Source organism: Somniosus microcephalus, chromosome 12 (genome assembly GCF_052327205.1).
Source record: "Somniosus microcephalus isolate GS21.2 chromosome 12, FLI_Smic_1.0, whole genome shotgun sequence".
Taxonomy (NCBI): domain Eukaryota; kingdom Metazoa; phylum Chordata; class Chondrichthyes; order Squaliformes; family Somniosidae; genus Somniosus; species Somniosus microcephalus.
This window is the reverse complement of record NC_140998.1, coordinates 67,250,362-67,322,450: the sequence shown is the minus strand read 5'-3', so window position 1 is coordinate 67,322,450 and position 72,089 is coordinate 67,250,362.

The window sequence follows — 72,089 nt, the reverse complement described above, 5'->3', positions numbered from 1 at the left end:
GTCAGTACAAAGAAGGTTCACTCGGTTAATCCCGGGGATGAGGGGATGGACATATGAGGAGAGGTTGAGTAGATTGGGACTCTACTCATTGGAGTTCAGAAGAATGAGAGGCGATCTTATTGAAACATATAAGATTGTGAAGGGGTTGGATCGGGTGGATGCGGGGAGGATGTTCCCGATGATGGGTGAAACTAGAACTAGGGGGCATAGTCTTAGAATAAGGGGCTGCTCTTTCAAAACTGAGATGAGGAGGAACTACTTCACTCAGAGGGTGGTAGGTCCATGGAATATGCTGCCCCAAAAAGCTGTAGAAGCTACATCATTACATACATTTAAAACAGAAATAGACAGTTTCCTAGAAGTAAAGGGAATAAAGGGTTATGGGGAGCGGGCAGGAATTTGGACATGAGTCTAGGTTCGGATCGGTCATGGGCCTGTGGGTAGCGGAGCGGGCCCAGGGGCCGTGTAGCCTGATCCTGTTCCTATTTCGTGTGTCTAATTCTGTTAGATTCAGGAGATGGTTCTTTGATAGTAGATTGGCGGTTAGGATCAGATCAGCCATGATCTTATTGAATGGCGGAGCAGGCTCGAGGGGCCGATTGGCCTACTCCTGCTCCTATTTCTTATGTTCTTATGTTCTTATGAATCAATCTAGTGAACATTCGTTACACCGCCTCCAAGGTAAGTATATCCTTCCTTAGATAAGGAGACCAGAACTGTGCACAGTATTCCAGGTGTGGTCTCACCAAGGCCCTGTACAACTGTAGCAAGACTTCCTTACTCTTATACTCCAACCCCCTTGCAATAAAGACCAACATGCCATTTGCCTTCCTTATTGCTTGCTGTACCTACATGCTAGCTTTCTGTGTTTCTTGCACGATAACACCCAAATCTCTCTGAACATCAACATTTGAAAGTTTCTCACCATTTAAAAAATATTCTGTTTTTCTATTCTTCCTACCAAAGTGAATAACCTCACATTATACTCCACCTGCCACTTTATTGCCCACTCACTTAGTCTATCTATATCCCTTTGCAAACCCTTTGGCTGCGATTTTCTCCTCGGTGTCGGGATGGGTGCGGGTCAGCTGGTTTCCGGGGTCCAGTCCTGCCCCCCAGCTGCCTCCGCTCTACAGACGTGATTTTCCCTTGATTGGCCTTGTTAAGCCTGCCTTGCAGGTTTACCGGCCAATTAACAGGAAGCGGGTTTGATGACGTCATTTGATGACGCGTCATCTGCCGGTTTCCTTAAAGGGACCATGCACTATTTTATTTGACAGTTGATTTTTCAGTGTTTGACAGCATTGAGGTGCTGAAAAGACTGACAATCACTGCACAAAGGTGAACTCTTGCACCCAGGCTCTCCAATGACTCCCTCCATATGCTTATGGAGGGAGTCACAGTATGCAGGGAGGTTCTCTTCCCTTCCAAGGGCAGAAGAGACCTCCCCAGGACACCAACTTACCTTGCACCTCCACCCAACCATCTCTATCTACTTTATCACTTCCCCATCTCACTAGCCACCCCTCACACTCACCCCCATTCTACTGCAAGCATACTAACTAACAACACACAAGGGTGGGCATTTGAGAGCTTTAGCCAATGTCCATGTGAAGTTTCTGGTAATGTGTTGTCATATGGTGAAATCTCTTTTTCAAAAAGTGCCCCTTATTGGACAGATCTGAGCGCACATTGAGAAGTGTCTTACTGAGTTCCGGTGATTGTTCAGTCATAACTCCCCTCCCCCTAACCCCCCGCCCCACCCCGCTATAGTGATGTGTGTGCATGGAATGGTTTGGACATTAAAGGGATGCTTGATGGTGCTGGTGTGGGATGGTGTTAACCTGGCACATCATGTGGCAGCCAGGGTTTACAGCATCAAGTGAAGAAAGTCTGGCCATGGTGGTGCCATTGCTGGCCTCCTGGCCAGCAATTTTGTGAGGTGCTGATGCCCTGTGTCCAGTGCAGCATCAGGTGATGGCGGCGAAGGTTGGTGATGAGGTTGGTGATGTTGGTGTTGGGGATGATAGTGGAAGGATTCGGAGGACCAAGGTCTGATTGTTTCATTGGCTCCAATGTTGCTGGAATAGATGGCAGCTGCAGGTGAGATGACAGATGCGATCTGTCAATGTGAGAGAGGTTCTCCCAATGAGGTGGCACTGACATACAGTTGGATTTAAAAACTTGTAAGCTAAAGAAATCTGTATATGTATTAAAAATGCAGTAACCAACATTGTCTTTGCTCTGAAACTCACCATGTGCAACATTGCATCCTTGACACCACTTCTGCAGCTCTCATCTTTTCACAGAAATTAGACCAGACTCACAACATGCCACACTTACCTGGCGTGTTGTCCGGATGTTGTGAAACCCGACCCAGAAGCTGGAAAATTGAAAAACAGCCTGAAAACGACTCACAAGTGCCTGTTAATAGGTAGTTAATTGCCTTTAACCTATTTCCCACTGCTAGATGTCAGGTCCATGCGCAAATCGGGGACCCGACACTTGGGAAGGTTGTATGGAGGCAGGCTGAGGCCGGGTGTGGAACCCACCGTCAATCAAAATTACTTTAACCTCTGACCCGCCTCCAAACCCGCCCTCTGAGCGCCAGAAAAATCGCGGCCTGTGTTCTCCTCACAGCTTAGTGTCCTACCTAGATTTGTATCATCAGCAAACTTGGATACATTACACTTGGTCCCTTCATCTAGGTCATTAATATAGATTGTAAATAGCTGAGGCCCCAACACTGATCCTTCCGGCACCCCACTAGTTACAGCCTGCCATCCTGAAAAAGATCCATTTATCCTTACTCTCTGTTTTCTGTCCATTAACCAATCCTCTATCCATGTTACTATATTACCCCCAAACCCATGAGTCCTAATCTTGTGTAATAACCTTTTATGTGGCACCTTATCGAATGCCTTTTGGAAATCCAAATATACTACATCCACTGGTTCCCCTTTATCTACCCTGCTAGTTACCTCCTCAAAAAACTCTAATAAATTTGTCAAACATGATTTCCCTTTCATAAAACCATGTTGACTCTGCCTAATAATGTCATGATTTTCTAAGTGACTTGATACCACTTCCTTAACAATGGATTCCAGCATTTTCCCGGCGACTGATGTCAGGCTAACTGGCCTGTAGTTCCCTGTTTTTTCTCTCCCTCCTTTCTTGAATAGCGGTGTTACATTTGTGACCTTCCAATCCACTGGGACCATTCCAGAATCTAGGGAATTTTGGAAGATCAAAACCAATACATCCATTATCTCTTCAGCCACCTCTTTTAGAACCCTAGGATGTAGGCCATCAGGTCCAGGGGATTTGTCGGCTTTTAGTCCCAGTAATTTCTCTAGTACTTTTTCTCTACTTAGATTAATTACGTTAAGTTCCTCACCCTCATTAGACCCTTGGTTCCCCACCACTTTTGGTATGCTTTTTGTGTCTTCTACTGTGAAGACAGATACAAAATATTTGTTTAACGTTTCTGCCATTTCCTTATTCCTAATAATAATATCTCCTGTCTCAGCCTCTATGGGACCAACATTTACTTTTGCTACTCTTTTCCTTTTTACATACTTGTAGAAACTCTTACAATCTGCTTTTATATTTCTTGCTAGTTTTCTCTCATTCTATTTTTTCCCTTTTTATCAATTTTTTGGTCAACCTTTGCTGGTTTCTGAAACTCTCCCAATCCTCAGGCTCACTATTATTCTTTGCAACATTATAAGCTTCTTCTTTCAATCTAATGCTATCCTTAACTTCTTTAGTTAGCCACGGTTGGATCACTTTTCCTGTGGAGTTTTGTTTCTGAATGGAATGTATTTTTGTTGAGAATTATGAAATATTTCTACTGAGAGAAAGAGCAAAAGGAACATAATAAGAGAGAAGTACATACATGAAGTCAGAAAAATGGTGCAGTGGGTGTACACCAAGGCAAAAGTGACAGTATAACACAGGACACTACCAAAAACAATAAAGCCACAAGGCAGCAGATCCCCTCCAGTAGGTCATCTCACACCATTTTCAGTTCACATTCAGGGCGGAATAACTCCATCCAAGGGCATATGAGAAAAAGCGATTGCATACACACAAAACTGAAAAATATTATGAAAAATGACACACAAGTTGAGAAAGAGATACACATGAACACACAGTGAGTGGCACATACACAAACATATATATAGTGAGGATGAATTGTGACAGAAACATATGCAGTGGGGGAATTCTTGTAAAAAAAGAGAAAAATGGCTCCTGGAAAAAGATTATATGCTAAAATAGACATACATATGAACATTTATGAGAGACACGGTGACCACAACACAATACATTCACCGTAAGATTAGAAAAGGAAAAAGAAAAAATCAAGGACAAGGGTATTTAAATGGAAAAAAGCAAATTATAACAAGATAAAAAAGGAACCTTGCTCACGTTAAGCAGAAGGAAAATTTAGCAATGGAACTACAAACCAGCAATGTGAAATGTTTAAACAGGAGCTGGAAAGTATGAAAATCAAGTAAGGAAAAAAAGGAGTGTATCAAAGGCTGTTGTTCAATGGATAAATAAAGAGATTAGATTAAGTTTTAATTCAATGGAGTATGGAAATACAACAGTGCTACAGCACATAGAACAGGTGGAAACTTATTCAGTAGTTTAGCAATAAGGATACTTAGTAGAACAGGAAGTGTGAGTTCATATCTGATAAAAGTGAACTAACTACCCAGGCTGTTTGATCTACATTACAAAATAAGCAAGCACGTCTATGACTGATGTTCTCAAAAAAGGGGCCAGTGATGATGGGGAGAATTGTGCAATGCTCATAAAATAATCTTTGTTTCTTTGAATTTCTGAACAGGTGCTCCCTATGGTCACATCTTTGCACTTTTAAAGTGAGGCAATTAATCATATACAGTGAGAGCCCAGAACATATTAAGTGCCTAGTCATTTCTTCATATCCTGTGTATTCCAAATATAGAGTTCATACCTGCTCTACTTTTTTATCCTTGGCTATTACCATTTATTTTAGGCATTTATTACTGCATTATTACTATTGAAGGTCCTGAGATTCACCAAAAAGAAGGAAATGAGGGCTACTCATGTACTGGGGGAAAATATATGAGAACATTTGTGTGTACAGAAAAAAGCTGACATGATTGAAATATACACCATGATTCTGAAATAGCAGATGAAGCTGATTTACAGCAGAATCAGCACTGCAGTTTTTCTGCACACTCTTTCACCTGGCTTGAAGACCCAACTCCTCTGAACTGACTCCAAGTTCTTAATTATTTCCACCCACCCACACTCACACTGTCTGGCCTCCTGATCTGTCACATAGATCTCAGCTCTCCAGATTCATGGTTTGCCACAGCTTCACCAGTGTCCTCCAGTCCATAATGTGATATCAGAAAGGTGGCTGTGTTACAAAAATGCAATTGTTGCATTATTATAGTTTTAGCAGATTCAATATAAATGATCGTATGATCAGTAAGCATTGCATTCATCATGATTATATAAAATGTATGTATTTGTTGGTGTTATAATACAGTAAGTAAAGGTTATATTTTCTCTTGGTGCAAAGTGAAAAAGTAGAGATGAGCAAGACCAGCTGAAAGTCGAAACAGACCAAATATTCCACTTTGTGCTAGTCTGTGTCTAGCTTACGCTGTGAGAACCGAAAAAGCAAATAGCTGAAACAAAGTGCTTGTTGAGGACTATTAAAAGTCAGTTGTCAACATGAGTACTGCATATAATTGAAAAATAATCAGTGATGGACTTATCGGTCGCTTTCACCTTATTATAACCCAACTCCCAGCAGTAACATAGAAACATAGAAACATAGAAGATAGGAGCAGGAGTAGGCCATTCGGCCTCTCGAGCCTGCTCCGCCATTCAATGCGATCATGGCTGATCATCCAAATTCAGTACCCGGTCCCTGCTTTCTCCCCATACCCCTTGATCCCTTTAGCCTTAAGAAATATATCCAACTCCTTGTTGAATATATTTAATGAATTGGCCTCTACTTCCTTCTGTGGTAGAGAATTCCACAGGTTCACCACTCTCTGGGTGAAGAAATACCTCCTAATTTCTGTCCTAAATGGCCTACCCCTTATCCTTAGTCTGTGACCCCTGGTTCTGGACTCCCCGACCATCGGGAACATCCTTCCTGCATCTAGTCTGTCCAGCCCTGTCAGAATTTTATAAGTTTCAATGAGATCCCCTCTCATTCTTCTAAACTCCAGCCCAAGCCCAATCGACCCAATCTCTCCTCATACGTCAAGTAGCACTCCTCTCCTCAGTAGCACTGAGCTGATACTCAGTCAAAGCCCCAGTTAACGCAACTCTTGCTGGCAGCTCACACACACAAATTAATGATGTTACAGTTGACTAGTCCACCGCAATTTCATTCATTTTGATTGCATGAACTGCCAGTAGAAATCGGGTCAGGTTGGATCTGCTGGTAGTGGTTGGGTCAGGGACCATGCAATTCGATCAAGCTACATAATAGGACCTCTGTAACCCAGTGTGTAATATGGTTTTAGTAAATTCATTGTTGGGCCATTTTGATTAAGCTTTGCACACTTCAGCTTTAAGAATGAATTATTTCCCATTTTGCTGTTTACTTGCCAATTTAGTTGCTTGACAAGTGTGAAAGGAACATTGGCTGTTTTTTGTTGTTCACATTTTCAAATTGGATGAAACCATCTGAAGTAAACTCAGGAGTGTCTGCCATTTTGATTAGTGATTGTTAAATATGGCTTCGTTGCAAGTCCTTTTTGAGCAAAAGAGGAAAATATACTCCTAATGATTCTACACCTGAAATGCTAAGCTACCTTTTCTCTTTTAAGATACTGACAGGCTTGCTGTGTGTTTCCTATATATTCTTTTTTACTTCAGATTTCTAACATTTTCAGTTTTCCCTTTTTATCTGAAATATATCCTTTATTGGTTAGGAGACAGGTGCAGGCAAAGTCTTCATTCCCTCCAGAAGTGTGACAATAATAACAAACATGCACACATACCTTCTTTCCAGCCAAGACAGCAAGAAATGGCTGTGAAAATAATGAGCTTGTATTGGATCTGGGTGAGAAAGAGTTAAGCACATAAGAACAAAAAAGGTGTGTAAGAAAAAGGCTTCAACAAATTTCTAAAAATAAAATTGATATAAATGAGTCAGTATATTGGAAAATTCATAATTTTTGTTAAAAGTACATTTTAATTGGACACCACAATACAACAGCAGCCAAAGTTGAACAAAAGTAGGCTTATGCAAAGAAGTTAAAATTTTAACTTTAATCCAGTGGGACCAGAAACATTTTATACAATACAAAGTCAGTGAGCATTTACTCCAAGCTTGTGTGTTATGTTTATGTCCACTACCTATATGTTCACTGTCATATTGTGTAACTTTTTCAGTAATACTACGTAACAGTAGGGATCAATTTTAGCCTGGAAACAGACACAGATGGGGCATGCTTTATTTCTCCTTATTCTACTCTACCTCTCCGCAGTGTTCAACACGGTTGAGCACATCATCCTGTTGGGACCTTCCCAAATTTTATTCCTACCTTTCTGAATGTAACCAGAAGCCAGTCTTCAGCCAATTCGATTCACTCCACGTGATATCAAGAAACGGCTGAGCTACCTGGATACAGCAAAGGCTATGGGCCCCGACAGCATCCCAGCTGCAGTGCTGAAGACTTGTGCTCCAGAACTAGCCGCGACTCTAGCCACTCTGTCCCAGTACCGATACAACACTGGCATCTACCCAACAAAGTGGAAAATTGCCCAGGTATGTCCTGTCCACAAAAAGCAGGTCAAATCCTATCCGGCCAATTACTGTCCCATCAACCTACTCTCAATCATCAGCGAAGAGGTGAAAGATGTCGTTGACAGTGCTATCATGCGACACTTACCAATAATCTGCTAACCAATGCCCAGTTTGGGTTCTGCCAGTAACACTCGGCTCCAGACCTCATTAACGCCTTGGTCCAAACATAGACAAAAGAGGTGAATTCTAGAGGTGAGGTGACAGTGACTGTCCAGCATTTGACTGAGTGTGGCACCAAGGAGTCCTAGTAAAATTGAAGTCAATGGGGATCAGGGGAAAAACTCTCCACTGGCTGGAGTCATACCTAGCACAAAGGAAGATGGTTGTGGTTGTTGAAGGCCAATTATCTCAGCCCCAGGACATTGCTGCTGGATTTCCTTATTGCAGTGTCCTAGGCCCAACTATCCTCAGCTGCTTCATCAATGACCTTCCCTCCATCATAAGGTCAGAAATGGGTATGTTTGCTGATGATTGCAAAGTGTTCAGTTCCATTCGTAATTCCTCAGATAATGAAGCAGTCCATGCCCACATGCAGCAAAACCCAGACAACATCAAGGCTTGGGCTGATAAATGGCAAGTGACATTCGCACCATACAGGTGCCAGGCAATGACCATCTCCAACAAGAGAGAGTCCAATCACCTCCCCTTGACATACAATGGCATTACCATTGTCGAATCCCCCACCATCAACATCCAGAATGTCACCATTGACCAGAAATTTAACTGGACCAGCCACATTGATAGATATAAGATTATAATATTCTGAGGGGGATTGACAGGGTAGATGCTGAGAGGATGGTTCCCCTGGCTAGAGAGTCTAGAACGAGAGGCATAGTCTCAGGATAAGGGGTCGGCCATTTAAGACTGAGATCAGGAGAAATTTCTTCACTCAGAGGGTTGTGAATCTTTGGAATTCTCTATCCCAAAGGGCTGTGGATGCTGAGTCATTGAGTATATTCAAAGCTGAGATAGATATATTTTTGGACTCTAAGGGACATGGGGATCGGGAAGGAAAGTGGAGTTGAGGTCAAAGATCAGCCACGATCTTACTGAATGGCGGAGCAAGCTCCAGGGGCCATATGGCCTACTCCTGCTCCTAATTTTTATGTTATTATAAATACTGTGGCTACAAGAGCAGGTCAGAGGCTGGGTATTCCGTGGCGAGTGACTCACCTCCTGACTCCTTAAAGCCTTTCCGCCACCTTCAAGGCACAAGTCAGGAGTGTGATGGAATACGCTCCACTTGCCTAGATAGGTGCAGCTGCAACAACACTCAAGAAGCTTGGCACCATCTGGGACAAATCAGTCCACTTGATTATCACACCATCCACCAGCTTAAATACACACTCCCTCCACCACCAGCATACCGTGGCTGCAGTGAGTACTATCTACAGGATGAACTGTAGCAATTTGCCAAGGGTTCTTTGACAGTCCCTCCCAAACCTGTGACCTCCATCACTTCGAAGGACAAGGGCAGCAGGCACATGGAAATACCATCACCTCCAAGTTCCCCCCACGTCACACTCCATCCTGACTTGGAAATATATCGTCGTTCCTTCATCGTCGCTGGGTCAAAATCCTGAAATTCTGTAGCTAATAGCACTGTGGGAGTACCTTCACCACACAGACTGCAGCAGTTCAAGGAAGAGGCTCACCACCACCTTCTTAAGGGCAATTAGGGATGGGAAATAAATGCTGACCTTGCCAGTGAGGCCCACATCCCGTGAATGATTAAAAAAAAATTAAAAATGAAGTCATCTGTCACAGCAGAACATCTTGGTCATGGAAAAGAAAGGTTGACCTAAAGACATGGAGAGAAATAAACAATTAGAAAAAGGAACGGCAGGACATGTACAAAAAGAAAAGTGTGGCAAAGCAAATCAAGAATAATCCCAAGAAAACACTTAGGGGCCAATTTTCATGTTTGTTAAAGTCTGCGTATGCCAGTTTGTGGGCATTATGGACCAGGAAAAGGTGCAAAGATCCATAAAGTTGGGTCACTGTTCTGTTTGTAGGGGTGGGTGTAGGAAGTTGCTGTCTGAAGTTATGTCATCATGCCTCCTGTGTCATTTTCTGACCACTGCACTGGTACAGCACCAGATTGTAAATGACGCCTATATATAATGGGCATAAAGGGTTGTTAAGCACTGACCTGTATACAGAAGCAAGTTTAATGGGCCTAGTAAGAAGATTCATATACTGCTTTAAGGCCATTACTGCACTGTTTTTCTGCTTTTTGTAAGCCTTTGTAGCAATTGTTCTGAGGCTTTCTTTTTCCTACCAACTAATGTCATCAATTGTTTTCCTAATGTGAGTCCCCCTTTCTGATCTTTTGCAGGAAGAAGACCAGCAAAATGATCCCAATCAGATCAGACCGCACTCGAGGTGTTCTATGTCCACTTGCTGGTCCCCTCACACACACACACATGTAGACGGAGGTGCACACACCTCATTTTTGCAGTGAATTAAGAGGAAGTATTTTTGTGCCCCCGCCCCCCCACTTCCAATCTGCCACTTTTCTTTAATTGTCCACATCCCTTTCACCCACATGCAATTTTCCAATTCCACCACTAGATTAGCTTCATGCACCCATACAAATCTGCATTTGGAGCAGTAAATAATTATGCAAATAAGATGACCCTGGAAAATTGAGCCCCACTCCAGAGATTTAAGCACATAATCTAAGATGACACTCCAGTGCAGTACTGAGTGAGTGCTGTATTGTCGTAGTTGCTGTCTTTCAGATGAGATGTTAAACCGAGGCCCCGTCTGCCCACTTAGGACATAAAGGCCTAGAAATTCAGTGGGCCTTGCGCCCACTTAGCGCCTAAAGAGGTCTTCTGCGCCGGCGGGGTTGGTAGCGCGGAAATTGAGTGCAGCGTTAATGGCGGCGGTAGCCGGTAGCGCTGCGCCGGCACTGATGACGTCATCGGTGTGCGCAGCGCCCCGGTTCCGCCCCGATGCCGGCCCGACGCCCATATTCAGTTGCGGCCGCCTCTTCCGCAGCGGCCGCAAACAACGTTTGTGAAACACGGCCTTCATGCAGCGTTAGTGGGGCGCATAAAGGTGGAGGTGCGGCCGGCCGCTTTTTTGGCGGCCGCCTGCCCGCACCTCCCTCCCCGGCCTCCTACACCACCCCACCCCGCGGCATTGGTGGCTGATTCCCGCGAGCCCGGCACTTCTCCGTGGTGCCGGGCTCATTTGCCGGCAGAATCCAGCGGCGATCTCACGGCTGCAGGCAGCTCCTCCTTAAGAGAAGGAGGAGGCCTGCAGTACCCCAGCCTGCCGCACCACATCGGGTGGCGCAGCGGCAGCTGGGGCGCTGAAATTCACTTTCAGCGCCCCAAGCGGAGGCGGGCACACCCTGGAACAGCGCCCGATTCCGACTTGGGGCGCTAAAAGTGAATTTCTGGCGGGCGCAACGGGCTCCGGGCGCTGCGCAAACTTTTGGGCGCAACTGAGCTGGCGGGGCCATACCTAATTTCTAGGCCAAAAGGTTCAATGGCATTATTCGAAGATTAAGGGGAGTTCCCCTGGAGTCTTGGCCAATATTTATTCCTCAACCAATATCACAAAAACAGATTACCAGGTCATTAATTTCATTGCTGTTTGTGGGACCTTGCTGTGCACAAATTGGCTGCCATGTTTCTTTACATTACAACAGTGACTACACTTCAAAAGTACTTAATTGGCTTTGAAGCACTTTGGGATCTCATTGAAACTTATAAAATTCTAACAGGACTAGACAGAATAGATGCAGGAAGGATGTTCCCGATGGCCGGGGAGTCCAGAACCAGGGGTCACAGTCTAAAGATAAGGGGTAAGCCATTTAGGACTGAGATGAGGAGGAATTTCTTCACCCAGTAAGTGGTGAACCTGTGGAATTCTCTACCACACAAGGCAGTTGAGGCCAATTCATTAAATATTTTCAAGAAGGAGTTAGATATATTTCTTAAGGCTAAAGGGATCAAGGGATATGGGGAGAAAGCAGGGACAGGGTACTGAATTTGGATGATCAGCCATGATCTCATTAAATGGCGGAACAGGCTCGAGGGGCCGAATGGCCTACTCCTGCTCCTATCTTCTATGTTTACCTTCCTTCCCTAGGTAACCAGGCCAAACTTCCTCTAAGGTTCCCCTTGCTCTAGCCCTGAACTCACATCTTTCTCCAGTTTCTGTCTGATCTCCCCATATGACCTCTCCGTTCTCATCTTGTTCATGAGGCCCACTTCCTGCTCCCTCGACCCTATTGCCACCAAACTGCTGACCAACCAATTTCCTTTTCTGGCTCCCATGTTAGCTGAAATTGTTAATGGTTCTCTCTCTCCTCAGATACTCTTCCCCTCCCTCAAAACTTCCGTCATCACCCCTCGCCTCAAAAAACCAACCCTTGACCCCTCCGTCCTTGCAAACTACTGCCCCATCTCCTACCTCCCTTTCCTCTCCAAAGTCCTCGAGCGTGTTGTCGCCTCCCAAATCTGTGCCCATCTTTCCCGCAACTCCATGTTTGAATCCCTCCAGTCAGCTTTCCACCCTTGCCACAGTACCGAAATGGCTTTCATCAAAGTCACAAATGACATCCTTTGTGCCTGTGACAAAGATGGACTATCCTTCCTCATCCTTCTTGACTTGCCTGCAGCCTTTGACACAGTTGACCACTCCATCCTTCTCCAACACCTCTCCACCGTCGCCAGCTGGGTGAAACATAGAAACATAGAGATAGGAACAGGAGTAGGCCATTCGGCCCTTCGAGCCTGCTCCGCCATTCAATGAGATCATGGCTGATCTTCGTCTGAGATCTTAGCTGATCTTACCAGTTCAGTACCCCGTCCCCACCTTTTCTCCGTAACCCTTAATCCCCTTAGCCTTCAGAAATATATCCAATTCTCTCTTGAAAATATTTATTGAATTAGCCTTCACAGCCCTCTGTGGCAGGGAATTCCACAGGCTCACCACTCTTTGAGTGAAGAAATTCTTCCTCATCTCTGTTTTAAATGATTTGCCCGCTATTTTTAGACTGTGGCCCCTGGTTCTGTGCTCCCCTGCCATTGGAAACATTCTCTCTGAATTCAGCCTGTCCAGGCCTGCCATAATTTTATATGTTTCGATGAGATCCCCTCTCAATCTTCTAAACTCCAGTGAGTACAAGCCCAAACTATTCAATCTCTCCTCGTAGGTCATTCCCGCCATTCCAGGTATCAGCCTGGTGAATCGCCGCTGCACTCTTTCCATGGCAAGAACATCCTTCCGCAGATGGGGCGACCAAAACTGTACACAATACTCCAGATGCGGTCTCACCAGCACCTTGTACAGCTGTAGTAAGGTATCCCTATTCCTATACTCGAACCCCCTTGATATGAAGGCCAACATACCATTTGCCTTCTTAATCGCCTGTTGCACCTGCATGCTCTCCTTCAGTGACTGGTGCACAAGAACACCCAGGTCCCTCTGCACTTCCCCATCTCCCAATCTATTGCCATTTAGATAATAATCTACCCTCCTGTTTTTACCCCCAAAGTGGATAACCTCGCATTTATCCACATTATAGTGCATCTGCCACGTATCCGCCCATTCCCCCAACCTGTCCAAATCGCACTGTAGCCTCCTGACATCCTCATCAGAGCCCACCCCTCCTCCTAGTTTAGTGTCGTCAGCGAATTTGGAAATATTGCATCCAATTCCCTGATCCAGATCATTTATATATATTGTGAACAGCTGGGGTCCCAGGACAGATCCTTGCGGCACCCCGCTGGTCACTGCCTGCCACTCCGAAAACGAGCCGTTTATTCCAACTCTCTGTTTTCTATCCGCCAGCCAGTTCTCTATCCACGTTAATACTTTGCCCCCAATCCCATGAGCCTTAATTTTGCATGATAATCTTTTGTGTGGAACCTTATCGAAGGCTTTCTGGAAGTCAAGGTACACCACATCCACTGGCTCTCCCCCATCTATTTTACCAGTTACTTCCTCAAAAAATTCCAGCAGATTAGTCAAACACGATTTACCCTTTGTAAATCCATGTTGACTCTGTCCGGTCCTTTCCCCATTTGTCAAGTGCTCCGCTATTTTATCCTTAATAATGGACTCTAGCATTTTGCCCACAACCGATGTAAGGCTTACTGGTCTATAATTCCCTGCTTTCTCTCTACCCCCCTTTTTAAATATTGGGGTAACATTAGCTACCCTCCAATCCACGGGTACTGTTCCCGAGTCAATGGAGTTCCGGAAGATGATCCTTAGAGCATCTGCTATCTCCAGGGCCACCTCCTTAAGTACCCTAGGATGTAGTTTATCAGGCCCCGGGGATTTGTCGGCCTTCAGTCCCCTCAACTTACCCAACACCATATCCCTAGAGATACTAATTTCTGTCAGCTCCTCCCTCTCATTAGTCCCTATGTTTGCCGATATTCCTGGGAGGTTATTTGTGTCCTCCTTTGTGAATACAGAACCAAAGTATGAGTTTAATTGGTCTGCCATTTCCTTATTCTCCATTATATATTCTCCCGAATCGGACTGCAAGGGACCGACTTGGGATTTTACCAGTCTTTTCCTCCTGATATACCGATAAAAGCTTTTGCAGTCTGTCTTTATGTTTGCTGCAAGTTTACTTTCGTATTCTATTTTCCCCTTCCTGATTAATCCCTTTGTCCTCTTTTGCTGTATCCTGTACTGCCCCCAATCTTCCGGTCTGGTGCTTTTTTTTGCCAGTTGATATGCCCTTTTTTTTGATTTTATGCTGTCCCTAATTTCCCTCGTTATCCACGGTTGAGCCACCTTTTTAGGTTTATTTTTGTGCCAAACCGGTATAAACATGTTCTGGAATTCTTCCATTCTATCTTTGAATGCTTGCCATTGTCTATCCACTGTCAATCCCCCCAGAAACACCACCCAATCAATCTTACCCAATTCCCGTCTCATACCCTCGTAATTCCCTTTATTTAAGTTCTGGACCTTAGTCTCTGATTCAATTTCCTCACTCTCCATCTCGACTGAGAGCTCGATCATATTATGATCGCTCTGACCCAAGGGGCCTCGTACAAGAAGATTGCTGATAAGTCCCTTCTCATTGCACAATACCCAGTCTAAAATGGCCTGATCTCGAGTCGGCTCCTCGACATATTGGTCCAGATAACTGTCCCGAAAACATTCCAGGAATTCCTCCTCCTCAGAATTTTTACTAATTTGGGTAGTCCAATCAATATGTAAATTAAAGTCACCCATGATGACAGCTGTGCTCTTATCGCACGCTTCTCTAATTTCCCTTTTTATGCCTTCCCTCACCTCCATATTACTATTTGGAGGCCTATATATCACACCCACTAACGTTTTCCTCCCCTTGCTATTTCTCATTTCTACCCATACAGATTCCGTTTCATCCGAGTTAATATCCTTCCTTTCCATTGCATTAATCCCCTCCTTTACCAGCAATGCTACCCCACCTCCCCTACCTTTTTGCCGATCCTTCCTAAATATTGTATATCCCTGGATGTTAAGTTCCCAGCCTTGCCCACCCTGCAGCCACGTTTCTGCAATCCCAATCAAATCATACTTGTTTACCTCTATTTCCACAACTAATTCATCCACCTTGTTCCTAATGCTTCTAGCATTAAGATACAAAGCCTTCAGGCTTGCTTTTTTCACACTCTCATTATGAATTAGTTTGGCCCTTTGTGTTTCTCTCCTTTGCTTATTGCTTCTCACCTTTCTACCATCTATTTCTAACTTCATATGACTTCCCTCTTTTCCACTACCTAGGTTCCCATCCCCCTGCCAAATTAGTTTAAATCCTCCCGAACCGCCCTAGAAAATATTACCCCGAGGACATCGGCTCCCTCACAGTTCAGGTGTAGACCGTCCCCTTGGTACAGGTCACTCCTCCCCAAGAACTGGTTCCAATGCCTCAAGAATTTAAATCCCTCTCCCTTGCACCACTGCTCAAGCCACGTATTTAGCTTATCTATCTTACTCTCTCTAAACTTATTAGCTCGTGGCACTGGTAGCAATCCAGAGATTACTACCTTTGAGGTCCTACTTTTCAATTTAGCTCCTAACTCCCTAAATTCAGCTTGTAGGACCTCCTCCCTCTTTTTACCTACATCGTTGGTACCTACATGTACCACGACAACTGGCTGATCCCCCTCCCCCTTCAGAATGCTCTGCACCCGCTCCGAGACATCCTTGACCCTTGCACCAGGGAGGCAACATACCATCTTGGAGTCTCGGTCTCGGCCACAGAAACTCCTATCTATCCCCCTTACAATTGAATCCCCTATCACTATAGCCCTATCCCTCTTTTTCCCGCCCTTCTGTGCAGCAGAGCCAGTCATGGTGCCCTGAACCTGGCTGCTGGTGCCTTCCCCTGATAAGTCATCTCCCCCAACAGTACCCAAAACGGTAAACCTGTTTTGGAGGGAGATGACCGCAGGTGACTCCTGCACTACCTTCCTGCCTTTACCCTGCCTTTTGGTCACCCATTTACTGTCTGAGCTAGCCTTTACCTGCGGTGTGACCAACTCACTGAATGTGCTATCCACAACATCCTCAGCATCGCGTATGCTCCAGAGTGAGTCCATTCGCAGCTCCAGCGCCGCCATGCGGTCTGCTAGGAGCTGCAGCTGGACACACTTCCTGCACACATAGTTGTCAGGGACAGTGTCCCTGATTTCCCACATGGCACAGGAGAAGCATGACACGGGTCCGAGCTGCCCTTCCATGACTTAACCCCTTACAATACCCTTTTATTTACTACGATTTAGCTTAATTATTGAATTCTACTTAGAATAAGTTTGTGAAAGTACTCACCAACCAGTCACCTACCTGTTTTCTGGTGTTGTATTTTCACTGCCGCCTCCTGTCCTGGAACCTTCTCCACCTAGGTTAGGCTCCTGAAATAAAATAAATTGAACCTACCTTTTCAACTTCCCCTAACCCCTAAAAGGTTAGAGGAGGTGGAAGGGTGGGAGACACTACACTGTAGTGTTTCGGGTTTAGCAACAGCTCCACCTATATAAGAGTTACTGGCCTCCTGCTCTCCCGACTGCACCAGCTGTGAAAGAAAAAGCCCGCGAAAGGTGAGCTTTTAAACTCACCAGTTACTGGCCTCCTGCTCTCCCGACTGCCCCAGCAGTTACTGGCCTCCTGCTCTCCCGACTGCCCCAGCTGTGGTCTCGGGCCTCGCCTCTCTCCGGTTTTTATACCGGCTCTGAATCACTGCTCCCGACTGGTCTCGGGCCTCGCTGGTCGCCGGGTTTTCTCCCGAGCTCCTCCTCGCTGCTCCCGCTGGTCCCGACTGGTCTCGGGCCTCGCCTCTCTCCGGTTTTTATACCGGCTCTGAATCACTGCTCCCGACTGGTCTCGGGCCTCGCCTCTCTCCGGTTTTTATACCGGCTCTGAATCACTGCTCCCGACTGGTCTCGGGCCTCGCTGGTCGCCGGGTTTTCTCCCGAGCTCCTCCTCGCTGCTCCCGCTGGTCCCGGGTGGGACTGCACTTGCCTGGTTCCATTCTTATCTCTCTAATCGTAGCCAGAGAATCACCTGCAATGGCTTCTCTTCCCGCTCCCGCATCATTACCTCTGGTGTCTCCCAAGGATCTATCCTTGGCCCCCTCCTATTTCTCATCTACATGCTGCTCCTTAGTGACATCATCCAAAAACACAGCGTCAATTCCCACATGTACGCTGACAACACCCAGCTTTACCTTACCAACCCTTCTCTCAACCCCTCCATGGTCTCTAAATTGTCGAGTTCTGGATGGGCAGAAATTTTCTCCAATTAAATAATGGGAAGATCGAAACCATTGTTTTCGGTCCCCGTCACAAACTCTGTTCCCTAGCCACTGACTCCATACATCTCCCTAACATCTGTCTGGGGCTGAACCACACTGTTCGCAACCTTGGTGTCATATTTGACCCTGAAATGAACTTCCAACCACATATCTGCGGCATAACTAAGACCGCCGATTTCCACCTCCATAACACCGCCCGTCTCTGCCCTTGCCTCAGCTCATCTGCTGCTGAAACCCTCGTCCATGCTTTTGTTACTTCTAAACTTGACTATTCCAATGCACTCCTGGCTGGCCTCCCACATTCTACCCTACGTAAACTTGAGGTTGTGGCGGAACCACTAAGGGACTCTGATCAGTTGTATATAATTCCCTTTAATAATATGTTAGCTACAGCCTGAGTCTGTATCTTTGTTTTCACTGTTTACATGTACAAAGCGCAATCACTTTAATAGCGCGGGTAAACGCGATGACGTCACGCCGTTCATCACGTGATCCCCCACTGGCGGGAAAAACGTCATGACGTCATGACGTCAGCCACGGGACCGCCCAAGCAGTCCTCGTGGAGCCTCCAAACTGACTAGACCTATATTCGATGTTCTCCTGTAGTTAGCTGTTAAACTCTGTTAGTATTCATTAAACCTCGTTTATTTGATCGCCTGAGTGGACCTCAGTCTTTTGGATAGGAACTAGACATTCCTACATTGGTGACCCCGACTTTTGCGAACGGTTTTCGCAGAAGTTACTGAACATGGAATCGAGCACCGTTGCTTTGAAGCTACCACAGTTCTGGGAGCAACAGCCAGCCGCGTGGTTCATCCAGGCTCAAGCCCAGTTCGCAATCAGGAACATCGCTGCGGATCAGACCCGTTACTATTACGTGGTCTCTGCCCTCAACAATGCCACAGCCTCGCGGATCGTCAGCCTGCTTGGTAATCCACCAGAAGATCGCAAGTATGAAACGATACAGGTCTTCGGGCTCATGAAGTCGGAGCGCGCCCACCGGCTGCTCGCTATGCCCAGCCTCGGGGACTCCAAGCCGTCCGAGCTCATGAGCCAAATGCTCACGCTCCTGGGCTCCGAACCGGAATGCTTCCTCTTCAGGGAACTATTCCTCAGCCAGCTGCCGGAGCAAGTTCAGGCTGCCCTAGCCAAGTCGGAAGTCACAGACTGCGCAGAGCTGGCTGCTGAAGCGGACAAGATCTTCGCGGTGACACAGCAGTACTACGCTGCCACGAGGCGCCCATCCCCCACAGACGCTGCTCCAGCCCCTCAACCTGCGGGGTTGTGCTTCTACCACGCCAGTTTTGGCGCGAAAGCAAAATGCTGCCGCCCTCCCTGCAGCTTTTCGCTTAGAAAACCCAGCAGCCACCCTGTTGAAAGAGGACCAGTTATAACGAGCGCCCCGCGGCTGCGATTTCAACCGGTGATTCGGGAAAACTCCTCTTCATCACCGACTCCCTATCTGGTCGACGTTTCCTCTGCGACACCGGGGTGCAGTGCAGCATCCTACCCACGTCAAATCTTGATCTACAAGCCGGGGGGCACAGCCCCTCCCTCGAGGTGGCTAATGGCGGAGCCATTCGTACCTTTGGAAGACGGCAGGTCCAGGTGTGCTTCGGCGGCCAGCGGTTTTACTGAGATTTCATCACGGCCAAAGTCTCTCAAGCCATCCTCGGGGCGGATTTTTTGTGCGCCAACGGCCTCCTGGTGGATGTACGGCACCGCCGGTTGATCAATGCGGCCACTTTTCACTCCATCCCGTGCCACCGCGGTAACACCGCGTCACGTACTGTCTCCTGTGCGTTCCCACCTCTGGATGACTTCACTCGCCTCCTCGGAGATTTCCCAGACCTGACCAGACCCACTCTCTCTTTCACGGCCACGAAACATGGTGTCGAACATCACATCACCACTACTGGCTCCCCGGTCTATGCACGGGCCCAGCACCTCGAACCTGGCAAGCTCGCGGCTGCGAAAGCGGAGTTCGACATGATGGAGCAGCTAGGGATTATTCGCCGGTCGAATAGTCCCTGGTCTTCGCCTCTCCACATTGTTCTGAAACCTGGCGGCGGATGGCGGCCTTGCGGTGACTACCGACGCCTGAACGATGCCACTACTCCTGATCGGTACCCGATCCCTCATATTCAGGATTTCTCGGCCCATTTGGCGGGAAATACCATTTTTTCAAAAGTCGACCTTGTCCGTGGCTACCACCAGGTCCCCGTACACCTGCAAGATGTCCCGAAAACTGCAGTCATCACCCCATTCGGCCTGTTTGAATTTCTGCGGATGCTGTTTGGATTGAAGAATGCTGCACAGGCTTTCCAGCGCTTTATGGACTCCATGCTTCGGGACCTCAAGTTTCTATTCGTCTACCTCGACGACATTCTCATCGCCAACCCTAATAAAGAGGAGCACATCTGCCATTTGCGCACCCTCTTTAGACGCCTCAGTCAACACAGTTTGATCATCAACCCGGCCAAGTGCCAGTTGGCCTGCAGCAGATTGATTTCTTAGGCCATCGCATCACATCGGACGGCGCAATTCCCCTGCAAACGAAGGTGGAGGCAGTTACTTCGTTCCCGCGCCCGCAGACCATCAGGGCCCTGCAGGAGTTCCTAGGGATGGTAAATTTTTATCACCGGTTCATCCCTAATGCAGCTCTGCTCATGCAGCCCCTGTACGAGGCCCTCAAGGGCAAGTCCAGCAAGGATCCGATTAGCTGGACGGTCGGCATGTACCGGGCGTTCGTCGACACAAAAGGCGCCTTAGCCAACGCAACCATGCTGGTGCACCCGCTGCCAGGTGCTACCATCGCCCTTACCACCGACGCATCGGACTACGCCATCGGCGCAGTGCAGGAACAGTGGGTGCATGGGACGTGGCAACCGCTGGCATTTTTCAGCCGTCAACTACAGCGAAACGAACGGAAGTACAGCACGTTTGACCTGGAGTTGCTGGCCCTTTTTCTGGCCATCTGCCATTTCCGGTTCTTGCTAGAGGGACGTCCGTTCACGGCTTTTGTGGACCATAAGCCACTAACGTTCGCTATGGCCAAGACCGCCGAACCGTGGTCAGCTCAGCAGCAACGTCAGTTGACGTTTATCTCAGAATTCACCACTGACATTCAGCACGTGTCCGGTAAAGACAACCTGGTGGCGGATTGCCTCTCCCGCGCGACCGTTCATGCAGTCCAGCTCGGCATCGACTATGCCCTCATGGCTGCGGATCAAGCCTCGGATCCGGAAGTCCAATCTTACAGAACCAACCCCTCTAGCCTCCAAGTGGCCGACGTCAAATTCCACGCCGCGGGCACTACGCTACTCTGTGATGTCTCCGTAGGAGGTCCTCGCCCTATCGTGCCGGTCGCCTGGCGCCGAAAAGTTTTTGACGCCATACACCGGTTGTCGCACCCTGGCATGAAGGCCTCGCAACGGCTGATGTCGCCCAAATTCGTGTGGCGGGGCATGCACATGGATGTTCGCGACTGGGCCAACACCTGCGTGGTCTGCCAAAAGGCCAAGCTGCAGCGTCACGTCAAGGCTCCATTGGCCACTTTCGCTGTTCCGGAACGTAGGTTTGATCATGTGCATGTGGACCTGGTGGGGCCACTTCCGCCTTCGCACGGGTTTACTCATCTTCTTACAATGGTAGACCGCACCACTCGATGGCCGGAGGCGGTGCCTTTGTCATCCACCACTTCCGCAGACGTCGCCAGGGCATTCATCTCCTCTTGGGTCGCCCGTTTCGGGGTACCGGCGGACATCTTGTCTGATTGTAGGCTGCAGTTTTCTTCTGAGCTCTGGAACGCTGTGGCTCAGGGGCTTGGCGTCAAGCGACATCGCACCACTGCCTACCATCCACAGGCGAATGGCCTGTGTGAATGATTCCACAGGTCGCTCAAAGCCGCACTGCGAGCCAGCCTTCAAGGCGCAGGCTGGGTGGACAGGCTTCCATGGCTCCTTTTGGGTTTTCGTACGGCGCCTAAAGAAGATCTTCAATCGTCCTCGGCGGAGCTCGTATATGGCCAGCCGCTCCGTGTACCAGGAGATTTCCTTCCGACTCCAACAGAGCCATGGTCCGCATCCCAGCAGCTCATCAGCCATCAGGAGGTGGCCAGAAGTTTCGCTCCAGTGCCTACGTCACATCACGGCTTGCAGAGCTCCTACGTCCCAGCTGAGCTGAAGAACGCTGACTATGTGTTTATCCGCCACAACGCGCATCGGGATCCACTCAATCCCCCTTACACTGGTCCTTTCTGCGTCATAGAGCCGGGAGACAAAACTTTTTCGGTCGATATCGGTGGTAAACCGGACCACATTTCGGTTGACTGGTTGAAGCCGGCTCACTTGGACCTTGACCAAAGACTGGTGTGGGAGAAATGGGTTTTGCTTCCTGGGACACTGGCACCAGTACTGGGGCAGGAGGGAGCTGTTCCGTTGGGACGGGCTTCACTTGGCCAGTACTGGGACTAGAGTCCTGGCGGATCATATAACTAGGGCTGTAGAGAGGGCTTTAAACTAACTAGTGGGGGGGGGAGGTTCCTAGAGAGCAAATAATAAAAATGACAACAGAGAAGGTAGCAGTGGGGAAATTAAAAACCAGAGCGTGTCAGGAAGGGGCAGAAGGTATGGAGTAAAAGGTAAAATAATAAAAAGGGCAAAAGCAGGAACTAAGTGTCACAAAACATATTTGAAAGTTCTCTACCTGAATGCACGTAGCATTCGTAACAAAATAGATGAGTTAATGGCACAAATAACTACATATGGGTATGATCTTGTGGCCATTACAGAAACATGGCTGCAGGGTGACAATGCCTGGGAATTAAACATACCAGGTTATTTAACGATCAGGAAGGACAGGCAGGAAGGAAGGGGAGGTGGGGTGGCTATGTTAATAAAGGAAGGAAATACTGTAATACAGAGAAATGATATTGGGTCAAAAGATCAGGATAATGAAACAGTTTGGGTGGAGGTAAGGAATAATAAGGGGAAAAAAACACTAGTGGGCGTAGTCTATAGGCCTCCGAACAGTGGCAATTCTGTTGGACGGGGTATCAATCAGGAAATAGTTGAGGCTTGTAATAAGGGAACATCTATAATTATGGGGGATTTTAACTATCATATTAATTGGACAAATCAAATTGGGCAGGGCTGCCTTGAGGATGAGTTCATTGAGTGTATTAGGGATGGGTTTCTTGAGCAGTATGTAACTGAACCGACCAGGGGGCAAGCAACCTTAGATCTGGTCCTGTGTAACGAGACGGGATTAATTAAAAATGTCCTAGTAAAGGATCCCCTTGGAATGAGTGACCATAACATGGTTGAATTCCATATTCAATTAGAGGGTGAGAAGGTTGGATCTCAAACAAGCGTGCTAAGCTTGAATAAAGGAGACTATGAAGGTATGAGAGCGGAATTGAGTAGAGTGGATTGGGAAAATAGATTAAAGGGTAAGACAATACATGATCAGTGGTGTACATTTAAGGAGTTATTTTACAACTTCCAAAAAAAATATATTCCACTGAGAAGAAAAGGGTGTAAAAGAAAAGACAGCCATCCGTGGCTAAGTAAAGAAATTAAGGATAGTATTCAACTAAAAACAAGGGCATATAAGGTAGCCAAATCTAGTGGGAGGATAGAGGATTGGGAAAACTTTAAAAGACAGCAAAAAATAACAAAAAGATTGATTAAGAAAGGGAAGATAGATTATGAAGTAAATGAGCAAAAAATATAAAAACAGATAGTAAGAGTTTTTATAGTTATATAAAAAGAAAAAGGGTGGCTAAAGTAAATGTTTGGTCCCTTAGAGGATGAGACCAGGAAATTAATGGTGGGAAATATGGAGATGGCAAAAACACTGAATGAATATTTTACAGCAGTCTTTACAGTAGAAGACACTAAGAATATCCCAACACTGGACAAACAGGGGGCTAAAGGGGGGGAGGAGCTAAACAGGATCAAAATCACTAAGGAAGTGGTACTCGGTAAAATAATGGGACTCAAGGCGGATAAATCACCTGGCTTACATCCTAGGGTCTTGAGGGAAGTGGCGGTAGGGATTGTGGATGCATTGGTAATAATTTTCCAAAACTCCCTGGACTCGGCAAAGGTCCCGGCAGACTGGAAAACTGCTAATGTAACACCCTTATTTAAAAAGGGCAGTAGACAGAAGGCTGGGAACTATAGACCGGTTAGCCTAACATCTGTGGTAGGTAAAATTTTGGAGTCGATTATTAAGGAGACAGTAACAGGACATTTGGATAATCATAATTTAATAGGACAAAGTCAGCATGGTTTTATGAAGGGGAAGTCATGTTTGACAAATTTGCTGGAGTTCTTTGAGGAGGTAACGTATAGGGTGGATAAAGGGGAACCAGTGGACGTAGTGTATTTAGACTTCCAAAAGGCATTTGACAAGGTGCCACACAAAAGATTATTGCTTAAGATAAAAAATCACGGGATTGGGGGTAATATTCTGGCATGGATAGAGGATTGGCTATCTAACAGAAGGCAGAGAGTTGGGATAAATGGTTCATTCTCAGACTGGCAATCAGTAACTAGTGGTGTTCCGCAGGGGTCAGTGCTGGGTCCCCAACTCTTTACAATCTATATTAACGATTTGGAGGAGGGGACCGAGTGTAACATATCAAAGTTTGCAGATGATACTAAGATAGGAGGGAAAGTAGTGAGTGAGGAGGACATAAAAAACCTGCAAGGGGACATAGACAGGCTAAGTAAGTGGGCAGAGATTTGGCAGATGGAATACAATACTGGAAAGTGTGAGGTTATGCACTTTGGCAGGAAAAATCGTAGAGCAAGTTATTATCTTAATGGCAAGAAACTGGAAAGTACTGAAGTACAAAGGGATCTGGGGGTCCTGGTGCACGAAACTCAAAAGGTTAGTATGCAGGTGCAGCAAGTGATTAAGAAGGCCAATGGAATGTTGGCTTTCATTGCTAGAGGGATAGAATATAAAAATAGGGAGGTATTGCTTCAGTTGTACAAGGTATTGGTGAGACCGCACCTGGAATACTGCGTACAGTTTTGGTGTCCATACTTAAGAAAGGACATACTTGCTCTCGAGTCAGTACAAAGAAGGTTCACTCGGTTAATCCCGGGGATGAGGGGATGGACATATGAGGAGAGGTTGAGTAGATTGGGACTCTACTCATTGGAGTTCGGAAGAATGAGAGGCGATCTTATTGAAACATATAAGATTGTGAAGGGGTTGGATCGGGTGGATGCGGGGAAGATGTTCCCGATGATGGGTGAAACTAGAACTAGGGGGCATAGTCTTAGAATAAGGGGCTGCTCTTTCAAAACTGAGATGAGGAGGAACTACTTCACTCAGAGGGTGGTAGGTCCATGGAATATGCTGCCCCAAAAAGCTGTAGAAGCTACATCATTACATAAATTTAAAACAGAAATAGACAGTTTCCTAGAAGTAAAGGGAATTAAGGGTTACGGGGAGCGGGCAGGAATTTGGACATGAGTCTAGGTTCGGATCGGTCATGGCCCTGTGGGTAGCGGAGCGAGCCCAGGGGCCGTGTAGCCTGATCCTGCTCCTATTTCATGTGTCTAATTCTGTTAGATTCAGGAGATGGTTCTGTGATAGTGGATTGGCGGTTAGGATCAGATCAGCCATGATCTTATTGAATGGCGGAGCAGGCTCGAGGGGCCGATTGGCCTACCCCTGCTCCTATTTCTTATGTTCTTATGTTCTTATGACCGCCCAGTCGAGATCGCACAACTGCCGAAACATGGCCGACCACCCACAGTCGCCGTGCCAGATCAAACGCAACCGTCCGCCAGCTCACCCGCCGTCCATCAGCTTCCACTTCAAGGCTACAGAAGTCGATCTGACAGGCTTGTCAGGCCTCCTCCCATTTTACTTTTGCTATTAAAGACAATTCTGGGGGGGCGCATGTGGCGGAGCCACTAAGGGACTCTGATCAGTTGTATATAATTCCCTTTAATAATATGTTAGCTACAGCCTGAGTCTGTATCTTTGTTTTCACTGTTTACATGTACAGAGCGCGATCACTTTAATAGCGCGGGTAAACGCGATGATGTCACGCCGTTCATCACGTGATCCCCACCGGCGGGGAAAACGTGATGACATCATGACGTCAGCCACGGGCCCGCCCAAGCAGTTCTCGTGGAGCCTCCGAACTGACTAGACCTATATTCAATGTTCTCCTGTAGTTATCTGTTAAACTCTGTTAGTTTTCATTAAACCTTGTTTATTTGATTGCCTGAGTGGGCCTAGACATTCCTACAAGGTCATCCAAAACTCAGCTGTCCATGTCCTAACTCGCACCAAGTCCCATTCACCCATCACCCCTGTGCTCGCTGATCTACATTGGCTCCTGGTTAAGCAAAGCCTCAATTTTAAAGTTCTCATTCTTGTTTTCAAATCCCTCCATGGCCTCGCCCCTCCCTATCTCTGTAATTTCCTCCAGCCCCACAACCCCCCAAGATATCTGCGCTCCTCTAATTCTGCCCTCTTGAGCATCGCTGAATTTATCGCTCAACCATTGGTGGCCGTGCCCTTTGTTGCCTAGGCCCTAAGCTCTGGAATTCCCTGCCTAATGTCACCAACTCTCTACCTCTCTTTTAGATGCTCCTTAAAACCTAACTCTTTGACCAAGCTTTTGGTCACCTGCCCTAATTTCTCCTTATGTGGCTCGCTGTCAAATTTTTGTCTTTTAATACTCCTGTGAAATGCCTTGGGACGTTTTACTACGTTAAAGGCGCTATATAAATACAAGTTGTTGTTGTTGTAAGGGTGTCAAGGGATATGGAACATAGGCAGGTAAATGGAGTTGAGGTACAGATCAGCCATGTTCTAATGGAATGGTGGAACAGTCTCGAGGGGCTGAATGGCCTACACCTATTTCAATGTAAAAAAGAAAGACTTGCGTTTATATAGTGCCTTTCATGACCACCAGACTTCCTAAAGCGCTTGACAACCAATGAAGTAATGTTGAAGTGTAGTCACTGTTGTCATGTTGGAAACGCGGCAGCCAATTTGCACACAGCAAGCCCCCACAAACAGCAATGTGATAATTGTTATGTTCATTAATAACTAGTCGTTTTCATTATGAACAGCTAGCTTCTAGCTAGTCACTTTATTCGTGCCATGTGGACTTCTACAGCCTCCATCTCGACTACTGCCTTGTGGGTAGTCCACTCTTATATACATACAGCTCTACAGCTCCACCTAGTGTACCATTCTAGAATGACATGTTACTGATCATTACATCCCCCTTTCTTTGAGGTTAAACAATATCAATATCAATCAACTTTCAAGAAACACGATAAAGATGATATCAGTAACACTTTTGTTAGTGCTCTATAAACATAAACATTTTCAAAGCTTTACTTTATACTCAAAGATTAAGTCTATCAGGCGTCTTTACTTCACATGTGGATCTTCTCAGCACAGGTAAGCCCGATGTGTTTTCATGAGCGCCTGTATGTGTGTTTGTGTTAGATTGTTCTAGTGGTGATTGACAAGATTCAGTTTCGGCATTGTCATCGATTTGCTGTTGGATAGTTTCTTGTGTTTTTAGGAGGGAACGGCGGTTCCTCCTGAGAATCTGTCCTTCCTCAGTTCTAACAGTGTATGACCTTGGTCCTACTTCCTCAAGAACTGTAGCTTTCTGGTTCCATGCATCTGGATCCTCAATTCTGACAACATCATCCCTTGTCAATGGTTTTAGAGTTTTGGATGACTTGTCATAGTATGATTTCTGTTTCAGCTTTAACAGTTGAAGTCTCTGTCTTAGGTCCTTACTCTGCTTTTCTTTTGCACAGCAGGGTAGCGTGGTACGCAACTTGCGACCCATTAGAAGTTCAGCAGGTGAAGAACCACAGTCTAAAGGTGAGGCTCGGTAGCTCAGCAGGGCGAGATAAGGATCAGACTTGCTTTCTGTTGCTTTCTTCAGTAGCTGTTTGAGAACTTGAACACCTTTCTCTGCCTTACCATTCGACTGAGCATACAAAGGATTGGATGTGATGTGCTGAAAGTCATATTGTGCTGCAAACTGTTGCCACTCCTTACAGTTGAAGCACGGACCATTGTCGCTAACGGCAATCCTGGGAATTCCATGTCTGGCGAAGATGGATTTAACATGCATTATGACACTGCTTGCAGATGTGCTTGAGAGCAGCACCATCTCAGGATAGTTAGAATAGTAGTCAATCACTAATAGATAGTCTTTACCATTCAAATGAAAAAGGTCCATACCAACCTTTTGCCATGGTGCTGTTGGTAAGTCAGGTACTATCATTGGTTCCTTTGTTTGTTTGTTTTGGTGTTTCTGACATGTCTCACATTTGCCTATCATGTTCTCAATGTCCTTATTTATGCCAGGCCAATAAACAGTGTCTCTTGCTCTCCTTTTGCATTTTTCAATTCCGAGGTGCCCTCATGAATCCTTTTGAGCATGTCTCGACGTAGAGCCTGTGGAATGATTATTCTGTTCTGTTTTAGTAATAGTCCACTTGCGACACTCAACTCTGACCTGATGTGAAAGTATTTTGGACAGGAACCTTTTGGCCAACCATGATGAATGTTCTCTATTACTGTTTGTAACACTGTATCTTTTACTGTTTCTTCTGCTATTTGCTTTGATTTTGTGTCTGACATGGGCAGCGCAGCAGTGACCATACTCACATGAACATCCACGTCTTCCTCAGTAGAGCTCACATGACTCATTGTGGGTGCTCGGGATAGTGCATCTGCTAACACTATGTATTTGCCTGGTGTGTAGATCAGTCCAAAGTCATATCTTTGCAGCTTCATCATGAGTCATTGAATCCTTGGAGACATCTCATTCAGATTTTTTTTAATGATGGCAACCAGTGGGCCGTGGTCTGTCTCAACTGTGAAGGTGGGAAGTCCATATATGTAGCCATGGAACTTTTCTAGTGCAACTAATAAGCCTAGACATTCCTTTTCAATCTGGGCGTATCGACACTCAGAATCAGTCATAGACCTGGAGGCATAGGCAACAGGCTTCCAATCTTCACCCTCTGCTTGTAGCAAGACCGCGCCTAGGCCATCTTTTGATGCATCCGTTGACACTTTGATTCTCTTTGTTGGGTCAAAGAAGGTGAGTACAGGTGTGGTTGTCAGCATTGTTTTGAGGTTCATCCACTCTTGCTCATGCCTTTCTGTCCATGCGAACTCATTTGTTTTATGTAGCAGTTCTCGCAGACAGGCTGTCTTGTCTGACAAGTTAGGAATGAACTTTCCAATGAAGTTTATCATCCCCATGATGCGTAGCACTCCTTTTTTGTCAGTGGGTCGGGGCATGTTGAGTATGGCGTTTACTTTTTCCATATCTGGCTCTATTCCTTTACCAGATAGAATATCTCCTAGGAAAGTGACTTCCTGGACGCCAAACTGACACTTGGCTTTGTTGAGCTTCAGTCCATTCCGGCGTATGCTCTGTAACACTTTAGTTAGTCTCTCATTGTGTTCTTTCAGTGTGGAGCCCCAGATGATGATGTCATCAACATAGACCCGAACTCCTTCCAGACCTTCAATTATATGTTCCATCGCTCTATGAAAGATTTCAGATGCAGATATTATCCCGAAAGGCATTCTGAGGAAATAATACCTGTCAAATGGTGTGTTGAAGGTACAGTATTTGATGCTCTCTTCATCCAGTTTTAGTTGCCAAAATCCTTGTGAGGCATCGAGCTTTGTGAAGTATCTGGCACCTGACATTTCACTGGTGATTTCTTCTCGCTTGGGAATCTGGTAGTGTTCACGTTTTATGTTTGCATTTAAGTCCTTTGGATCCATGCATATTCTTAGATCATTGTTCTTTTTCTTTACACATACCATGGAGTTAACCCAGTCTGTTGGCTCTTCGACTTTCTTGATGACTCCTGGGCCTAGAAATTCAGTTGGGCGCGCCAGCCGTTAGTGCCTTAGGCGGAGTAGATCTCGAGCGCTAGGCGCTTAGCGCCCGGGCGCAGCGTGATCTGCGCCTCGCCCCAACTTCAGTACACATTTAGCGCCGGCGCAAAGTCTTAGCGCGCGCCCTGCTGCGCGCGCAGATCATGATGTCATTTCGTCATGCAACGCCCTTTGTGCGCCCCGAACCGGAACTTCACTCGCGCCGGCCCATTGTGTGCCGGGCGGCCCTAACGACTGTGAAGTGGAGCGCCGCGGGGAGCGCAAATTAAAGGGCCCTCCTGTACTAGAAATGGTACGGCTGGGGGGAGGAGGAGGAGGAGGAGGACGACAACGTTGACGACGCTGACGACGACGACTGGTGTGCCGGGAACACATAACAAACTGATGGAGAGAAACCCTCCCCAAAACCACAAATACACCAGTATCGGCCTTTCAAAAAAACAAATCCACCCTCCCCCTTTAAGAGCTCACCGGAGCCAGAGTGTCTGCCGTCAATCAGCAGCTCGCCGCACCTGCCCTGCGCCCAACTTCCGGTTTAGCGCCCCGGCCCGCCGGCTTAGCACCTAAAGAGAGGCGTGCAGTGCCAGTTTTAGCGCTCGAGCAAACTCTTAGGGCGAAGCTAATGAATATCGGAGAAGTGGCCTCGATTTGGCGGCGGGCGCAAACTTTAGCGGCCGCCCGACTTTACCGCCCCAAAAGCGGCTACAATGAATTTCTAGGCCCTAGTGTGGTCATTCTGTCCAGTTCTTTCTTAAGCCGGTCACGCAGGGGTGCTGGAACTCTCCGTGGAGCATGTACCACTGGCTGAGCATCCTCCTTGTAAGTGAATGGTAGAACTCCAAATCCTTTGAATACATCCTGGAAAGTACTCACTACTGAATCCACTGAGTCATCTGGCCTGCTTATGGCACAGTTTATACGGTAGACTCTCTTGACCAGTTCTAAGTCTTCACAAGCTTTGTCACCTAGTAGTGAATCAAGTCCTTCAGCCACAACAGAAAACATGAGATGATGCACTTTGTCTTTGACTGTCACTTTAAGTCTGCATACACCTAAGCTATCTATTTTCTGTCCATTATAGTCCTTCAGTAGTATTGACTTTTTCTGTATTTTGGGCTTTTCTTTCATAGTTTTTATGTCACTCATACTGATTAAGTTTGCTTTTGCCCCAGTGTCTAGTTTCAATGTAACTAATGCTCCATTTACCTGCAGTGGCATCATCCATTTGTCCTCTTTTACTGCATTAACTTTATGTTGAGCATTGTCCATTCCTGAGGGCTGCACATTTTCTGTATCCTTTTTGATATTGTCACATGACACCATTCCTACAGAAAATGTCTCACTTAAATCAGTGTCCTGAATCACATTAACTCGTTGCCCTTTCTTAGTTTTTACTTTTGAAGAGCATTGTTTGGCAAAGCGATTCTTTCTATGACATTTTGTGCACATTTTTCCAAACGCTGGGCATTGTCGTGACTGGTGTTTGTAACCACAGCGTTTACAATTAAAAATTCCATCCTCCGATTGCTTTGCATTTCTGTTCTGCCCACGTTTCTTCCCCTTGTAGGACACAGCATCGACAGCAACACAGTTACTTATTACAGTCGCATCATTATTAATTTCACTGAAAGTCTTTGCGTGCTGCCGAGCTAGCTTACTGGCTTGGCATATTTTCACAGCATTCTCCAATGTTAGTTCAGTTTCTCTCAACAAACGTTCCCTGACCTTTTTATCATGAATACCAAACACAATCTGGTCACGAATCATGGATAATTTCAGATCAGAGAAATTACATGTCTGTGGTTTCAGTTTTAGATTGGTCACAAAGCTATCAAAAATCTCATTTTGCTGCTGTGTCCTGGAATGCAACACGTACCTCTTATAGGTTTCATTCTTTTTGGGAGAACAATGTGTATCAAATTTCTTTAGCACATCGTCTAATTTTTCTCTGTTCTCCTCTTGACCAAATATAAATGTATTAAATACCCACTCGGAGCAGGGAGCAGAGAGGAGGAGCCCGGTATAAAAACCGGTGACCAGCGAGGCCCGAGACCACTCGGAGCAGGGAGCAGAGAGGAGGAGCCCGGTATAAAAACCGGCGACCAGCGAGGCCCGAGACCACTCGGAGCAGGGAGCAGAGAGGAGGAGCCCGGTATAAAAACCGGCGACCAGTGAGGCCCGAGACCACTCGGAGCAGGGAGCAGAGAGGAGGAGCCCGGTATAAAAACCGGCGACCAGCGAGGCCCGAGACCACTCGGAGCAGGGAGCAGAGAGGAGGAGCCCGGTATAAAAACCGGCGACCAGCGAGGCCCGAGACCACTCGGAGCAGGGAGCAGCAAGGCACACCAACTCAGCAGCGGGGAGAGAGGTAAAAAGTAATCAGAGTGTGACGTCACCAGGGAGCAGGTAAGTGATTGGTTGGTGAGTATTTCTCTTTTTTAAACTTTAACTCTGTAGTTTATAGTTACTAGGGTCTTTTCTGGTATAGCAGGGACTGTTGGTAGACTATACAAGCACCTTGGAGATATCTTTAATTGGTGATAGTAAATTAATTTAAATTAATTGAAGGGAAGGTCATGCCAGGAGAGCCCAGCCCCGTGATATGCTCCTCTTGCTCTATGTAGGAATTCAGGGACACTGCCGGTGCCCCTGATGACCACGTGTGCCAGAGATGCATCCATCTGCAGCTACTAGCAGACCGCATTGAGGCGCTGGAGCTGCGGGTGGATGGGTTGTTGAGCATTCACGATGCTGAGAGGGTCGTGGATAACACGTTTAGTGAGTTGGTCACACCGCAGGGTAGGGCTGCACAGGAAGAAAGGAAATGGGTGACCACCAGGCGGAGCAATAGAAGCAGGCAGGTAGTGCAGGAGACCCCTGTGACCATTCCCCTCTCAAACAAGTATACCGCTTTGGATACTGTTGAGGGGGATGACTCACCAGGGGAAGGCAGCAGCAGCCAACTTCCTGGCACTGGGGGTGCTCCTGCTGCCCAGGAAGGGAGGAAAAAGAGTGGGAGAGCAATAGTGGTAGGGGATTCTATAGTAAGGGGAACAGATAGGCGTTTCTGTGGCCATAGACGTGAATCCAGGATGGTTTGTTGCCTCCCTGCTGCCAGGGTCAAGGATGTCACTGAGCGGCTGCAGGGCATTCTGGAGGGGGAGGATGAACAGCCAGAGGTCGTGGTCCACATTGGTACCAACGACATAGGTAAAAAGAGGGATGAGGTCCTGCAACAAGAATTTAAGGAGCTAGGTGGAAGATTAAAGAGCAGGACCTCAAAGATTGTAATCTCTGGATTACTCCCGGTGCCACGTGCTAGTGAGTATAGGAATAGGAAGATAGAACAGATGAATGCGTGGCTAAAGGGATGGTGCAGGAGGGAGGGCTTTAGTTTCCTGGATCACTGGGTCTGCTTCTGGGAAAGGTGGGACTTGTATAAGTCGGATGGTTTACACCTGAACCAGAGGGGGACCAATATCCTTGCGGGAAGGTTTGCTAGCACTGTTGGGGGGGGTTTAAACTAACTTGGCAGGGGGATGGGATACAGAGTGGAACTATAGTAGGGGGTGATTTACAGCCAAATACGGAGGAAAAAACAAGTCAGCTGGGAAGGCAGAGCAAATATATGAAGGCAAAAGGGAATATGGCAAGGCTGGAAGGCATTTTTTTTAATGCAAGGAGTCTTGCAAATAAGGTGGATGAACTGAAGTTGTTGCTGAACACATGGGAGTACGATATTGTTGCTATCACGGAGACATGGTTGAGGGAGGGTCAGGACTGGCAGCTCAATATTCCGGGGTATAGAATCTTCAGGCGAGACAGAGGGGGGTGTAAAAGGGGAGGGGGTGTTGCAATATTAATTAAGGAATCAATTACTGCTGTAAGGAGGGATGATATATTAGCGGGTTCCTCTAATGAGGCCATATGGGTAGAACTTAAAAACAAAAAGGGGGCAAGCACTTTGCTGGGAGTGTACTATAGGCCCCCGAACAGTCAGGGGGAGATAGAGGAACAGATATGTAGGCAAATCTCAGAGAAGTGCAAAAATAATAGGGTAATAATAGTGGGGGATTTCAACTTCCCCAATATTAATTGGGATAGTCAGAGTGTGAAAGGCTTAGAGGGTGCAGAATTCTTAAAGTGCATCCAGGAGAGCTTCTTGAGCCAACATGTAGAAAGTCCTACAAGAGAGGGGGCAGTACTGGACCTAATTCTAGGGAATGTAGCCGGGCAAGTGGTGGAAGTGTCAGTAGGAGAGCATTTTGGCGACAGTGACCATAATTCGGTGAGATTTAAGGTGGTCATGGAAAAAGACAAAGACGGCCCGGAAATAAGGGTTCTAAATTGGGGAAAGGCCGATTTTAATATGATAAGGCAGGATCTGGCCAAAGTGGACTGGGAGCAGCTACTTATAGGAAAATCCACATCAAAGCAGTGGGAGACTTTCAGAAGGGAAATAGAGAGAGTACAACGCCAACATGTTCCTGTAAAGGTCAAGGGTGGGACCAACAAGCAAAGGGAACCTTGGATGACAAGGGATATACAAAAATGCATTAGGAAAAAAAGGGGGGCTTTTGGCAGTTACAAAAGACTAAAGACGGAGGAAGCCCTAGAGGAGTATAAAAAGTGCAGGGGCATACTTAAAAAAGAAATTAGGAGGGCGAGGAGGGGCCATGAAATAACACTGGCGAGCAAAATAAAGGAACATCCTAAGATGTTTTATAAGTATATTAAGGGCAAGAGGATAACCAGGGAAAGGGTAGGGCCCATTAGGGACCAAAGTGGCAATCTGTGTGTAGAGCCAGATGATGTAGGCGGGGTTTTAAATGAATTTTTTGCATCTGTGTTCACTATGGAGAAAGACGATGTAGACATAGAAATCGGGCAAGGGGACTGTGACATACTTGAACACATTAGCATCGAGAGGGAGGAGGTACTAGCGGTTTTAGCAGGCCAAAAAGTGGATAAATCCCCAGGCCCGGACGAGATGTATCCCAGGCTGTTGTGTGAGGCAAAGGAGGAGATTGCAGGGGCTCTGACACAAATTTTCAGAACCTCTCTGGCCATAGGGGATGTACCAGAGGACTGGAGAACAGCTAACGTAGTACCATTATTCAAGAAGGGTAGCAGGGATAAACCAGGGAATTACAGGCCAGTGAGCCTAACATCTGTGGTAGGGAAATTATTGGAAAAAATTCTGAGGGACAAAATTAGTCTCCACTTGGAGAGGCAAGGATTAATCGGGGATAGTCAGCATGGCTTTGTCAAGGGTAAATCATGTCTGACCAATCTGATTGAATTTTTCGAGGGGGTGACTAGGTGTGTGGATGAGGGAAATGCTGTGGATGTGGTTTACATGGATTTCAGTAAAGCTTTTGACAAAGTCCCGCATAGGAGACTGGTCAAGAAGGTAAGAGCCCATGGGATCCAGGGTGCCTTGGCGCGTTGGATCCTAAACTGGCTGAGTGGCAGGAGGCAGAGGGTGATGGTCGAAGGTTGCTTTTGTGACTGGAAGCCTGTGTCCAGTGGGGTACCTCAGGGATCGGTGCTGGGACCCTTGCTGTTTGTGATCTACATAAATGATTTGGATGAGAATGTAAAAGGTATGATCAGTAAGTTTGCAGATGACACGAAAATTGGTGGGGTGGTAAATTGTGAGGAGGAAAGCCTCAGGCTACCGGACGATATAAACGGGTTGGTCAGATGGGCGGAAAAGTGGCAAATGGAATTTAACCCTGAAAAGTGCGAGGTGATGCATTTTGGACGGACAAATAAGGCAAGGGAATACACAATGAGTGGTAGGACCCTAGGAAGTACAGAGGGTCAGAGGGACCTTGGTGTACATGTACATAGATCCCTGAAGGCAGCGGAACAGGTAGATAAGGTGGTTAAAAAGGCATATGGGATACTTGCCTTCATTAGCCGAGGCATAGAATATAAGAGCAGGGAGGTTATGATGGAGCTGTACAAAACGCTGGTGAGGCCACAGCTGGAGTATTGTGTGCAGTTCTGGTCGCCTCACTATAGGAAGGATATGATTGCTTTGGAGAGGGTGCAGAGAAGATTCACCAGGATGTTACCTGGGATGGAGCACCTCAGCTATGAAGAAAGACTAAACAGACTGGGGTTGTTTTCCTTGGAGCAAAGAAGGCTGAGGGGGGACCTGATTGAGGTGTACAAAATGATGAGGGGCATAGATAGGGTAGATAAAGCGGAACTTTTCCCCTTAGTAGGGGGGTCAATAACAAGGGGGCATAGATTCAAGGTAAGGGGCAGGAGGTTTGGAGGGGATTTGAGGAGGAACTTTTTCACCCAGAGGGTGGTTGGAATCTGGAACTCATTGCCTGAAAGGGTGGTAGAGGCAGGAACCCTCATAACATTCAAGAAGCATTTGGATGAGCACTTGAAATGCCATTGCATACAAGGCTATGGACCAAATGCTGGAAAATGGGATTAGACTGGACAGGGATTGATGGTCGGCGCAGACACGATGGGCTGAAGGGCCTCTTTCTGTGCTGTATAACTCTATGACTCTATGACCTCTATCGCCTGTGGGCCTGCAACCGTAAGCAGCAACGTTATTTTCCTTGCGTTTGGCTTCGCACCGAATCCGATGGCAGCAATGTAGAGTTCGAATTGTTGTTTGAAAGTCCGCCAATTGCAGTCGACATTCCCCGTGAGTTTCAAACCCGCCAGTGGCTTCAAAGTCTCCATGTCGCGTTTCACAATATTCAGCAGATTTTACCAATCCTGGTACCATGTTATGTTCATTAATAACTAGTCGTTTTCATTATGAACAGCTAGCTTCCAGCTAGTCACTTTATTCATGTCATGTGGACTTCTACAGCCTCCATCTTGACTACTGCCTTGTGGGTAGTCCACTCTTATATACATACAGCTCTACAGCTCCACCTAGTGTACCATTTTAGAATGACGTTACTGATCATTACAATAATGACCAGATAATCTTTTTTTGTTATGTTGATTGGGGGATAAATATTGGCCAGGACACCGGGGATAACTCCCCTGCTCTTCATCGAAATAGTGCCATGGAATCTTTTACGTCCACCTGAGAGAGCAGACGGGGCCTTGTTTTAACGTCTCATCCGAAAGACGGCAGCATAGTTCTTCCAAATTCAAGCTGAAGTGATAGCGTCTTTTTATTTCCAATTTTTGATTTTCCTGTTCCACATTATTTCCATTACAAGACTGCTTTAAATTTGGTGGATCTATCAATACACCCTGCATTTGAATTAAAAGCTGTAGTCTAAATGGGGTTTAGCAGTCTGTGTACACTGCAGTTGTTAATTTGGCTTTGTACCAGGCATATGGCAGTTATTACGCAGTGGAGAAATATGAAGAAGAATTTGGAGGAGGAGCAATAATCCTTTCCAGAAGATTTACAGGACAAAAATTGAACAACTGGGCCTTTACAAAGCAGCTGTATCTGCATCAGTTTCTCCTTGGCAGAGTCATTCTTACTGATATCTTCATACTGACCTGGAACTTTCCACACTAATAGCAATTGCATTACCTGTAGCTATGAAAATAAATTCAGTTAATAAATTGTATGCTGCGAATGCCTACCAAGCACCAGGGAATGATTACTGGAATTCCATATTCAACAATGCCTGATTGAATCCAGGAGGACGTCACCAGTGAGTTCACAGCAATTGCTTAATGAGTAAAATGTACTATGTGGTCTGGCTCCAGAATCAATCCATGATCTGTGTGGAGTTAGTTGATCCCAACTGGGGCAGTGGAGAGGAAAAGCTGGCCAGCAGTTCCCACTTCTGATTATCTATTGACCCTCTGATGGAACTGCACATGCTTGGATGCTGAGTTAAAAGAGGAATTGGCTTGGTTGTGATGCTCCCCCTCCACAGTTAAATAGCTAGCTAACGCACAAGGTTAGACTTTCTGATCTGGAAGTATGGTGGTGCAAGAAGAGCACCCTGTCAATGAGCAGCGCACTAACTCTACATGTATAGCGAAGGATAAGCATTATTTGTATAATGGGGGCAAGCTCTTGGCGTGAAAAATGCATGACATTGGAAGGCCACATATTGGAGGGTGGGAAATGAGGCGCTGCTTTGGGATTTAAAAGGACCTGGTTTCTGACTTTTCAGTGCTGCAAGCTTCCTTGCTCTGGAAGGAGATCTGCAGCCTGTTTATCAGATCAGGCCTCAGAAATTCTGCTGCTGCATGTGAAGCACAGGCAGGGGGTTCTGTTCTGGATGTTGGCATGATTTTCTATTGTGCTGCTGGGTTCACTTCACACCATCAGCCTTCCCTGGAACTCTTGGTACATTCACCTTGCATGCTTTCAGCCCAAGGAATCCATTTCATGCCATGTAGCTGCATGATGCTACAATATACCATCAAACCCATTGTGGGCTACACGTTGACACCTGGGCAGCATAGTATATATGTCCAACACCGCCTTCAGTGTGCCAGTGCAGCATTCGCTCACCTGAGGAAGAGAGTGTTTGAAGACCAGGACCTCAAACCCAGCACAAAGCTCACGGTCTACAGAGCAGCAGTGATACCTGCCCTGCTGTATGCCTCAGAGCCATGGACCATGTGCAGCAGGCACCTCAAAGCACTGGAGAGGTACCACCAACGCTGCCTCAGCAAGATCCTGCAAATCCATTGGCAGGATAGGCGCACCAATGTCAGTGTTCTTGCTCAGGCCAACATCCCCAGCATCGAAGCTTTGACCATGCTCAATCAGATACGAGACTCCCAAAACAAGCGCACTACTCAGAGCTCCGGCACGGCAAGAGAGCCCCAGGTGGGCAGAGGAAACGCTTCAAGGACACCCTCAAAGCCTCCTTGAAAAAGTGTAACATCCCCATCGACACCTGGGAATCCCTGGCCCAAGACCGCACAAAGTGGAGAAGAAGCATCTGGGAAGGCACCAAACACCTCGAGTCTCTTCGCCAGGAGCAAGTGGAAGCCAAGCGCAGGCAGAGCAAGGAGCGCACGTCAACACAAGCACCCCACCCATCCGCCCCTTCAACCACCATCCTCCCCACCTATGACAGAGACTGTAGGTCCCGCATTGGATTCATCAGTCACCTGCAAACTCATTTTTAATGTGGAAGCAAGTCATCCTCGGTTCTGAGGGACTGCCTAAGAGAGAAGAGAGATAGTATATAATTGTAATAATTGCAACCTCTCACTTGTTCCACGCATGTTGCAGGAGAAGAAAGCCCATAAAAAGCAAGAGGACACTCAGAGGAAGTGGATCTTCTAACACCTGTGGAGGTTATGAAAACCTTTCTTGTGATTTGCCGAAATTTTGTTCCCCTCCATTGTGAAACTCCCCTATAAATATCCTAATCATTTTTAATTTCATAAAAATTTTCCTTTCCCACTAGCGTCTTCCCTCGAGCTGTCTAGCTTGCATTTGGAATTGTGAATAATTATTCAAATGACCTAGGAACAGAGAATTGAATGCTATTTTCTTTGATTGGGATAATTTCCAATTTCACCACCAGTGCAGTGATCCAGCGGATTGGATCACTCATCCATTGTAGAACCTATCCTTTTTCATCCCCTATCAATAGAATGAAAATCATGTGGGTTCTACATTCAGCAGGGGGTGGGGGGTGGGTGGGGGGAAAGCTGGTCCTCCAGCTTACCAACCAGGCGGAGGAAAAAATTATCCTCGACCTTTCAGAAGGGATTAGCACCAGGTCTGAACCATTTAGAAATTACGTTATCCTGATGCTGAAAATTGACCCCCTCGGTGTCATATCTCCCTCCATAACTTTGGGGAAAATGAGAGAAATTCATTTCTCCAGCTTTAAAGTGCATCTATCTCTGCTCAATACTATGTCTATACTCTGGTGCTGGAGGGCAGGAAATTAAGCATTTTCAGAACAGCCCTTAACTCTAGTCTTTGGCCTGTCTCGGGCTCCTGGCAGTTTGCTCGGTTAGCAGGAGTTTTGGGGAAGGTCACAGTGTCATGTTTTTAGGCACTCCTATGGGCACCCTGTCAATGTTGATTCTGGAAAATGAGGTGGAATGCTGGGAATATCTCTTCCCACCTTATTTATATGCTTGCGCCTGGCCTACACCTATGTGGGCACAGACCAAACACTGCCACCCCACTCCCCAGGGAAAGTCTCAGAAATCCCAAGGCAATGTAAAAGGGGCAGAAACCTGGTGAACTGAGTCTCTGCTCCTTTTTCCTGACTTTGCATTTCAGAGAACTGGGGACAAAGGTCAGGAAATTTGGGTCTCTGAAATGTTTTATATTTCTGTTATACTTTACAACATCTCTCATCAGGAATATGCCAAAAATATTTTGTTTCAGTAATACTATGAAAGAAATGACTGGCATAGTTTGATAGCTGCCTAGATTTTTATTTTTAGCTTCTGAAATGGTTAACGCTCATCTCATTGCATACAGTGCATAAAAATTGGTGACCAAACAATTTCTTCCACAGTACAGCAAATCCCAAGAAAAGTCAATTCACAAATTTTTACGGGGAAATCCACTTGTGTGCAATTCCAGATAAATGAGAAAATCAATTTCCGTGCAACCTTTTAAAACAGGCAGATTTTTGTCCTGATGTATTTTGGGCTGAAGGAGCTGACATCATCTAGTGAGGACATTCAATTAACAACTTCTGCAATGCAGATAGTTGGCAGTTATCAGGTAAGTGGAAACAGGAAAGTACTGACTTTTAAACTGGCTTTTACTGACCATATGAAAATGATAACAGCAGAGCTGTGAGGAATAAAGCTCAGAGCAGAAGGCACAAGGAACATTTCACTCTCCACTAAAGTGACAAAAGCCTTGCCTAATTTTGCTCTCCAGATCAATATGATGGAACTTTTTAATATTATAAATGTTTAAGATGAGCAGACTTGAATAGCGAAGGAAGGGGGTGGGAGAGCGAATGCCCAGCTACTGTGCTACATGATCCATTGAAAAGGGCCACATTAATATTTAACTGGTTTGTTAAGCAAAGATCACATCAGGTGTGAGTTGTGATTTATCATGGCTAACATTGGCTGCTATACTTAAACATGAATGCATCATTGCTATATAGGTTTAGGCTAAAACTCTGCAAAGCTGAACAGCATTGAGGACAGACTGCTGGTCAGGATACAAATAACTATTAAGTGTAATTGTCATTCTACATTACACTTAGATTACATAGCACAAATTGGAATTAACCTGATCAGAAAACAATAGCCAATACTAATGGGTATAGTTTTATTTGTTTAAACTAGAAATTAAATCAATGCAGCATGTCCCCCAAACATGTGGGGTTAATTTTACCCCATTGTTAAAAATTGTATTCTTATGTTTGCCACAGGTAAATGGAGCTGACAGTGGTTAACACAGCAGATACAAATCACCTGACTCAAAATGGCTGTCTGGTAATGTACAAGGTATTGGCAGCCATCAGATGGCCACTCAGTGAACCTAACTTTGAGCACCACTGGAAGCTTTGTCCAAAAAATTATATTTCTTTTTTGCAGCAATAAAGTAAAAACTGACACATTTGGAAGAGTTGACGACTCAACTTAGGTACATGTAAATTTTCTTTTATAAAAGTTTTAAACAGGTAGATTTTAGGAAGGATGTGAAGGCCTTAGAGAGGGTGCAGAAAAGATTTACAAGAATGGTTTCAGGGATGAGGGTCTTCAGTTACATGGATAGACTAGAGAAGCTGGGGTTGTTCTCCTTAGAGCAGAGAAGGTTGAGAGGAGATTTGATAGAGGAGTACAAAATCATGAGGGGTCTGGACAGAATAGATAGAGAGAAACTGTTCCCATTGGCGGAAGGGTCGAGAACCAGAGGACACAGATTTAAGGTGATTGGCAAAAGAACCAAAGGCGACATGAGGAAAAACTTTTTTACACAGCGAGTGTTTAGGATCTGGAATGCACTGCCTGAAAGGGTGGTGGAGGCAGATTCAATTGTGGTTTTCAAAAGGGAATTGGATAAGTACCTGAAGGAAAAAAATTTGCAAGGCTATGGGGAAAAGGTGGGGGATTGGGACTAGCTGAAGTGCTCTTGCAGAGAGCAGGCACAGGCTCGATGGGCCAAATGGCCTCCTTCTGTGCTGTAACCATTCTATGATTCTATAAGATTGAGCATTAACACATTTTTACAAAAAGCCTAAACTTCCTCCTGTGAGCCCCATTCTTGAATGTTTGTAGTTTGCTGCTATTTTTGCAGTAAGCCCAACATCAGACCCTCCTGATCTGTCATATCATAAAACCTTAATATGTAAATATTCAACAGAGACTGAAAAAAGCAAACAAAAAACAATCCACAATTGGTCTGTACGTCTACCATGAAGTTAGTGCTGCTGAGTTGGAGGGTGGGAGGATATGGCACGGATTCCTGCTCCTGATTACTATCCAGCAACCCCTACTGGAAGTACAAGAACTGGAACAGCCTTAGTTACGATGCCTGCTGGAGCCGAATACATTGCTTACAAGTACAGAAACAACTACTGCTAATGGACAGAAAAATTCAATTGGAAATGGTGTGCCAAGACACAAAAATGAATAATGATCATCTGTGTGAGCTTGTGGAGGGGGAATCAACACCAGTGGAACAATACCCCATTGAAAAATCAACACCTTCAGAACAGCAGAGAGAAGAAAAAGAAAATAGGTCCATTGTTACAATGTAATGGAGTTGTCGTATTGCAAGGGCTTTCCACCCAACTATGTCATTTCAACTCATCAGTACCAATGAAGTGATTAAATAAAGCACTCAACATAGGAGCCCTGGCTTCTTCAGTCAGTGAAATTTATAATGAAAACCAAAGTTGTTATTTATCCAGGTGTTACAGCATTTACGCCACCTCACTAATTCAGATCAGACCCTTGACCAGTACTTTTGTCAGCAAGTTCAAATGGAATGCTGCAAACAGTTGGATAAAAGTAAAAGCAGTTTACTGAGGTGCAGGAAAACATATTATTATGCAATAAAAGTCAAGGCTACATGGCAGGCTGCAGATTTGTATGTTGCAATATACTGGAACCAATTTCAACAATACATTTAGGTACATGGCCTATTTCAACAGGTTGCACTGCATATAATGAAGTAGGTATGGTAGCCTAGCAGTTATAGTAACAAAATAGCTACCCTGTGGATATGAAAAAAGAACTTTTCACAACCTCAGGACGTCCCAAAGTACTTTACACCTAATTAACAACAACAAGTACACCTTTCTTCGACAGCACCTCGAAAACCCGTGACCTCTACCACCTAGAAGGACATGGACAGCAGGCATATGGGAACACCAACACCTCCAAGTTCCCCTCCAAATTACACACCATCCTGACTTGGAAATATATCGCCGTTCCTTCATTGTCGCTGGGTCAAAATCCTGGAACTCCCTAACAGCACTGTGAGAGTACCTTCACCACATGGACTGCAGCAGTTCAAGAAGGGAGCTCACCACCACCTTCTCAAGGGTAATTAGGGATGGGCAAGAAATGCTGGTCTTTCCAGCAACGCCCACATCCCAGGAAAGAATTTTTAAAAACTTGCATTTATATAGCGCCTTTAACGTAGTAAAAGGTTCCAAGCCGCTTCACAGGAATGTTATCATACAAAATTGACACCAAGCCACATAAGGAGATATTAGGGCAGATCAAAGAGGTAAGTTTTTAGGAGCGTCTTAAAGGAGGAAAGAGAAGTAGTGAGGTGGAGAGGTTTAGACAGGGAATTCCAGAGCTTAGGTCCTCAGCAGCTGAAGGCATGACCGCCAATGGTGGAGCAATTAAACTCAGGCATGTGCAAGAGGCCAGAATTGGAGGAGCACAGATATCACGGAGGGCTGTAGGAGGTTAAAGAGAGAGGCAAGGGTGAGGTCATGGAGTGATGTGAAAACAAGGATGAGAATTGAAAAATCGAGGCTAAACTGCGAGCTCATGTAGGTCAGCGAGCACAGGGGTGATGGATGAACGGGACTTGATGCGAGTTAGGATATGGGTAGCAGAGTTTTGGATAAGCTTAAATTTATGTAGGGTGAAAGACGGGAGTCCAACCAGGAATGCATTGGATAGTCAAGTCTAGAGGTAACGAAGGCTTGGATGAGGGTTTCAGCAGCAGATGAGCTGAGCCAGGGGCGAAGTCGGGTGATGTTACGGAGGTGGAAGTAGGCAGTCTTAGTGATGGTACGGATATGTGGTCGGAAGCTCATCTCTGGGTCAAATACCTGGCCAAGGTTGTGAACAGTCTGGTTCAGCCTCAGACAGTTTCCAGGGAGAGGGATGGAGTCAGTGGCTAAGGAACGGAGTTTGTGACAGGGATCGAAGACAGTGGCTTCGGTCTTCCCAATATTTAGTTGGAGGAAATTTCTGCACATCCAGTACTGGATGTCAGACAAGCAGTCTGACAATTTAGAGAGAGTGGAGGGGTCTAGAGAGATGGTGGTGAGGTAGAGCTGGGTATCGTCAGCGTACATGTGGAACCTGATGTGTTTTCGGATGTACTTTTTTGAAGTGTAGTCACTGTTGTAATGTAAGAAATGTGGCAGCCAATTTGCTAACAGGATCTCACAAACAGTAATGTGATAATGACCAGATAATCTGTTTTTTTGTGATGTTGTTTGAGGGATAAATATTGACTTGGACACCAGGGTGAACTCCCCTGCTCGTCTGTGAAATAGTGCCGGGGGATCATTTACGTCCACCTGAAAGGGCAGATAGGGCCACGGTTTAACGTCTCATCCGAAAGATGGCACCTCTGAGAGTGCAGCACTCCCTCAGTACCGCACTGGGAGCGTCAGCCGAAATTAAGGACTCAAGTGTACTGGAGTGCGACTTGAACCCTTGACCTCTGACTCAGAGTGCTACCAACTGAGCCAAGGATGACACTAAAATAAAAGTATGAGTCCAAATCTCACCATGGCAGGTGGAAAAGTTTCTCTCTCCACAGATGCTGCCTGACCTGCCGAGTATTTCCAGCAGTTTCTGTTTATATTACATGTAAATGAGGTTCTCCAACAGGAGCCAGAAGTCCTCATGAGTGCAGCCGTGTCCACAGGTACAGACTTGCAGCTGTGCTCCATTTTTCTCCCTTGTCTGTCAGGGAGCAGGCCTGCACTGAGGGTGTCCCCAGGCTGTATTAATGACTCAGGACCCCAAAGTCTGCCTCATTTCAGGCTAGACAGGCACAGCACTGGAAAACAAGAGAATAAAATGGAGCGATGGTGCAGGCCTGAGAAGCAGAGAGGAGCCAAGAAACTATGCCCCACTATAGGCTAAATTGCAGGTATATTACCCTGTACAGATGGTACACAAAGGGCCAGGATTATAATTAACTATTTTATTCATGGCCAATGGGCAAAAGGCTGAACCTATGCATGGAGCATTGAAAACAACATTCAACAGTTGAAGTAGGAAAGAAAAAAGATGGAATTCAAAATTAAAACTGAATTCTTAATTATACCTTATTCATCTTCCAGATGACAATTTCTGGAAACACTGGCTGCCTGTTAATTCAGGAATTATTTATTTGCATACAGCCGGTGTCCCATGACTAATTTTAGTTTTTGTTAAGCCGTCTAACTGGTATGGCAGTGCTGGAGCTCGCTTGCAGTAGCAGTAAAGCAAACCAATGCAATGATAGGAATGATAGGGGAATCTTGGGTTCCTTCCAATAAATTTATCCTTAAATTACATGCATGAGTGCTACCGACAAATGTTTGTCCTGCTCCTAATCTCGGACAACTATTATTTGAGGAACAATATTAATCACCCTGGTGGAAGGTTTCCTCTGCACACGGTTCGTGTACAAAATTATAAAGTATATATGGCCATGAAATTCGATAAGGTCCGAAAACGGGCGCAGGCACCACGGGGCGAGATTTACTTGCGCCCATTTAGAAAGCGCAGGCAGCATGTTAATTTGGTGCTACCTGCTAATTTAAATGATTTTAGCGCACAATCCAGCGACTATCACGCCGCTGACAGGTTGTGTGCTCAGCAGGTGGCCCAAGGTCGCGTCGCTGGAGCGACGCTGCATTTTCTTAAAGCAAGGCTGTTAGTTTTGAAGGCAGTCTCTAGCCCTTAAACGTGAACTGCCTTCTGAAAAAAAAGGCAGTCTGCAGCTCTTAAAGCTGAACTGCCGTCTGCACATAAAAAATGGTAAAAGTGCTTCAGCACTAACACAAATGGCTCAATAGGCCAGGGAAAGGGCACCCAGGGTCTCGCATGCAGAACTCCAGCTTTGTGCTCTATCTACAGGGGGCCAGGAGGCCCTCCAGAAAGAAGGATGTAGGACCAGATCGCCAAGGCCGTCATTGCCAGCAGTGTTGCCTCCAGGACCTGGCTCCAGTGCCCAAATAAGTTTCATGACCTCAGACCAGTGGTTAAGGTCAGTGAATGCATCTTCAAAAGCTGTCTCCTACCAACTGCACCACTAGCCTCACAAACTGCTCAATGCATGACACGCCCCCATCACTCACCCACCAACAATCTTCAACAAACAAGAGGCACACCTCACATTCCTAGCTTCACCTCAACCGCTTGGAGGAGACAGTGCTGGCCATTCTTGGCAGGGGCATGGCTGAGCCCTTGGCCAGCGGCGGGGCTGAAAGAGTACAAGATGCTGGTATCCTCATTCGTTATCCTTCTTCTCAAATCCCACTTCCCCCTCATCCCACAATCTCTTCTGATGTACAAGCTGTACGTAGTGTAAGCATGCACCTCTTGCTTTCCTGCCCTCCTGTCACCACAACCCTACCCCTGTGCCTTCCTCATTTTAGACACCCAAGAAATCCAGTCTGCCCAGCCAATGGTTGACCAAGAAGAGGGAGAGGAGAGTGAAGAAGAAGAAACACTCAATTTCACACACCCAGCCACCAGCTCCTCGAGGTCATCCTGCAAGGCCATCTGCAGTGTCCCCCAATGAAAGTCAGCAGCCTTCCACTAGCTGTGCTGCAGCCACTGGGGTAACACTGCATAATTTCACTAGGATAGGCAAAGGCACATGCAAGACAGTTGCTAAGGGAATGCACAAGTGTGATTAGTTGATTTTTTTGATGTAATATTGGATGCCTATATGGATAAAGTTGGATTGGAAAGTTTGCTTTGTGGTGGCTTTTATTTCAGCATTGTGGCCAAGAGGACACTGTGATGGTCAGTGACATGAATCAACTGAATGGACTGCGGGTGGCGCTGTCCAGGGAGAGTATAAATACTCGGGCACGGGCCCAGCTTGCGCAGGACATTCTTAACAGGAACTAGTGAAGGACACAACTAGACCTCCATGTTGTAAAACAGTTGATTAAAGCTTTGTTTAACACTTAAACCAAGTGCCTAGTAGTTTTTTATGTCAATTTAATCAACTGAAACTATGCTCCCTGACGCGTTGTATTCCATCAGGTCTCTCCTTTCTACATCCACCAATGTTACGCCTCACGAACGATTCTTTGGGTTCCAGCGTCGCTCTACTCATGGAACGTCCCTACCATCATGGTTGGCAGCTCCTGGCCCCGTGCTGCTCTGAAGATTTGTTCGATCCTCCAAGAGTGAGCCCCTCGTCGACGAAGTGGAACTAACGGATGTCAATCCTACATACGCGTCCGTGCGGTACCCTGATCACTTCAGGATCTGGCTCCCTGCCCAACTGATCCCACGGACCCAATCGATAGAGGGATCCATATTAACGACACTGATACTCTGCGCTCCTCCGAGGATGATGTCCTACCCGGGACGTCAAGGGATCTGCCAGCTACTCCACCGGATCAACCCGGGGAACAGAGCGCTCCCCGGGGGATGACCACCCGGAGCCAGGACGCCGCTCAATCACCGACTACTGAGCAGGATGACGCTCCCCGCGGTATGACCACCCGAAGCCAGGACGCCGGTCAATCACCGAATACTGAGCAGGATGAAGCCAGCTCGGCGCCTGTGGGGGCCCGCACCCGGAGTCATGATCTCCCCAGTCCCCCTCAGGTCGATCAAGGTGACACGGGCTCTGCCAGCCCGCCGGTACGAACCAAGCGACCCAAGGACCAAGACTCGGTCCGAGGAGATGTGCCTTCTAGCCACAAACGGAGATCCAAACGACTGCGGCTATTCGTAGTCCGATTAATCCAATAGCAGGAAGTCGCCGGACTACCAATCCTTCAGGCGGGAAGAATGACATGAATCAACTGAGCGGCCTGCGGGTAGCGCTGTCCAGGGAGAGTATAAATACTCGGGCATGGGCCCAGCTTGCGCAAGACATTCTTAACAGGAACTAGTGAAGGACACAACTAGACATCCATGTTGTAAAACAGTTGATTAAAGCTTTGTTTAACGCTTAGACCAAGTGCCTAGAGGTTTTCTTACGTCAGTCAGTAACAGAGGGAAGGTAAGGTGTGGGACTAATGTTGAAAGGGGAATTGGGGTTGTGTTCACTGGTACCGCCGGCAGATGATTTGATCCTGGATATCCCAGCCAGAAAGGGGTTGTCTGGGTTGCCTCCTTCCTTTCGTTTCCTCCTCCTTTGCTTTTTCCTCTTCTGCTTCTTCCTCTTTCCTCTTCGAGCAGCTTGTCCCCTTTGCTGCCTCTGCTTCATCGCCATGTCATGCTGCAGCCCAAGGGGGACTGCATCTAGAGCCCCGAGGACTGTGAGCAAGTGGTGTTCTCAGAGGCCTTCCTTTAACATCCAAAGCATTGCAAGCATCCAGCAGCACTCCCTGCACACTTCAACAACTTTTTTAATGTATTGTACCAAGCCACTATCCCAATAAAATGTAAAAAAAAGTCCAAAAGCTGAATTTGAAATTTAACTGAAAGATGTTTGTGTCTCTTTAAGAAGCGCTGACAGCGTCTCTGTAGAACTGCTGCATGCACATTCTTCTGTACAAGGTTAGGAGAGGGCGATATGGAGAGCACTGACGTCCAAAAATCGTAGTTGTGTATCAATTCAGGTGTTGCATGCCGAGTGGCGTCACGATCTGCAATATTTATATTGCACGGTGGCATAGTGGTTAGCACTGTTGCCTCACAGCGCCAGGGACCCGGGTTCGAATCCGGCCTCGGGCAACTGTCTGTGTGGAGTTTGCACATTCTCCCCGTGTTTGCGTGGGTTTCCTCCGGGTGCTCCGGTTTCCTCCCACAGTCCAAAGATGTGCGGGTTAGGTTGATTGGCTGTCATAAATTGACCCTTAGTGTTAGGGGGATTAAATACGTGGGGTTACGGGGATAGGGTGGGATATGTGTTGGTGTAGGGGTTACGGGGATCGGGTGGGATATGTGTCGGTGCAGGCTCAATGGGCCGAAATGGCCTCTATCTGCACTGTGGCGTTTCTGTGACTCTGTGACTCTGTGAGAGGCGACCGCAGGCAACGGCAGCGCTAACGGCCTCTGCAAAATGGCTGCCGCTGTGTTCCGCACCAGAAACGGGTGGAAGCGAGGTGGCAGCCATTTCATCAACAAATCTGGCCTTAACGGGTGGAACTACACACCCGAATTTCGTGGTCTATGGCTCTGAAAATGCTACACCATTCTTGGCAGTTTGCCAGCATTAATTTGTGGCCAGTTTTGTGTTTCTGGCCAGCCATTCCGCCTCAAAATTGATCCTCCTGAATCTCCTAAAATGATTTGAACCTCCCCACGATCTACCTGTTGAGTCCCCATGCACCTAATTAATATATAATTATATGCAGACCGAATTATTGGATCGGTCACTCATTATACACCACTTCTAAAAGTTAAAATTGGGAGAGTTGTATTATGGTTTGCCAATCCAATATTGCCCATTTTACACTAATGCAAAGTTCAAATTAGCCCCACTGGGTCAGATACTTTCCTACTTACCTGCTGCTCCAATCTTCAGCCAGACCTGGCTTTTTAAAGACGGCACTCTTGATTTCCAAGTACCCCAGCACATTACTCTCGCTTTACATCGGATTTTCATTGGAGATACTTCAATGGATATACAAATGAACGGATGTGCAAAATTCTGGTGGATTCAGATTTGTGCAGTATCTGGTGGCGGATCTCCTGATTCACTGGGGCGTAGCGCTGTTAATAAGGGATGAGATCGGTACGGTAGAGATAAAAGATCTTGGCTTGGCAGATCATGATGTAGAACTGGAATCAGTTTGGGTGGAGCTAAGAAACAGCAAAGGGTGGAAACCATTGGTGGGAGTTGTGTATAGGCCACCAAACAGTAATGGTAATGTAGGGCACAGTATCAATCAAGAGGTTAGAAGTGCATGTAACAAGGGCAATACGGTAATCATGGGGGACTTTAATCTACATATTGACTGGGCAAATCAAATTACCACTAATGGTGTGGAGGACAAATTCTTGGAATGCATGCGAGATGGTTTCCTGGATCAGTATGTGGAGGAACCAACCAGGGAACAAGCTATTCTGGATCTGGTACTGTGTAATGAGAAAGGGCTAATCACTAATCTTGTGGTAAAGGGGCCTTTAGTAACAAGTGACCATAATATGATTGAATTTTACATTAAATTTGAGAGTGATGTAGTCCAATCTGAAACTAAGGTCTTCAATCTAAACAGAGGGAACTACAAGGGTATGAGGGACAAGTTGGCCATGGTAGATTGGGAGACTACACTAAAAGGTATGAGGGTGGACATACAATGGCTAACATTCAAGGAAATAATGCATAATTTGCAACAAACATATATTCCTCGAGGGTATAAAAACCCCAAAGAAAAAGTGATCCAACCATGGCTAACAAAAGAAATTAAAGCTAGTATTAAGTCAAAGGAGGAAGCTTATAAAGTTGCCAGATAAAGCGGTCAGCCTGAGGATTGGGAACTTTTTAGAAATCAGCAGAGGGGGACCAAGAAATTGATAAAGAAAGGGAAAATGGAACATGAGCACAAACTAGCGAAAAATATAAAAATGGATTGTAAAAGCTTCTATAGGTATGTGAAAAGGAAAAGACCGGCGAAGGTAAATGTAGGTCCTTTACAGTCAGAGACGGGAGAATTTATAATGGAGAATGAGGAAATGGCAGAGAAATTAAATAAATACTGTTTCTGTCTTCACGGAGGAAGACACAAAAAACCTCCCAGAAATACAAGAAAACCAAGGTTGTGACGAGAATGAGGAACTTAAAGAAATTATTTTTAGTAAAAAAACAGTACTAGCAAAATTAATGGGACTAAAAGTCGACAAATCCCAAGGACCGGATGACCTACATCCTAGGGTTTTGAAAGACGTGGCCATTGGAATAGTGGACACATTGGTTGTCATCTTCCAAAATTCTGTAGATTCTGGAACGGTTCCTGCAGATTGGAGGATAGCAAATGTAACCCCACTATTTAAGAAAGGAGGGAGAGAGAAAACGGGGAAATACAGACCTGTTAGCCTCACATCAGTTGTTGGGAAAATGCTGGAATCTATTATAAAGGATGCAATAACTGGGCACTTAGAAACTAAGGCCTAGAAATTCAGTTGGTTGCGCCAGCCGTTAGCGCCTTAGGAGGAGTAGATGTCGGGCGCTAGGCGGCTAGCGCCCGGGCGCAGCGCGATCTGCGCCTCGCCCCAACTTCACTAGAGATTTAGCGGCGGCGCAAAGTCTTTGCGCGCGCTCAGCTGCGCGCGCAGATCATGACGTCATTTCCTCGTGCAACGCCCTTTGTGCGCCCCCAACCGGAACTTCAGTGGCAACGCCCCATTGTGTGCCTGGCGCCCCTAGCGACTGTTAGAGTGGAACGGTGCTCAGCCGATGCGGGGCGCGGGGGGGCGCAAATTAAAGGGCACTCCTCCTGCGCTATAAAAGGCTGCCATTTTGCAGCACTCCTTCTTGAGAAACGGATCTTTGGAGAGAGACCAAGGTAGATAGCTTTCTGCTTTGGCCCAACACTCGGACAGGTACTTCTGGCTTCAGGCCACAGCTTTCCACTAGTCTTTGCCTTCATTGACATCTCATTGTTTGCCAGCATATTATGGGGGCTGCAATGGGTGTCAACGCTGGCTTTCTCAATTACATCCAAAGGGCTCACAGACGCCGTGAGAGAGTGGCAGCCCTGGCTAGACGGAGAGGGGGCAACAGGCGTCGGCAAAGGAGGCCTTACCCACCCAGGGTATACCGCCAGCAGTTCTCCTATCTCAACATGTCTGAGGAGCAGTGTGTTCGGAGGCGGCGATTCAGAAGGGACGTGGTCACAGAGATCTGCCAGCTGCTTGGCGGTGATCTGCAGCCACAGCTGAGGAGCAGGACGTCTCTGTCGGTGGCAGTGAAGGTGACGGTGGCTCTCAACTTCTATGCCACCGGCTCCTTCCAATCCGCTGCTGGGGACATTGCCAACATCTCCCAGTTCGCCGTGCATTGCTGCATCCGCCAGGTCACCAATGCCCTTTTCAAAAGGAGATGTCAGTTCATCTCCTTCTCCATGGCCCTTGCCAAGCAGCAACAGCGTGCAATGGGCTTTGCAGCATTCGCGGGCTTCCCCATGGTGCAGGGCGCCATTGACTGCACGCATGTGGCTTTGCGGGCACCTCTGGAGAATGCCGAGGATTACTGCAACCGGAAGGGCTACCATTCGCTGAACGTCCAGCTGGTGTGTGACCACAGGCAGCTCATCCTAGCTGTCAATGCCCGCTTTCCAGGCAGCAGCCATGATGCCTTTATCCTGCGACAGACTTCTGTGGCAGACATGTTCCAGGCACAGCCTCACCCACGAGGATGGCTTATCGGGGACAAAGGCTATCCTTTGTGTACCTGGCTGATGACCCCGCTCCATGCGCCCAGCACCCCTGCTGAAGAGGGATACAACGAGAGCCATCAAGCGACCAGGAACATCATCGAACAAACAATCGGCGTCCTGAAGCAACGGTTCCGCTGTCTGGATCGTTCCGGTGGAGCCCTACAATATTCGCCGGAGCGAGTCTCCCATTTCGTGGTCGTTTGCTGTATGCTGCACAACCTGGCTATCCGCAGGACTCAGGCACTGCCACCAGAGATTGGAGGACCACCTCAGGAGGAGGAGGAGGAGGAGGAGGAGGAGGAGGACCAGCACAGGAGGGAGGCACAAAGTGCAAGGGCCGCCCGTCGCCGGCTTATTGAACGTCGGTTCTAGGCCCCCTCTCAGGGAATGGCTTGTGCCAATGTCAGCAGATGAATGTAGCCGCTCCACAAGCCCTCAGTCGAGCAGGGCAACCAGGACTTAACCAAAAAACCATGCACTCTGCAATTTTACCACAATAATTTATTGAAAACCTCTGCCCTTCCCACATTACATGCTCATGTGGAGAAGGCCCCTCCAAAAACACAAAACTACCAGTCTCGGCCTTACAAAAAGAAAGAAAGACACCAGTCTCGGCCTTACAAAAACACAACAGGCATTTGAGCATACCTTCTACTTTTTGCCCTGCAAGGGCGATGCCTTTCGCATCCTTGCCTGGCCCCTGCCCGCCCTGCAGCTCCTCCTCAATGGGAGCCCAGTGGCTGCAGCAAGGCTGGGGGAAGGCTGCTGAGGGGCAGATGGCATGACGGCAGATGCCTTTGGGGGTCGGCCTGCACCAGCTCTGGCCTTGGAGTGGCCGGCTGCTGACTGCTCCAACTCTGGCTGGGCGGCAGCAGTCTGTCCAGCGGCTCATGGCAGCTGCAATGGCGGAGTGGCAGTGTCGGCTGCAGGAATGGTGCCAACCTGGCAGATCGCAGGTGCTCGCTGGTCGCCTGATACAGTGGCACTCGCACGGGCCAGCATTGCAGCATGCGCAGCAAACAGCTGAAGGACAGACTGCTGGGCTGCTGCTGCGCGGCGGGTGCCCTGGCGATGCCTGGCTGATCCAGCGAGGGTGGCAGCAGTTAGTGCCCATGTGGCCCTGGTCTGTGTCCGCATGACACCAGCCAGTGAATGGACGGCACGACTGAGCACTTGGCTAGAAGCCGACTGTGCTGCCGCGAAGTCCTGCAGACTCCTGGCCTGTGCTGCACTGAATTGTTCCAGACTCATGGCCTGTGCTGCACTGAATTGTTGCAGACTCCTGGCCTGTGCTGCTCCGAATTGCTGCACACTCCTTGACAGAGACTCTATGGAGTCAGGCATCCTTGCCACTGCAGCCATGAGCTCAGTGTGCCTGCGCTCAGCCTGGACGGCCATTTCCTCTAGGAGGCGCACCTCCTCTGCGCTGACCGTCGCAGGACTGGAGGCCGCACTCACCCTCTGGGGAGAAGTCCGCCGAGCTTCCCCACCCCTCCCGCGTTGCTGCAGGCCGCTGGGCCCCGGAGCTTCACTCTCCTCCGACCCTTCCCCCCGGCTCCCCTCCAGGGAAGACGTGTCCCCTACATCGCCATGGGCTGGCGCGGCTGAGGGTGGCACTGATGGGCCGGTTTCCTCTTCCTCCTCCTCGTCTTCCGAAGGGCTGACAGTGGCAGCTTGAGGGCCCGCCTCCTCACCTGGCGATTCACCATCTGAAAGCAGGAAGGCACAAGAGTAGCTTTAGAGTGAGGACAGGGCGGCAGCGAGGGAGGCATGAGTGCTGCCATTCACCGCATTGGTCGGACAGTGGCAAAGGATGGTGATCTCATGCGCAAGTAGAATGAGAGAGGTCCAAAAGGTGATGCCCTTACCATTGGTGCCCAGAACAGGGTCGGCATCTCCACTGGCGACGGGGCCAATCAGCCGGCCTGCCATAATGCGCTCCACACGCTGGTCGAGGTCGGAGAGCTCTTTGAGGTCAGGACGGCCTCCCCTGGTCTCAGTTCGGTTGCGCCGGTTGTGCGCCACCTTGGCCTGCAAGAGAAAGGACGGCCTCTAAGTACAGTGTGTAGCCCTGATCTTTTCTGCACTGCCTCCCATGGTCGAATAGCTTGAACAGTGTGTAGCCCTGATCTTGTCTGCACTGCCTCCCATGGTCAAAGAGCTTGTACAGTGTGTAAAGTGCTGAATGTGCAAGTGATTTTCATGCCAGTCCCATAGCTGCTGGATGAGGGCTGGCCATTAGGGCTTTCAGGTCCCTTTGCCCATAAAGTGAGGTGCACATGCAAGGATGAGGAGGACACTGGAAAGGGTACTCACCCTGACAACCCGAGTGAGGTCGTTGAACTTCTTCCGGCATTTCACAGGAGTCCTGACAACCACGCTGTTGGAAGACACCCTGTTGGAGACCTCCCTCCAGGCTTTCCGGTAGGCGCTGGGCAGCGGCCTCTTGCCACCTTCTGGAAACAGAACATGGTGCCTGCGCTCCACTCCGCCAACCAGCAGCCTCAGGTCACCGTCGCTGAAGCGCTGCGCTCTCTCCCTGGCCTTCTCCATAGCCCTGGGCGTTGTGCAGGTGAAGCTGAAGTGGTCAGGCCTAGGTTGAGGGCTGCAGTGTGCAGGGCGTGGCAGGCAAACAAATCGACCCTCCCCCTTTAAGAGCTGACCGGCGCCAGAGTGTCTGCCGTCAATCAAGAACTCGCCGCACCGGCGCTGCGCCCGGCCTCGGGGCTATCGCTCAGCACCGCCGTCTTAGCGCCTAAAGATAGTCGTGCATTGCCTGTTTTAGCGCAGCAGCAACCTCTTGGGGCGATGCGACTGAATATCGGCGAAGGGGGCGCGACTTTGCGCCGGGCGCAAACTTTAGCGGCCGCCCGACTTTAGCGCCCCAAAAGTGGCTATACTGAATTTCTAGGCCTAATAGTAAGATTGGGCAGAGTCAACATGAATTTATGAAAGGGAAATCCTGTTTGCCAAACCTATTGGAGTTCTTTGAGGATGTAACTAAAGAAGTAGACAAAGGGGAACCGGTAGATGTGGTGTATCTGAATTTTCAGAAGGCCTTCGATAAGGTCCCACACAAGAGGTTGGTGAACAAAATTAGGGCACATGGAATTGGGGGTAATATACTAGCATGGATTGAGAATTGGTTAACAGGCAGAAAACAAAGAGTAGGGATAAACGGGTCTTTTTCAGGATGGTAGGCTGTGACTAGTGGGGTACCGCAAGGATCGGTGCTTGGGCCCCAGCTATTCACAATCTATATCAATGATTTGGATGAGGGGACTAAATGTAACATTTCCAAATTTGCTGATGATACAAAGCTAGGTGGCAGTGTCAGTTGCGAAGAGGATGTGAAGAAGCTTCAACGGGATCTCGACAAGCTCAGTGAGTGGATGAGAGCATGGCAGATGGAATATAATGTGGATAAATGTGAAGTTATCCACTTTGGTAGAAAAAACAGAAAGACAGAGTATTTCCTAAATGGTGAAAAATTGGGGAATGCAGATGCTCAAAGGGACCTGGGTGTCCTTGTACATAAGTCACTAAAAGTGAATGTGCAGGTGCAGCAAGCCATTAGGAAGGCAAATGGTATGCTGGCCTTCATTACAAGAGGATTTGAGTACAGGAGTAAAGAAGTCTTACTGCAATTATATAGGGCCTTGGTGAGACCACACCTGGAGTACTGTGTACAATTTTGGTCTCCTTACCTAAGGAAGGATATACTTGCCATAGAGGGAGTGCAACGAAGGTTCACGAGATTGATTCCTGGGATGGCGGGACGATCGTATGAGAAGAGATTGAGTAAACTAGGCCTGTATTCTCTTGAATTCAGAAGAATTCAGAAGGTTATGCACTTTGGCAGGAAAAATCATAGAGCAAGTTATTATCTTAATGGCAAGAAACTGGAAAGTACTGTAGTACAAAGGGATCTGGGGGTCCTGGTGCACGAAACTCAAAAAGTTAGTATGCAGGTGCAGCAAGTGATTAAGAAGGCCAATGGAATGTTGGCTTTTATTGCTAGGGGGTTGGAATATAAAAACAGGGAGGTATTGCTGCAGTTGTACAAGGTATTGGTGAGGCCGCACCTGGAATACTGCATACAGTTTTGGTGTCCATACTTAAGAAAAGACATACTTGCTCTCGAGTCAGTACAAAGAAGGTTCACTCGGTTAATCCCGGGGATGAGGGGGTGGTCATATGAGGAGAGGTTGAGTAGATTGGGACTCTACTCATTGGAGTTCAGAAGAATGAGAGGCGATCTTATTGAAACATATAAGATTGTGAAGGGGCTTGATCGGGTGGATGCGGTGAGGATGTTCCCAATGATGGGTGAAACTAGAACTAGGGGGCATAATCTTAAAATAAGGGGCTGCTCATTCAAAACTGAGATGAGGAGAAACTTCTTCACTCAGAGGGTGGTAGGTTTGTGGAATTTGCTGCCCCAGAAAGCTGTGGAAGCTACATCATTAAATAAATTTAAAACAGAAATAGATAGTTTCCTAGAAGTAAAGGGAATTAAGGGTTACGGGGAGCGGGCAGGAAATTGGACATGAGTCTAGGTTCGGAATGGTCATGGCCCTGTGGGTAGTGGAGTGGGCCCAGGGGCCGTGTAGCCTTGTTCTGCTCCTACTGTGTTCTAATTCTGTTAGATTTCAGGAGATGGTTTTATTCCTGTTCCTGGCTGGGGTGGAGATCGCCTTTACAGAAGGTAAGTACTGTAGAAAATATAGGGACAGAGTGATCTCCTGGAAGAATTTCGATCGCCTAGATGGGTCGGAGAGGAATTTCCCAGATTTTTTTCTCCCAAATTGGCCATTGGGTCTTTATCTGGTTTTTCGCCTCTCCCGGGAGATCACATGGGTTCGGGTGGATGCAGAGTGATAGAAGATTTGAGGTTAGGATCAGATCAGCCATGATCTTATTGAATGGTGGAGCAGGCTCGAGGGGCCGATTGGCCTACTCCTGCTCCTATTTCTTATGTTCTTATGTTCTTATGTTCTTAATGAGAGGGGATCTGATTGAAGCATACAAAATTATTACAGGGCTTGATAGGTTGGATGCTGGGAGAATGTTTCCCTTAGCTGGGGAGTCTAGAACCAGGGGCCACAGCCTCAAGATAAAGGGTAGGCCATTCAGGGCTGAGATTAGAAGAAATTTCTTCACACAGAGGGTGGTGAATCTTTGGAATTCTCTACCCCAGAGGGCTGTGGAGGCTCAGTCATTGGATATATTCAAAACAGAAGTTGATAGATTTCTGACTAGTAAGGGCATCAAGGGATATGGCGATAGGGCCGGTGAATGGAGTTGAGGCAGATCAGCCATGATCTCATTGAATGGTGGAGCAGGCTCAAAGGGCCGAATGGCCTACTCCTGCTTCTATTTCTTATGTTCTTATGTTCTTATAATGACCAGATAATCTGTTTTTTTTGTGATGTTGTTTAAGGGATAAATATTGGTCAGGACCCTGGGGAGAACTCCCCTGCTCTTCTGTGAAATAGTGCCATGGGATCTTTTACGTCCACCTGAGAGGGCAGACGGGGCCTCGGTTTAATGTCTCACCCAAAAGATGGCACCTCTGACAGTGCAGCACTCCCTCAGTACCGCACTGGGAGCGTCAGCCTAGATTATGGACTCAAGTTTACTGGAGTGAACTTGAATCCATGACCTTCTGACTCAGAGGCGAGAGTGCTACCAGTTCAGCCAAGGCTGACACTAAAATAAAAGTATGAGTCCAAATCCCACCATGGCAAGTGGAAAAACTAATTCAATAAATATGTTAATTTTTGTACCAGCACCGGAACTATGAAAGCTGCCGGATTGTTGTGAAAACCCAACGGCTTCACTAGTGTCTTTCAGAGAAGGGAACCTGCCACCTCTAACTGGCCTGCCTATGTGTAATTCCAGTTCGACACTTTGAAAGAAAAGAAAGACTTGCATTTATATAGCGCCTTTCATGACCATCGTACGCCTCAAAGCGCTTTATAGCCAATGAAGTACTTTTTGAAGTGTAGTCGCTGTTATGATGTGCGAAACACGGCAGCCAAAATTGCACACAGCAAGCTCCCACAAACAGCAATGTGATAATGACCAGATAACCTGTTTTTGTTATGTTGGTTGAGGGATAAATATTGGCCAGGACACCAGGGATAACTCCCCTGCTCTTCTTCGAAATAGTGCCTTGGGATCTTTTGCGTCCACCTGAGAGAGCAGACGGGGCCTTGGTTTAACATCTCATCCGAAAGACGGCACCTCCAACAGTGCAACACTCCCCCAGCACTGCACTGCAGTGTCAGCCTAGATTTATGTGCTCAAGTCTCTGGAGTGGGACTTGAACCCACAGCCTTAGAGGCGACTGTGCGGCCAACTGAGCCACAGCTGACACTGACTTTGTAATTGAATCTCAGGTCAGCTACACAAAGGCAATAAATGCTGCTTTGCCAGTGTTACCAATGTCCCAAGTATAAATAATAAACAACAAAGCAATCTCAACAAAATAAATGCTCCTTAAACATACTGGGATTTAATTTCCTGTCCCCAGGGAATGCCCATTCCCCAGGTGCAAAGATCAGGAAAAAGGGGTAGAGATTTTTTTTGCAGGGTCTCTACCTCTGTTACACTGTAATAGGCACAGGCTCACTGATCTCATATAAATGAGCTATGCCTGCCTTTTCGTTAGATACGTGGAACATGTTTTGTTCCAGTCCTACTCAGGCCCCCTCCCTCACCTCTTTTTCCAGTACACTGATGACTGTATCGGAGCCACTTCCTGCTCTCGCCCTGAACTGGAAAATTTCATCAATTTTGCTTCCAATTTCTACCCCTCCCTCGCCTTCACATGGTCCATCTCTGACTCTTCCAGTCCCTATCTCCATTTCTGGGGATGACCTGTCGATCAATATCTACTATAAGCCCACTGACTCCCATGGCTACTTTGATTAGACTTCCTCCCACCCTGTTTCCTGTAAGGACTCTAGTCCATTCTCCCAGTTTCTCCGTCGCATCTGCTCAAATGATGCCACCTTCCATACCAGTGCTTCCGATATGTCTTCCTTTTTCCTCAACCAAAGATTCCTCTCCACCGTGGTTGACAAGGCCCTCAACCATGTCCATCCTATTTCCCGCACTTCTGCTCTCACCCCTTCCCCTCCCTCCCAGAACCACGATAGGATTCCTCTTGTCCTCTCCTTCCACTTCACCAGCCTCCGGTGTCAACGGATCATCCTTCACCATTTCCGCCACCTCCAGCGTGATGCCTCCACCAAACATATCTTCCCCTCCCCTCCCCTTTCAGCATTCCGAAGGGACCATTCTCTCCACGACACCCTGGTCTACTCTTCAATCACCTCCAAGACCCCACCCCTTCCCACACAGCTTCCTGTGTAAACATCAAGGCAGCATTTGGCCGAAGGAGCCCTAGTAAAATTGAAGTGAATGGGAATCAGAGGGAAAACTCTCCACTGGCTGCAGTCATACCTAGCACAAAGGTTGTGGTTGTTGGAGGCCAATCATCTCAGCCCCAGGACATTGCTGCAGGAGTTCCTCAGGGCAGTGTTCTAGGCCCAACCATCTTCAGCTGCTTTTTCTCTACAACCTTTTTTGAATAGTGGGGTAACATTAGCTACCCTCCAATCCATGGGTACTGTTCCAGAGTCTATCGAGTTCTGGAAGATGACCCGCAATGCATCTACTATTTCTAGGGCCACTTCCTTAAGTACCCTAGGATGTAGATTATCAGGCCCTGGGGATTTATCGGCCTTCAGTCCAATCAATTTTCCTAACACCATTTCCCTACAAATACTGATTTCTTTCAGTTCCACCCTTTCATCAGACCCTATGTTCCCCGACATCTCTGAGAGGTTATTTGTGTCCTCCGTTGTGAAGACAGAACCAAAATATGTATTTAGTTGGTCTGCCATTTCTTTGTTCCCCATTATAAATTCCCCTGATTCTGACTGCAAGGGACCTACGCTTGACTTCACCAATCTTTTTCTCTTCACATATCTATAAAAGTTTTTACAGTCAGTTTTTATGTTCCCTGCAAGCTTACTCTCATATTCTATTTTCCCTTTCTTAATTAATTGCTTTGTCCTCCTTTGTTGAATCCTAAACTGCTCCTAATCCTCAGGATTATTGCTTTTTCTGGCCAATTTATATGTCCTCTCCTTGGATCTTATGCTATCCCTAATTTCCCTTGTTAGCCACGGTTGAGTCACCTTTTTTGTTTTATTTTTATGCCAAACTGGGATGAACAAATTCTGTAGTTCATCCATTCGGTCTTTGAATGTTTGCCACTGCCTATCCACCGTCAACCCCCGAGTGACATTCCCCAATCAATCCTACCCAAGTCGCCCCTCAGACCATCGTAGTTTCCTTTATTTAAATTGAGGACCCTAGTCTCTGAGTCAACTACTTCATTCTCCATCTTAATGAAGAATTCGATCATATTATGATCGCTCCGACCCAAGGGGCCTCGTACAACAAGATTGCTAATTAATCTTTTCTCGTTACATAATACCCAGTCTAAGATGGCCTGATCTCTGGTTGGTTCCTCGACATATTGGTCCAGGAAACCATCCCGTAAACACTCCAGGAATTCCTCCTCTACAGTATTGTTACTAATTTGGTTAGCCCAATCTATATGTAGATTAAAGTCACCCATGATGACTGCTGTGCCCTTATTGCACGCTTCTTTAATTTCCCTTTTAATGCCATCCCCAATCTCCGCCTTACTGTTTGGAGGTCTATATACCACTCCCACTAATGTTTTCTGCCGCTTAGTATTTCTCAATTCTACCCATACAGGTTCCACATCATCAAAGCTAATATCCTTCCTTACAGTTGTGTTAATCCCTTCTTTAACCAGTAAAGCTACCCCACCTCCCTTTCCTTTTTGCCTATCTTTCTTGAATATCGAATACCCCTGGATGTTGAGTTCCCAGCTTTGGCCATCCTTGAGCCACGTTTCTGTAATCCCAACCAAATCATATTTGTTTACCTCTATTTGCGCAGCCAATTCATATACCTCATTATGAATGCTCCTCACATTAAGACACAAAGCCTTCAGGCTTGTTTTTTTAACGCTCTTAGACCTATTAGAATTATTATTTACTGTGGCCACGTTTGATTTAAACCGTTGATTTCTCTGACTGCCACTTTTGTTTTTCTCCTTCCTATCTTTTGCTTTTATCCCTGTTTCCCTTTCCTCCGTCTCCCTGCTCAGGTTCCCAACCCCCTGCCATTTTAGTTTAAACCCTCCCCCAGAGCACTAGCAAACACTCCCCCTAGGACATCGGTTCCAGACCTGCCCAGGTGCAAACCGTCCAGTTTGAACTGGTCCCACCTCCCCCAGAACCGGTTCCAATGTCCCAGGAACTTGAATCCCTCCCAGGATCTTACCTAACCAGCACCTAGAGGGAGTTTAACATACTGGAGCAGCTAGAAAGAGGCTCGAAAGAGCAGAGGGGAGCATTTGAGTTTCAGGTACAATTCCAATGGTAAAATTTAGCTTTTTTAACTGAACTCAGAAATAAGTCATTCTTTGGTCTTTTTCACTGTTACTGTGGCAACACACACAGTTTCATTCTGTGTTGATGCTGAAGGTTTTGTTAGAATCTTTCTGGAATTTTAGGCTTCAAGTCTAACTGCTCGCTCCTTTGTTGTTCTTCCACAGCTCTGCTGCTGATCATATATATCGTCATCCGGCATTTGAGGTTATTTTATACATTTGGTCCTTGGGGCATTTGACTGTAAGCTGAAACCAATTTATTCAAATATGCTCTTACTGCAAAATGCTTCTGATTCTTCCAACAAAGAAACCAGTAGGGGGCAAAACCTACCAAATACTTTTAATTGATTGCAATTCCAATTCTGAAGGAAGTTGGATCCCACAAAACCTACTGCAAAATCTGTGGACAGTTTGTGGACCCTGGCTTTTATTCTCCTGGTGATCTGGCCTTACTTTTAGTGTAAGGGTAAGTACCAGGACTTGTACTATGTAATCAGTCTTAAAACTGTTTTAAACATACTTTTAAAAGATGTGGAATATAAATATATATAACTTGTATCAGAGTAAAAGACAGATTTTAACTCGCTGCGCCTGATGAGAACAGGACATGCGTGGGGTTAAAAGGAAACCCTTTGGGTTGGCACCACACTATCGCTTGCCGCCAGTTTAACAGGCGTTTTTCAGGCAGCGTGTGAGGATCTTGCCACAGGCAGGTTACGGCCCCATTACTTTGCAAAAGTCAGGGTCCTATGACGTAAATTGTTAAAATCGGGACACTCCGAGTAAGGATGGGATGGGATGGGGGGGATGGTGCGAAGGGATATTTCCTCTTCGCTATTTGTAATAAAATTGGAGGTCATTTAGGTGAAAGGGTGAAAACAGGCACTATGTGGGTGCTGTACCAATAAGGCACGCCTGGTTTTAGCCCGCAATTTTGAGGCTAATTGATCATTACCAAGATTTGAACTTGCCTGGAGGTGTTAAAACAGACACCTGCAGGTTTAGCGCTCAAGCGCTGATTCGAAGCAATTTTTAGGGAGTGGTATATGTAGCCTCCACTCACCCACTTCCTCCGAAGGTGTGGAGTGCGCTTGCTGACACACAACAGAACATTTCAGGATGGTTCAATGACCAAGGCAGAGGGCGCACAGGTTCTTGGATGCGGTACTAGAAGTCCACAGAAGGAGGTCCAGAGGAGGAGGGATGTCCTATACCCACAAGGGGGTAAGGAGCCCACCTAGCTCTCCTGTCCCTCTCTTCTGCAGCAGCTGGTGCTGCTCTGCCTGGCCTCGTGTCCTCCTCCCATTCCTCATCCAGAGCAAGGGGGACCCCGAGCAAGATGCCCATGGCCAAGTACTCCCTTTCTCCTGGTGACTCCTATAAGGTAGAGTAGCACAGCACTCACTCTCTTTAGGTGAAGTCTTCAGAGAATTTCCAAATAAATGTTGGTGAAGTCTTTATAAAGTGTCCCAGAAAGTCTCCCGATGTGTTTCAAAAGTCTTCTTCAAACCTCCAGCAGCAAGTGAACAGTGAAAGCTGAGCACAGCTTTAAGTAGCGCTCGAAATCCTCAACAATGACTTGTTTACTCCTGTTCAGCGTGTCGCTGTTAGGAGAGGTCGCTATGAAGGGATAATTACAGTCCTAGCCCTTTTGGGCTATCCCAGATCAGGCATATTCCCCAGACGTTCACCCTCAACTTAAGCTAGAGATAGCCGAATTCCATAAGATGCTTAAATGGGTCTAAAGGTTCAGGCTACCTCTCCCTAAAGGAAAGGAATGACTGAAGATGTTACCATCCTCCAGATAGTACTTTCAATAAGTTGAACTAGACTGTAACCTTACAGATATTATAAGGGTACGGAATACCCCCCAGAATTCTGCAACTCCTTACAAAAGAGTGTACAGCATTTGTGGGTTCGCGAGTCTATACAGATTTACTCTTTGAGACAATTCTACAAATATATAGTTTATTTAAGAGCCGACATTCAGTTAACATCTGTTGAATCAGTCACAACATGAACAATTCAAAATACAATTAGCTTACATTTCTTATTTCTCAGTGATCCTTTTTCTCAAATCTTTACTTCGTTGCATTTCTTATTTCTAAATCCAGAACATCCACCAAAATCAATCACTTTGACTTCCCGAGACTCATAGTTAAAAACTTACAGAGATGCCTCTGAGTTGAGAAATGCTTTGCCCGTTCAGCGAGTTCTGAGTTTCTGTTAAAAAGGTCTTATTTTTATACCCTTTTGGCAGTGGTTTCTTCTTTGATGTTCTCTGCTGATGTCAGCTAATTGTCTGTATTGATACCTCTTTCAAATGCTTTCTATTTTACTATCAATTCAACTATTGCATGCATAATTATTTCTCTACCTTTAGGTGTTCCAAGAACCATCAAAGAAACAATGACAGGCATTCTGGAGGGGGAGGGTGAACAGCCAGTGGTCGTGGTCCACATTGGTACCAACGACATAGGTAAAAAGAGGGATGAGGTCCTGCATCAAGAATTTAGGGAGCTAGGTAACAGATTAAAGGGCAGGACCTCAAAGGGTGTAATCTCTGGATTACTCCCAGTGCCACGTGCTAGTAAGTATAGGAATGGGAGGATAGAGCAGATGAATGCGTGGCTAAAGAGTTGGTGTAGGGGGGAGGGTTTTACTTTCCTGGATCACTGGGCCTGCTTCTGGGAAAGGTGGGACTTGTACAAGTCGGACGGGTTGCACCTGAACCAGAGCGGGACAAATATCCTTGCGGGGAGGTTTGCTAGCACTGTCGGGGGGGGTTTAAACTAACTTGGCAGGGGGATGGGATACAGAGGGAAGCTGAAATAGGGGGGGATGTGCTGCCAATTATGGAGGAAAAAACAAGTCAGCTTGGTAGACAGGGCAAATATATAAGGGCAAGGCTGGATGGCATCTATTTTAATGCAAGGAGTCTTGCAAATAAGGTGGATGAACTGAAGGTGTTGATAAACACATGGGAGTATGATATTGTTGCTATCACGGAGACATGGTTGAGGGAGGGGCAAGACTGGCAGCTCAATATTCCGGGGTACAGAATCTTCAGGCGAGACAGAGGGGGAGGTATAAGAGGAGGGGGTGTCGCAATATTAATTAAGGAGTCAATTACTGCAGTAAGGAGGGATGATATATTAGCAGGGTCCTCTAATGAGGCCATATGGGTGGAGCTTAAAAACAAAAAGGGGGCAAGCACTTTGCTGGGAGTGTACTATAGGCCTCCAAACAGTCAGGGGGAAATAGAGGAACAGATATGTAGGCAAATCTCAGAGAAATGTGCAAATAATAGGGTAATAATAATGGGGGATTTCAACTTCCCCAATATTAACTGGGATAGTCAAAGTGTGAAAGGCTCAGAGGGTGTAGAATTCTTAAAGTGCATCCAGGAGAGCTTTTTGAGCCAGCATGTAGAAAGTCCTACAAGAGAGGGGGCGATACTGGACCTAATTCTAGGGAATGTGGCCGGCCAAGTGGAAAAAGTGCTAGTAGGTGAGCACTTTGGTGATAGTGACCATAATATGGTAAGATTTAAGGTGGTCATGGAAAAGGACAGGGATGGGCCGGAAATAAAGGTTCTAAATTGGGGGAAGGCCGATTTTAATAGGATAAGGCAGGATCTGGCCAAAATGGACTGGGATCAGCTACTTGTAGGAAAATCCGCATCGGAGCAATGGGAGGCTTTCAGAAGGGAGATTGAGATCATACAAGGGCAACATGTTCCCATAAATGTCAAGAGTGGTTCCAAAAACCACAGGGAACCGTGGATGTCAGGGGATATACGGGAATGGATTAGGAAAAAAAGGAGGGCTTTTGGTAGATACAAAAGGCTAAAGACGGAGGAAGCCCTAGAGGAGTACAAAAAGTGCAGGGGGATACTTAAAAAAGAAATTAGGAGATCAAGGAGGGGCCATGAAATAACACTGGCGAGCAAAATAAAGGAAAATCCGAAGATGTTTTATAAGTATATTAAGGGTAAAAGGATAACTAGGGAAAAAATAGGGCCCATTAGGGACAAAAGTGGCAATCTGTGTGTGGAGCCGGAAGATGTAGGAGGGGTTCTAAATGAATTTTTTGCATCTGTTTTCACTATGGAGAAGGACGATGTAGACATAGAAATAGGGCGGGGGGACTGTGATATGCTCGAACATATTAACATCGAGAGGGAGGAGGTATTGGCGGTTATAGCTGGCCTAAAAATGGATAAATCCCCAGGCCCGGATGAAATGTACCCCAGGCTGCTGTGTGAGGCAAAGGAGGAGATTGCGGGGGCTCTAACACATATATTCAGGACCTCTCTGGCCACAGGGGATGTGCCAGAGGACTGGAGAACCGCTAATGTAGTACCATTATTCAAGAAGGGTAGTAGGGAAAAACCGGGGAACTACAGGCCAGTGAGCCTAACATCAGTGGTAGGAAAATTACTGGAAAAAATCCTGAGGGACAAAATTTGTCTCCACTTGGAGAGGCAAGGATTAATCAGGGATAGTCAACATGGCTTTGTCAAGGGAAGATCATGTCTGACTAATTTGATTGAATTTTTTGAGGGGGTGACTAGGTGTGTGGATGAGGGTAACGCAGTGGATGTGGTATACATGGATTTCAGTAAGGCCTTCGATAAAGTCCCGCACAGGAGACTGGTCAAGAAGGTAAGAGCCCATGGAATCCAGGGTGCCTTGGCACATTGGATACAAAACTGGCTTAGTGGCAGAAGGCAGAGGGTGATGGTCGAAGGTTGTTTTTGTGACTGGAAACCTGTGGCCAGTGGGGTACCACAGGGATCGGTGCTGGGTCCCTTGCTGTTTGTGGTCTACATTAATGACTTGGATATGAATGTAAAGGGTATGATCAGTAAATTCGCGGATGATACTAAAATTGGTAGGGTGGTAAATAGCGAGGAGGGTAGCCTCAGTCTGCAGAACGATATAGATGGGTTGGTCAGATGGGCGGAACAGTGGCAAATGGAATTTAACCCGGAAAAGTGCGAGGTGATGCACTTTGGGGGGTCTAACAAGGCAAGGGAATACACAATGAAGGGAAAGACCCTAGGCAAGACGGAGGGTCAGAGGGATCTGGGTGTGCAGGTACACAGATCCCTGAAGGCGGCGGAACAGGTGGATAAGGTGGTAAAAAAGGCATATGGGATACTTGCCTTCATTAGCCGAGGCATTGAATATAAGAGCAAGGAGGTTATGATGGAGCTGTATAAAACACTGGTTAGGCCACAGCTGGAATACTGTGTGCAGTTCTGGTCGCCACACTACAGGAAAGATGTGATCGCGTTAGAGAGGGTGCAGAGGAGGTTCACCAGGATGTTACCAGGGCTGGAGCGCTTCAGCTATGAAGAGAGACTGGGCAGATTGGGTTTGTTTTCCTTGGAGCAGAGGAGGCTGAGGGGGGACATGATTGAGGTGTACAAAATTGTGAGGGGCATAGATAGGATGGATGCTGAGGAGCTTTTCCCCTTAGTAGAGGGGTCAATAACTAGGGGGCATAGATTCAAGGTAAAGGGCGGGAGGTTTAGAGGGGATTTGAGAAAGAACTTTTTCACCCAGAGGGTGGTTGGAGTCTGGAACTCACTGCCTGAAAGGGTTGTGGAGGCAGAAACCCTCACAACATTTAAGAAGCATTTGGATGAGCATTTGAAATGCCATAGCATACAAGGCTACGGGCCAAATGCTGGAATATGGGATTAGATTAGACAGGGCTTGATGGCCGGCATGGACACGATGGGCCGAAGGGCCTCTATCCGTGCTGTATTACTCTATGACTCTATGACTCTATGACAGCTATGGTTTCTGTTTGATGTCATTCTTATCGAAGATTCTTCATTCAATTCTTAATATTGGCTTTACTGTTTTTTAGCAGACATTTTGACTCCGTGGTGATCCAAGTTTAATACAAACACAATGCAATTGCTTGGGGTCTCTATTGAAGTCATATTTTCAAAGCCTTCTTGTTGGTATTATATTTACAATATGTAAATCAAAACCACTTTAACTGTGTGTTTACTTGTTTTCTAGCTATCTCAATTGGTTGCATATTTAATCTTATGGTTCCTGTCTTATTTGATGTTACTTTTACAAAGGCACATGGTTTAATCAATATTTTATGTTCCTGTTCGACGTGTTGGTTTCTAACACCTCACTTGGGTCTTCCATTGCATTACACCCAAACTCTAGACTCTTCGGAAGCAAGTCTTTGCTTTTCAATAGGGTCTTAGTTTCTTGGTCAATATCCTTTTTTCCCATTTCAAAGCCTGTTTACAACTTTGTTATCAACTGACCTTTATCTCAGAAGCCTGTTCTCTGTTTACAGCCTTGTCTGCTGAGACTTGTGTCTTTTAAACCCAGTATGTCTTTTATTAATAATATCAGAATTCTGTTCATAGTATCATGTATTTCTCTGAATCATGGCTATTCCTTCACAGCTAATTGAAGCGTTAGCCATCAAAATGTCATGCAGCCTCTTTAATGAACGCTAGCAGGCAATTTAATTGTCAATCAGACCTTAACGATCCTCCGGGCAACCGTTCCTAGCGTGCACTTCAACTCCATTACCAAGATGGTGTCTTGCGCTAAAAATGGGCTAAACCAGTGTTGCAGTTCATCTTGGCCACCTCGGAGGCTGTTTATCGCCTAAACTATCCGGGGATAATCTCCCCCATTTGCTTTAAAATAGATTCATCTATTACCAGTCTAAATGAGGTCTGCATAATATATTTTAATCCTGAAAATTAACATTGAATGCAAGACCTGATCACAGAGCTGTCAAATGATGACAATTCATCTGTCAAAAACTTTTGACAGATGAAACGTCATACGTTGACGTGCTCTGCAATCGGCTTTCCCTTTATTGGTCTGCTACGCCCGCTGGGCGGGCTTAACGAAGTCAATCAAGGGAAAATAGCATGGGTTGGCCACAAATCGATGGAGGCAGGACTGAAACCCGTCAAGCAGCAGTCCCGCCCCCAACACGTCTTCATTCACAAAATCGCCCCCATAGGGATTAATAAATTGTGAGTTTGGATGAAAAAAAAAATGCCGATATATGAAATAAGTCCAAATACCAGATTAGTTAAAAGGTTTTAGAAGTTTTGAAAATGTAATTTCAATGGAAGAGACTGAAAGAAGTTTCTGTGGGTGTGGCTTAGTTTTGACAGATTTTGTGGGCATGTCTTCCCTTACGCACAAGTGGACACTGCGCTCCTGGCCTTAGTGATGTCATACGCTGCGCACAACTCTCCAGCGCCAAAAAAGTTGTTTCCGCTCTGGGCCTCACACAAGGTAAGTTCGTATTCTTTTCTTATGTCTGCGGCGTACTCCATAGCTACGCCGCCGACCACAATTCTTGGGCCAATATATATTAATTAGGTGCATGGGAACTCGACAGGTAGATCGTGGGGAGGTTCAAATCCTGTTAGGAGAATCATAAGGATCAATTTTGGGTCTGAGTGGCTGGCCAGAAACACAAGATGCCCCAAATTATTGCTGGTGAACTGCCAAGAACAGTGTAGCACACAATTGTGTGCACGAACTGTGTGCAGAGGAAACCTTTCACCAGGGTGATTAATATTGTTCCTCAAATAATAGTCATCCGAGCTTAGGAGCAGGACAAACATTTGTCAGTAACACATATGCATCTAATTTAAGGATAAATTTATTGGCAGGAACCCAAGATTCCCCTATCATTCCTATCATTGCATTGGTTTGCTTTACTGCTACTGCAAGCGAGCTCCAGCACTCCCATACCAGTTAGACGGCTTAACAAAAACTAAGATTAGTCATGGGACACCGGCTGTATGTAAATAAATAATTCCTGAATTAACAGGCAACCAGTGTTTCCAGGAATTGTCATCTGGAAGATGAATAAGGTATAATTAAGAATTCAGTTTTAATTTTGAATTCCATCTTTTTTCTTTCCTACTTCAGCTGTTGAATGTTGCTTTCAATGCTCCATGCATAGGTTTAGCCTTTTGCCCAATGGTCATGAGTAAAATAGTTAATTATAATCCTGGCCCTTTGTGTACCATCTGTACAGGGTAATATACCTGCACTTTAGCCTATAGTGGGGCATATTTTCTTGGCTCCTCTCTGCCTCTCAGGCCTGCACCATCGCTCCATTTTACTCTCTTGTTTTCCAGTGCTGTGCCTATCCAGCCTGAGCTGAGGCAGACTTTCTGGTCCTGAGTCATTAATACAGCCTGGGGACACCCTCAGCGCAGGCCTGCTCCCTGACAGACAAGGGAGAAAAATGGAGCACAGCTGCAAGTCTGTACCTGTGGACATGGCTGCACTCATGAGGACTTCTGGCTCCTGTTGGAGAACCTCATTTACATGTAATATAAACAGAAACTGCTGGAAATACTCAGCAGGTCAGGCAGCATCTGTGGAGAGAGAAACAGAGTTAACATTTCAGGTCGATGACCTTTCATCAGAACTGACAAAGGTTAGTGCTGTAATGGGTTTTAAGCAAATACAGAGGTAGGGAAAGGAGGAGGTGAGGAAAGAACAAAAGAGAAGATCTGTGATAGGGTGGAAGGCAGGAGAGATTAAATGACAAAAGGGATGATGGGGCAAGGCAAAAAGGGATGTTAATGGGACAAGTAAAGAAACAAAGGAGCTGTAAATTGGCAACAGCAGAATCATTAGCAGCAGCTTCTGCCCAAAAAAATGGGAGCAGTGGTTATGATCTGAAATGTTGAGTCCAGAAGGTTGTAAAGTGCCTAATAGAAAATTGAGGTTCTGTTCCTTGAGCTTCCTTGAGCTTCATTAGAACAGTGAAGGAGGCCAAGGACAGAGAGGTCAGTGTGGGAGTGGGATGGAGAATTAAAATGACAAGTGACCGGAAGCTAAGGGTCACACTTGCGGACTGAATGGAGATGTTCCGCAAACTGATCACCAAATCTGAGTTTGGTCTCCCCAATGTAGATGTGATTACATCGTGAGCAGTGAATATCGTATATTAATTGAAAGAATCACAAGTAAATTGCTGTTTCACCTGGGAGGAGTGCTTGGGGCACTGGATGGTGAGAAGGGAGGAGGTAAAAGGGCAGGTGTTGCATCTCCTGTGGTTTTTTTTATTCCTGGGATGTGAGCATCGCTGGCAAGGCCAGCATTTATTGCCGATCCCTAATTGCCCTTAAGAAGGTGGTGGTGAGCCACCTTCTTGAACCGCTGCAGTCTGTGTGGTGAAGGTACTCCCATAGTGCTGTTAGGTAGGGAGTTCCAGGATTGTGACCCAGCGATGCTGAAGGAACGGCGATATATTTCCAAGTCAGGATGGTGTGTGACTTGGAGGGGAACATGCAAGTGATGGTGTTCCCATGCACCTGCTGCCCTTGTCCTACTAGGTGGTAGAGGCCACAGGTTTGTGAGGCACTGTTGAAGAAGCTGGATGGTATCGAGCTTCTTGAGTGTTATTGGAGCTGCACTCATCCAGGCAACTGGACAGTATTCCATCACGCTCCTTACTTGTGCCCTGTAGATGGTGGAAAGGCTTTGGGGAGTCAGGAGGTGAGACACTCGCTGCAGAATACCCAGCCTCAGACCTGCTCTTGTGGCCACTGTATTTATGTGGCTGGTCCAGTTAAGCTTCTGGTCAATGGTAACCCCCAGGATGTTGATGGTGAGGGATTCACCAGGCCTGAATGAAATGTATCCCAGGCTGTTAAGAGAGGCAATGGATGAAATAGCGGAAGCTCTGACCATCATTTTCCAATCCTCTCTGGCTAAAGGCTTGAGGACTGCTAACATTGTGTCATTGTTTAAAAAGGGAGAAAGGGATGGACCAAGTAATTACAGGCCAGTCAGCCTAACCTCGGTGGTGGGGAACTTATTGGAAAAAATTCTGAGGGACAGTATAAATCATCGTTTAGAAAGTCACTGATTAATCAAGGACAGTCAGCATGGATTTGTAAAGGGAAGGTCGTGTCTGACTACTTGATTCAATTTTTTGAGGCGGTAACGAGGAGGGTCGATGAGGGTAGTGCATTTGATGTAGTCTACATTGATTTTAGCAAGGCCTTTGACAAGGTCCCACATGGCAGGTTGGTCAAAAAAGTAAAAGTCCATGGGATCCAAGGGAAAGTGAAAAGTTGGATCCAAAATTGGCTCAGTGGCAGGAAGCAATAGGTAATGGTCGACAGGTGTTTTTGTGACAGGAAAGCTGTTCCCCGTGGGGTTCCGCAGGGCTCGGTACTAGGTCCCTTGCTTTTTGTGGTGTACATCAATGATTTAGACTTCAATGTAGGGGCATGATTAAGAAGTTTGCAGACGATACAAAAATTGGGCGTGTGATTGATAGTGAAGAAGATAGCTGTAGACTGCAGGAAGATAT